Raw genomic sequence first — 72,089 nt, forward strand, 5'->3', positions numbered from 1 at the left:
AAAATCAGAAATGAAAGAGGAGAAATAACAATTGACATCACAGAAATACAAAGTATATGAAAGAATATTATGACAAATTGTATGCCAACAAATTGGACAACCTAGAAGAAATGGAAAAATTCCTAGAAACATGTGACTTCCCAAAACTGATCAGGAAGAAATAGAAAGTTTGAACAGACCAATTACCATCAATGAATTTGAATCAGTAATCAAAAAATTCAGAACAAAAGTCCAGGACCAGACAGCTTCACAGGTGAATTCTATCAAATACTTGGAAAAAAGTTAATGTCTATTTTTCTCAAACTATTCCAGAAACTAGAAGGGGAAGGAAAGCTTCCAAATTCATTCCATGAAGCCAGCATTACCCTGAAACCAAAAGCAGATAAAGACACTACAGAAAAAGGGAAGCACAGGCCAGTATCTCTGAATATAGATGCAAAGATCTTCAACAGAATATTAGCAAACTGAATCCAACGATAGATTAAAAAAATAATTCACTGTGAATAGGTGGGCTTTATTCTGGGGATGCAAGGGTATTCAGTATTCACAAACCAATTAACGTGATCCATCACATCAACAAGAGAAAGGATAAACACCGTATGATCATTTCAATAGATGGAGAAAAAGCATTTGACAAAGTGCAACATCCAATCATGATAAAAACCCTCACCAAAGTAGGTTTAGAGGGAATATACCTCAACATAATAAAGACTAAATATGAAAAACCCATAGCTAACATCATACTCAGTGGTGAAAAACTGAGAGCTTTTCCCCTAAGATAGGAATAAGACAAGGATGTCCACTTTCACCTCTTTTATTCAACATAGTACTGGGAATCAGCAATCAGACAAGAAAAAGAAATAAAATGCAGGGCGCCTGGGTGGCTCAGTTGGTTAAGCATCTGCCTTCAGCTTAGGTCATGATCCCAGGGTCCTGGAATTGAGCCCTGCATTGAGCTCCTTGCTCAGCAGGGAGCCTGCTTCTCCCTCTCTCTCTCTCTCTGCCTGTCATGCCCCCTGCTTGTGCTCTCTCTCTTTCTTAAATAAATATAAATAAATAAATAAATAAATAAATAAATAAATAAATAAATAAAATCTTTAAAAAAATGCATCCAAATTGGTAAGGAAGAAGTGAAATTTTGACTATTTCAGATTACCTGATCTATATATAGAAAACCCTAAGGACTCCAAAAAAATAGTGGAACTGATGAATGAATTCAGTAAGGTCACAGGATTCAAAATCAATGTACAGAAATGTGTTGCATTTCTATACACTAATAATGAAGTAGCAGAAAGAGAAATTAACAGTTCCATTTACAGTTGCACCAAAAATAATAAAATACCTAGGAATAAACTTAATCAAGGAGATGAAGGAACATATGATGTGAAAACTATAAAACAGTGATGAAAGAAATTGAAGATTACATAAGCAAATGGAAAGGTATTCCATGCTTCTTGATTGGGAATACAAATGTTGTTAAAATATCCATACTACCCAAAGCACTCTACAGATTTAATGCAATCTCTATCAAAATACCAACAGCATTTTTCACAGAACTAGAACAAAGTTGCATGGAACCACAAAAGACCCCAAATAGTCAAAGCAATCTTGAAAATGAACAAAACTGGAGGTATCCCAATCTCATATTTCAAATTGGCACAAAAATAGGACAGAATAATGGAACAGAATAGAGAGCCCAGAAATAATGCCATGATTATATGGCCAATTAATCTTTGACAAAGTAAAAATGACTATGCAATGGGAAGAAGACAGTGTCTTCAACAAATGGTTTTGGGAAAACTGGACAGCTATATGCAAAAGAATGAAATTGGACCACTTTTTTACACCATACACAAAAATAAACTGAAAATAATTAAAGACATAAATGGAAGATTTGAATCTATAAAAATCCTAGGAGAGAGCATAGGCAGTATTTTCTCTGACTTTGGCTGTAGCAGTTTTTTTCTAGATAAGTCTCCTGAGGCAAGGGAAACAAAAGCAAAAATAAACTGTGACTACATCAAAATAAAAAGCTTCTGCATAACAAAGGAAATAATCAAAACTAAAAGACAAGCTACTGAATGGGAGAAGGTATTTGCAAATGGCATATCCGATAAAAGGTTAGTATCTGAAATACGTAAGGAACTTATAGAAGTCAACACCCCTAAATCCCAAATAATCCAATTGAAAAATGGGCAGAAGACATGGCTGGGCATTTTTCCAAAGAAGACACAAAAGACCAACAGACACGTGAAAAGATGCTCAGCATCACTCATTGTCAGGGAAATGCAAATCAAAACTACAATGAGATATCACCTTATATCTGTTAGAATGGCTAAAATCAAACACAAGAAACAAGTGTTGGTGAGGATGTGAAGAAAAGGGAACACTCATGCACTGTTGGTGGGAGTGTGAATTGGTGCAGCCACCGTGGAAAACCGTATGGAGGTTTCTCAAAAAATTAGAATTACCATATGATTCAGGTATCCCATTAGTGGGTTTTTACTCAAGGAAAACAAAAACATTAATTTGAAAAGATCTGTGCACCCTGTGTTTACTGCAGCATTATTTATAATAGCCAAATTATGGAAGCAACCCAAGTGTCCATAGATGAATGGATAAAGAAGATGTGGTATATACACAATGGAATATTACTCAGCCATAAAAAGAATGAGATCTTACCGTTTGCAACAACATGATTGGATGTAGAGGGTATAATGCTAAATGAAACAGAGAAAGACAAATACCATATGCTTTCAATCATATGTAGAATTTAAGTAACAAATGAACAAAGAAAAAACCGACAAAATGAAAAACAGACTCTTAAATAGAGAGAACACACTGATGGTTACCAGAGGAGAGGTACATAGGTGGAAGGGTAAATAGGTGAAGGAGATTAAGAGTACATTTACTGTGATGAGTACTGACCAATGTAGAGAATTGTTGAATCACTATATCGTGCACCTGAAAATAATATAACACCATAAGTTAATTATATTGAAATTAAAATTTAAAAAAGATAAAATCACAAAACAAGATGCAAAGTCTGACTCAAAGGGAAAAATTTTTTAAAATGACTCTAGTATATTTATTGAATGCAAGGTTATGTTAAAACCTTCACATACATTATCTGATTTTATTCTTGGTACTAACCTCTAAGATATTATTATCCCTGTTTTGCAGATGAGAAGTAGAATTGCACAGAGGTTAAGGGGGGGGGTCTCAACAGGAAAAAAATGGCACATTCAAAAAGAAATTGAAGAAAGTGTGAGAAAAGGAGTCTTTCCAAAGTTGTGGACAGAATTCAGGGGATCATCAAGGCAGGTGAGTCGCAGCAATGGCAGCAGGGTACATCAATGAATGGAAGCCATGACTACCTGGGAGATGTGAAATTTGCTGTTGAGAGGTGATTCTCCATGTGTTTCTTATTGTTCTGCATGCCTTGAGAGCAAAAGCACCGACAGCTTTTGTTCTAAATTATGATTTTAAGGATGTTGTACAGTGAACAGCCTTGGGGAATAGAAACTTTGTCTTCTAGAGTAAACACCAGGTTTGTTTACTCTCCAGTGTAATAAAGATAATGTCTTCCTCCGGGGCAAAGGGGCAGGTTTTCCTGCAGCCCATTATAAAAGACTTGAGTTTTTTAAGTTTAAGGTTCCTTAGTTGTGACATAAACCCACTCTGTATATAGCTTGTACCTGGATCCTGTATCTCCCTTGTGGAACATGGTCCCAGGGAATTAACACACATGGTGTTTATGCTATTCTAGTTATAGTGTGAATAATAAAAAGTTCTTTGTTTCTCACCTGAGCATCTCATGTTTTTTTCCAGCATCCATGAAGCTAAGTCAGAGTAAATGGTTAGCTTGCAGATAGGATGAGATCTCAGCCCTTTTATGGTTCTTGACAAGAATAAAGAAAGGGAGTGGTTTTCAGAATACTTTGAGAGCTACAGCTGCTGGGCAGTAGATGTCCAATAGCAGCCATTTACAAACTATGGTCTAGCAGAGAAAGAATTGGGTAGAAATGGGTCCTGCCTGCTTAGCCTTCTAAGTGCTCCTTAAAGGTTCTGTGGCTCCCCGTGATTACTTTATCAATGTCTCCAATGGGTAGTAGAGTCATTTTTGTGAAATATATATGAGAAGTGTTATGTGCATACTATTTTCAGGTATTATTTACGCATGTGACTCAGATAGTCTGTGCTTTTATTCTTTATTTTCCTGAAGATTGAACATGAAAGTGACAGCTAAGGGAAAAATTAGAGAAAAGTGGGACTGAATAGAGATGTAATTTTGATACTAGATTAAATTACCACATGTCATTACATTTCCAAACTGACAATTCTTTTTCAAGTAATTCTACTTAATCATCCTGTTTTGAGTAGTTCCTACTCAGATTCCTTTTGCAAGGATGCATGTAGGGCCACATGACTCTTGGTATTCACCCACCTATCATTATTTTGTTACCCAACAAAGCCAGTCCCTCAGCCCATATGTACCATGTTCATTTCCATCTTTAAGCCTTAACTTATGTATTTTTACTTATCCATAAAGTTATATCAGGAATTGCCATTGACTGCTACTAACAAAGAGATGACAATGGCTTTAAAAAGAGAAAATGTTTTTCTCTGTTATGTAAAGGAAGTCCAGAGATAGGGAGTTTATTGCTGCTGTGGCTACTCTTTTGTATCACGAGGGACATAGGTTCCTCTATCATGCTCCACCGTATCTGGTGTGTGACTTATATTTTTAAGGTTATTTCATTAGCTGCTGATGCTCCAGCCATCATGGTCATATTAAGAAGAGGGAAAAAAGGTAAATATATACCATTTCAGTTGTATTTCCTCCATTTAAGGAGGCTTCTTAGAAATTCCACCAACTTCTGCTTATGTCTCAATGGCCAAACTTGTTACAAAGCCATACATACCCACAGCGTTGTTAGTAAATACAGGCTCTTATTTGGGCACATTGCACCGTTCTTTAATACAGGCAGTGATAAGGAAGAATGGGCTAATGGATATGGAGGTGGCAATTATCAATCTCCTCTACATATACCTTCTTCCTTGTCTTTATTTAAATTCTCTTTATCTTCCGAATTCAGTTTATGGTCCATCTTTTCATGAAGGCTTCTCAACTCCAGTTGTGTAACCCTACTGCATCTATCTCCTGTTGAACTCTGAATTATAATTTATTTCGTAATTGTCTAGGTCAAGAGCATCCTTTGTTTCACCCACCAGACTGAAAGTCCCTGGACGTAGGAACTGTTTTAAATGCCTTTGTACCTTCTTAAAGCATACATCTACCTTCTGCATAAGCAGATGTTCAGGAATATTTGTTGAATAAAGAGGGCATTACAACAGCCCTGACCTTACATTAAACGCTTAGTAGTTGAATAGAAATAAAGAGGATGGGAACATGAAAGTTTGTATAGAATGATTGGGATGTGGTGAGTTTCTATCTTAGCCCTCCATGATTCAGAATTTCTGCTGATTGTTTCATAAATGCAAATACCATATATGGCCAAGAGTAGACCTTGGAAAATGTTGCTTCTGTTTTGATCAGATAACTAAAGTCACAGGATTTTTTTCTATGCGTGTAGAAAAGAAGATAGGCATATTATGTTATCTTCCTGTAGAAACTTGTTCAGAGCTGAGTGTAAGTGATTCTTATTTCTGCTATGAGTTACAAAGTTTGTTCCCTTTTTTTTTTTTTTTGCCCACATTTACAAAGCTATTTCAGAGTTATTTAAGATGATGGGGAAGTGTGGATAGATGGAATATTAATTTATTTAATCATTAGCTTTTTTTTTTTTTAAGTAGGCTTCCTGCTAGGCCTGAACTCACCACCCTGAGATCAAGACCTGAGCTGAGATCAAGATTTGGATGCTTAATGGGCTGACCCACCTGCTCCCCAAGTTCGTTTGTTTTTTTAATGCTCTATAACCTCTGATAAAGGCAAGCAAAATTGAATTTAATCAGATTAAGTTAATTGGTTGACTAGATTATTGACGTGTGATAAAGCAATTATTTCTGATGCTCTTTATAACAATTTATTGTTTCTTAAACAAGGCAAAATTTCAAAAGTTTGACTTTAGCTGTTCAAATGGCAAAAAGGATCTATTAGCTCCTGGAGAAATACCCAGAGATTTTAGAAGAGGAAGATAATTAATTTATAGCCAAAGCCTTAAGAATTTAGGTTTTAATGCTTTGGCAGACTCTTTAGATCCAACCCTGAGGGTAAATGTAATGTCTCATTACTTTAAAAAATTTTTTTTAAAGATTTTATTTATTTATTTGACAGAGATAAAGAAAGCCAGCGAGAGAGGGAACATAAGCAGGGGGAGTGGGAGAGGAAGAAGCAGACTCCCAGCAGAGAAGCCTGATGTGGGGCTCGATCCCAGAATGCTGGGATCATGCCCTGAGCTGAAGGCAGACACTTAATGACTGCACCAGCCAGGCGCCCCTCATTACTTTTAATTTTTAATCAATTTTAATGTATTAGAAAAATTAATTTGTGTTAATGAAGTATCTTATGTAGAGTTATCAACTGAACATATTTACTGATTCTAATAATATAACAGATTTGAGACTATTTATTGGTAACCTAGTTACCAAAATTTGAAGTATATTAGAATTAGAAAATTTCTATGGACACTTTCTGGAAGCACAGATTATATATCAAATGATTTCCAGATGACACTTTGAAGCCTCTTAGTAACAATATCTGGCACCATATCTATAAATTGTAGTGAGAGCTAAGAATAGTCTTTAATAGGCTACTAGCCTCCAAGTCCAGGATGTACTTTGTTTTCAACATTAATATCTGCCTTTTTATTTATCCCAAAATGATGTTTTAGGTGATAAAACTCATCTTACTTAAATATTACACTATTTAACAGCATGTCAAATATGCCTTATGCTTGGATGTGCTCAGTAAATATTTATTAAATGTTTTTTCAATTTTATGTTTAAGATTATTTCAGATAAAACTCTGTATTAAAATCATAGCATGTAACAAGAGATGATAAGAAAAAGAATAAATACCGAAGTGAAAATGGACCAGCTTGGTTTCCACTGTAATACATGGGCCATTACTTGATATGAGATGAGAGAAAAGACCCAGATTCTAAGATTAAGGATTTTATTTCTGACATGTGACAAGTAATGGCAGCAATCATTATATTTTTCAAATTAGTTTGGTTTTGCAACTTCTTTTTGCTGAGTCTTTACATGTTGCATTTACATAAAATTTTTAATTTTGTGTAATGTCATTTGAAACTGTTTCATCAAAAAGGTCAACTACAAGCTTGTGGAATGTGAACTTTCTTTTTCTTTTTTCTAAAGATTTTATTTATTTATTTGAGAGAAAGTGAGTGAGAGAGAGCATGAGCTGGGGAGGGATGGGCAGTGGGAAAGGGAGAAACAGACTCCCCACTGAGCAGGGAGTCTGATGTGGGGTTCAATCCCAAGACCCTGGGATCATGACTGAGCCGAAGGCAGACACTTACCTGACTGAGCTACCCAGATGCCTCGTTGACTTTTCATCTAATATATAAATCATCACTGCCTCCCTCAGATTTGATGGAGCCCTGACACAATTCCAGATCAAGCTGGTGTCCTATCCCCACATTCACTTCCCCCTGCTCACATATTCCTGTCATCTCTGCTGAAAAAGCCTACCATGAAAGCTGTTTGTAACCGAGATCACTAATGCATGCTTTGAGCCAGTCAACCAGATGGTGAAATGTGACTCTCGCCATGGTAAATACATGGCTTGCTGCCTGTTGTACTGTCGTGATGTGGTTCCCAAAGATGTCAGTGCTGCCATTGCTACCATCAAAACCAAGTACAGCATTCAGTTTATGGACTGGTACCCCACTAGCTTCAAAGTTGGCATTAATTACCAGCCTCCCACTGTGGTATCTGGTGGAGACCTGGCCAAAGTACAGCAAGCTGAGTGCATGCTGAACACCACCTCAGCCATTGCTGAGGCCTGGGCTCACCTGGACCATAAGTTTGACCTGTATATGCCAGGTGTGCCTTTTTTCACTTGTATGTGGTTAAGGGAATGGAGGAAGAGTTTTCTGAGACCTGGGAGGACATGGCTATCCTTGAGAAGGACCATGAGGAGGTTGGTGTGGATTCTGTTGAAGAGCACGAAGAAGGAGAGGAGTAGTAATTACTATTTCTTTCAGCCTTGCAGCATGTCACAGTTAGAACTTTAGTTTTAACACTAGCTAACAGACATTAAAGCTTTCTGGTTAGATTGTCTTCATCACACATGAGTGGGGGGAGGGGCAAAGGGAGAGTGTTAGAGAATCCTCAAGCACACTCCCAGCTGAGTATGGAGCTTGACGTGGGGCTTGATCCCAGGACCCTGAGATCATGACCGAGGCATGAGCCAAATCAAGAGTTGGCCACTTAACTGACTGAGCCACCCAGGCACCCCTAGATTATCTTCACTTCTAACTGTGATCGTGTCTTACTTTTCCATGTGTACATGTAAGATTTTTCCATAATTTTCTCAAAGTAAAGGCTTTAAGAAAAAAAAAAAAACAACTGTGGGTACTTTGATTGAGTCACATAGACATCTTTGAGTTGCATTAGCCTGGAGGAGCTTCCAGATATTGCCTATGATAACAGAAAAACTTGTATGTCAGTGTATATATGTACAGTGTATATATGTGGTCTAAAATGGGAGTTCATATCTTGGTTCCAAAAACACTGTGTATCACTGGATAAGAAAGATAATTCTGATTGTGCATTCTTTGCTCTTTGATTGCTAGTAATACAAACTATCACCATCCAATTTAGGCATTTTTTTGAAAGTTAACTTTTTCTAAAGTGATCAGTAAATTTTGTCTAGGATTTTCGTAGAAGAGTTGTGGGAAAATGGGCCAAAACATTTAAACTGAAGAGAAAGATATACAGAATCCATAGACAGTTGTATTCTGGACTCCCACTGTCTTAGTTGTTCTTAAACAAATCTATTTAAAATTGAAAAATACTGATTAACAGGTGAGAATAAAATATATCCATGTAGGAAGTCAGAACCTGATTTTCTGTTTTTCCAAAAGCAGGAGAATAATAATATTCTTCATTATTCCTACATAAATTATAATTCTTCTAATCAGTTCACTGTAGCATGTTTCTGGAAGGGGACCTGAGCAAAGAGTGTGAATAGGTAGGTATGTTTTCCCATCTCCTGCCTATCGTACAGCAAGCACATAGTATTAAGATTCTTTGACTAGTCATCATCATTTTGATGTGATACAAGCATGGGGGCTAGTGGTGAATGTCTGTGAGACATTCTTGCATGTCCTGAAAGGTAGTAGATGGTTTTCCCCTGTGTCCAAAGAATGTAACTAGAGAATGATGAATCACTGACTTTTTTCCTTCTTGGCCTTTTTATTTTCATCATCAGGAGAAGATATATTGATATCTAGCTAAATGTGAAGCTAGTCTGACGTGGCATTACTAACTTCTTAGAATTCAATTTTATAAAACTTTTTCTGTACTTATGAAATACCAAATAATTAGAAAACTAAAAAGGATGTTTCACTCAGCCTTACTTTCCATTTTGCAGAAAGAAAATCCTTCCTCCAGGCCAAAATGTAAAACAAAATTTCTTTTCTGAAGTAATGACTTCAGTCAGTAATCAGGCATTCTCGTGAATCACTCCTCTGAATGTTTACCATACCTAATCTTGAGAGATTCAAAGTTCTGGGTGTAGCATAATGCTCTTCACTCTCTTGACAAAAGATGGTGCCCTGAATCCTGCAGTGAGCTCCCTGATGTTGTGGGTAATAATAAGTCAGCAGTGATTGCTGCCCAAGGTCTTTAGGCATAACCTATGCTTCCTACTACTGCATGGAGAAAGTGCTGAAAGAGAGCAATGAAGGGATGGTTGTGTATGTTGCATCAGAAAAGGCAGTGCTCAAATGACTTGAATTTTCTTTCATTCTTGAATCTCTCCTTTAAAAATAATTCACATGGCCATGTGGTAGATTTAATTCACTTTCCTTTTTAAGTTGCATTTTCTCCTTTCAGTTTCAAAGGCTGTAATATCACTTTCCTTAGAGCTAGGAATAAGAAAAAGGCCTTCAGATTTTGATGTCTGCTCTCAGATTAGGCTTTATGCTTAGATTCAGAGAAGCATCTGTCTTTACTGACTCACACCTCTTTATGCTTGATCATGTGGGAAGTTTTTTCTGATGTGTGGGGACCTTTTCCTGGATTTTCCTTTGGATGAAGCTGTGTTTATGTTGGCTATTCACTAAATGTATCACTTAAGCCTGTTTATTTAGTCAAGTAACTCAAATATAGCTATTTAATACTGAGGGATAGGAAAGGGGTTAAACTTTCTAGGCTCATCGAACAGTACACTGGCAGACCAAGTCTATTATCCTTTGAGGTTTTTATGTCTGTTCTCTCTTAAGTGACTAATGGGTCTTTTTTCTTGTCAGTCAGACCCTTGGTCAAGTGGCAGCACTGTTGAGAATCATTTTACCAAAAAGTTAACCATGTGGCAGAGCTCTACGTGGTGTTTTCATAATAGATTACCATTATAACACCCTAAACTGTCAGGTGTGACATATTAATGAATTTATAATTAAATTATACAATAGTACTTAATATCTCTTTTACTGGGAATCTACAGTCACAAATCCTTCTGGAAATAATTTTATTGAATTTATAAGAAATGTAATTGTTAAAGGGAAAAGTTAAGGTTTTTCTACTCTAAAGAGTGAGAACTAGGATCAATATTCCCTAAGGACACTTACATTATGACTTGAAATTTCAAGTGATAGGTTATTATATCGCATCCTAATTTGTAAAGGGATTCAAGTAGATTTAACAAACCCAAAACATTATAAAATAACTACCCAAGTTCTTTTTTCCATTCAAAATTCTTGTTCTTATAAATAATATTTAAGAATATTCATAGTATTGCATGGTGCACTGGGTGTTATATGCAACTGATAAATCATCGAACTTTACATCAAAAACCGGGGATGTACTGTATGGTGACTAACATAATATAATAAAAAATTATTATAAAAAAAGAATATTCATAGTAAACTTGTCTTAAAAATATCTGTGTTTCTGTTGTTAGGTAAATCATAGAGTTTTTTTCCCCTTACTGAACTTACAGGTAAACAATTAAGACTAAGCAAAATGTACCAGAATGAAAAGCAAAGGCCCTTCAGAAGAAAACTGTTTGCCCAAGCCCCCCTGGGATGCTGATATGATGCCTGGAGCTGTAGCAGCCATCCTGCAATCATGCAGTAAACATGACAATGAAAAGCCAGTATGGCGAGGCTGTCAGTGGAAAGATGGAACAAGCCTGGGTCTTTGGAGATGTCGTTGAGCTCTAAGTACATCCGCTCTGGACTGCCTGTGTCAAGACCTCTGGTGGGGGGAGCCTGGGTGGCGCAGTCGTCAAGCGTCTGCCTTCAGCTCAGGGTGTGATCCCAGCGTTCTGGGATCGAGTCCCACGTCAGGCTCCTCTGCTAGGAGACTGCTTCTTCCTCTCCCACTCCCCCTGCTTGTGTTCCCTCTCTCACTGGCTGTGTCTGTCAAATAAATAAATAAAATCTTAAAAAAAAAAAAGACTAAGCAAAATGTAAAGCAACCATTATAGAGCACAAGCTTTTCCAGTTTCATTAATCTAAATGCTCATAAATAGAAGGACTTAAATTACAAATATCGAAGATATACTGTGATCTGAATGAAACTTCCCTCAACAGCAATATTCTATCTTAATTATTAGTAAGTACATATAGTGGGATATAAACTTGTAGTTTTTAGTTTCTTATTACTGTGCCTGACAAAATAAATGCCCAGTAAAGTTAGCTACACTAATTGTTCATATTTTTAGATACTTATTATGATGCCTGCATGCTTTGAAATTCTGCTGCTTACTCTTCATTGCTAAAAATGGGTGAAAACAATTAGATATGATGGGATAGGTTCAGGGTTATGTCTCTGGGTTAATGTCCTAGTGTTCATATGGCCAGTAATTTCTAATTTGAAAAATGTGGGGCTCTATGATTTTGACTACCTAGTAACTATCTGGTAACTATCTGCTAACACTACTATCTTGTGGTGTCAGCCAGTGTACCAACAGAAAACAGATTGCATATTCAAACTGCATACTATTTAGAGAAGTGTTTTTATAGAGGCTGTTGACAAAGGTTTATGTGAGGAAAACCATGGGGGAAATGTGGTAATCTAGAAATAGTACCAGCCCCTCACTGTTACTATCTGTAGGAATAAAGACAGGAGGAAGCAGTATGGAACTCAGAAAGAGAGAGGGTTTGTAAATAAATATGGCCTCTTTGGGAAGAGCAATGACCTTTATGGGGGAACATAACAGCCAAGGTTGACCTCTTAGGGAGGGAGACAATAGAATAAAGACCTTGACCTATTTATGTCCTTCCCATTTCTTGCCTGGGCTTTCCAGTGGCCAAACCCAATAGAAGCCAAAGAGTGAGTGAGGTCAGTTGAGCCAATGCCCAAAATTAGACTCCTTGGTCAGAGAGCAAAATGGAGAGTGGTGTAGATCTGGTGGGACATAGCGATATTATTACAACATGAATTGAAGGAGATGAAATAGAATGCAAGAATTTCTTTGTTCAAACAATTTCAACTTTAAAGAGAACAGATGACGAGCCTATAGTTAGTCTACCTTTTCTTTGTGTGAAATTAGGAGCAGGCTAACATGCTCTTGTTCTGCTTTTTTGACCCCTAAATCCTCTATTTATTTTTTATTCACTGGGCTGTGTTATGTCTTGGTGACCTTGAACATTCCCATTCTAAATGGAAACAAAACAAAACAAAACCCTTGATCTTCACAATCTGGAAGCTTGAATTGTGGTCTCCTTTTAAAATGCATAAGCACAATTATGTTAAAACTTGGGCAACTCTGCAAGTTTCATTTTTTAATTGGATTGTTTTTTCATTTTTAGTATTGAGCTATTTAAATTCTTCATGTATTTTGGGTATTAACCCCTTACTGTATATATCATTTGAAAATATCTTCTTCCATTCAGTAGGTTGCCTTTTTGTTTTGTTGATGATTTCCTTTGCTAAAGCTTTTTATTTTGGTAGAGTCCCAGGAATTTATTTTTGCTTTTGTTTTCCTTGCCTTAGGAGACATATCCAGACAAATGTTGCTATGACTGATGTCCAAGAGGCAATAGCCAAGATATGGAAACAATCTAAATGTCCATCATTAGAGGAATGGATAAAGATTTGATATATATATACTATATATATATATCCAATAAAATGTTACTCAGCCATAAAAAAGAATGAGATCTTGCCATTTGTGACAACATGGATGGACCTAGAGGGTATTATGCTAAGTGAAATAAGTCAGACAGAGAAAGATAAATACCTTATGATTTTACTTATATGTGGAATCTAAAAAACAAGCAAAACAAATAAACAAAACAAAACAGAAACAGACTCATAAATACAGAGAACAAACTGGTGGTTGCCAGAGGGGAGAGGGGGTAGGAAGATGGGTGAAATAATGGAGTGGGATTAAGAAATACAAACTTCCACTTATAAAATTAGGTCATGGGGATGAAAAGTACAGCATAGAGAATATAGTCAGTAATATTTTAATAACGTCATATGGTGACAGATGAAAACTGTACTTATTGTGGTGAACATTGTGTGTACTGTATAGAATTATTAAACCATGTACACAGGAAACTAATATTGTATGTCAACGATACTTCAATAATAAACATTTTTTAAAAAGAAAAAAACTTGGGTAACTCATTTTTTATGATTTATACATGTGTGAAACTTGCCTACAGGAAGGCTTTGCAAATTAATGTCTATTTTAGAAAGTTCAGAGAAATTGCTACCTGATAAAAAAAAATAAAAGGTCAACATTTGGTAAAGTGGTGTGTTACCTAACCAGATCAAAGTCAGAAAGGATAAAAAAATATACTGGCCCATTTATTTATTTATTTATTTATTTATTTATTTATTTATTTGCCTCTGGTAGTAAATACTTCCAATTGAGAGACCCAAGTGTCTTAATTTATTTTGTGTCAAATTTTGAGCCTCCTCTCTAAGTCTTAATTTGTATTATTTGGTGAAAAGTAATTGATCCACTCAACAAATATGGATTGGGTGCCTGCTGTTTGTTAGGCATTCTGCTTTTTCCTTGGTATACCAGTAATGACCTTCTGATTTAGGGAAAGAGTAAACCAGGAAACACACCAATGAAAATGTAAGTAGACATTGTGATGGGAACTATGAAGAGGATTAGTCTGTGTGACCATAATAATGGCAGAATGAGAGGTAAGGACTATGTGGTGTGGGTGCTCAGGAAAGGTGTTTCAGAGGGAATGACCATCATCTGAGCTTTGTAGGATAAGTAGGAATGGTCAGGAAGAGAGATGGGTGAGGATTTAAGTGGAGGGAGAGTAGTATATGGGAAGACCCTGAGGTGGGACAGGTATATTCAAGGAATGGAAACAAGGCCAGTATGTCCAGAGCAGAATGAACAAGAGAACAGAGTAGGCTGAAGTGAACTTGGAGACGTGGGCAGGGGCCAGATCCTGCAGGGTGATACACTTCGAGTTAAGTGGTTTACAGTTTGCTCTAAGTGCTTAAACAGACATTGCAGGACTTTAATTAGTGACATGGCCTGATTTGACTTAAGGTAAAAATCCTCTATGACTACAATATGAAGTGTATAGAGAAAGACTGGAAACAAAAACAATCAGGAGGCTATTGTAGAAATCCAGGTGGTGGTAGATTGCCAATAGGAATGGAGAGGAAGACATGGCTTCAAAATTGGCTTCAGAATTGGAATTTATATGAATTAATGATATATTAGTTGTGGAGATTGAAGAAGAGTAGAACCAGTGGTCTGTATTGCCTGAATCACCATTCACTTTATTTAGGCTTGATCAACTATATGAAACTGCATGACTATTTTATGCTTCTGTGTTTTTTCCATTTACTATTTGCAAATCAGCTTTTCAACTGATAGATTTTTTTTTCTTTACTAGGTTCATAATTCTTGCCAGAGAGATTGGAGGAAAATTTGGGGAGCATTTCTTTATCATGATCCAGTGTTCCTTTGTTTTTTTCAGCTACCATAAGAAACCCTAAGCTTCTCACTAAGTAAGTGTAGGTTTCATTTTGGACAGAATGGTTATTATGTATTGAATGAATTGTATACTACCTATATAGTCTGAAGTGTTTCAGGTTATTTCTATAACATTTATATCCTTCAGATAAATTTATTGCCTTATCTTTGAAACTTCAGAGACTATAACTTCTCTAAATTTTTTTTTGAACATATATTTCTTGGAAGACAGAAGGAAGACCTCTTCCCCAAAGGAAAATCAAGATCTCCCACAGCCAGGTAGGAAACCGTGTAGGAAAATTTCCAAAAATTCTCAAGTGTCATCGGAAGTGATACTGTTTTCATTTTTCTTTGTCCTTATCCAAGAAGTAAAGCCACAGGAAATAACTGGATACAGCCATTGACCTCGAGGTTTCTTAACATTGTTCCACCCCCTAGATGGTGATCATAAGAACAACAAAGCCATATTATTTGGATATTGAGTATTGTTTTGTACCAGACTTGGCTTTTCAACAACCACGATAATAGCAACAATGACAACAATTCCCTTAATTCTTAACAACCTTATGAAGAAGGTACTGTTACTGTCCTCCATTTTAAAATGAAGAAATGAGGCATAGAGAGGTTAAGGGACTTGCCCAGAATCCATGGCTATGAAGTGATGGTGCTAGGATTCAAACTCATATAGTTTAAATCCTAAACCCATGTGCTTAAGGATAAATTTTTAGACCTGAGGAAATATTTTTGCTTAAAATGTCTAAATTATTGGTAACTGGCTCCAATTTTTGCTTAAATAATCTGCATATTTATTATTTAAGGTGGCTATAATCAGTATAACAGTATTGGAAACAGGCAGACAAAATTATGAAAAAAAATTTATTTCTGAAATAAAGTCTGACCTATGTCTCAGATTTCTTAGACTACTTGCACATAAATCAATCATGAAGTTAGACTTGGTAAGCTTAATATAGAAGAAGTATAGAGGTTTTTATATTTTCCTTTAAAGTTATCTATATTCCAATCATTATGTATCCATTAATTTGGATATTCTTTCTCTTCAGTGCTCTATAAAGAGAGAGACAATGAGAAGCACATGTGTTCTGTAAAACATGATGTTTATTTTGATCGTTTTCACTTATGTGCTGCACTAAATATTTTAAGGATAAAGCCATATTTGCCTATTAGAGGAATTTAATTAACGTATATCACAACTGAAAAGTGGTTCAATTAATCTTCATAGAATTCAGCATATTTTTTTTTCTGCAAGTACACAAAATTTCCATTTTATTGTAGTTTTCTAGCACACTAGCCCAAATACATTTCTCTACAACTACTCCAGCATAACTCCTCTGGAATTATTTCAGTCATCCTTAACATGTGACTTTGCCAAATACTTTGAATCTAAAATAAACATATAAAATTTTAATTATTAATTTTTAGATGAATGGGGTAAGAAAGTCATCAGGTGAATGGTTGGGACTGTTAATTTCCAACATGAAACTCTGTTGAAGTGTTTCTTCTTTTTTTAATTAATTTTTTTTTAAGATTTTATTTATTTATGTGAGAGAGATAGAGACAGCCAGCGAGAGAGGGAACACAAGCAGAGGGAGTGGGAGAGGAAGAAGCAGGCTCATAGTGGAGGAGCCTGATGTGGGGCTCGATCCCACAACACCGGGATCACGCCCTGAGCCGAAGGCAGACGCTTAACCGCTGTGCCACCCAGGCGCCCCAGAAGTGTTTCTTCTGATACAGTAGTTATAAATTAGAATTTTCAAAAAACAAGGGCAGAACAAAAAGTACAATAAAAGAAACTTCTGCAGCTTAAGCCTCCCATAGTCCTAAACCTCTGAGAGAAGCAAGGCAAAGCACCTTTCCAGCAATATAAGTGGGTTTCCAGTATTTTCATGTAGTTGAGCTTTCAGAGATAGACACTCACGACATATCATTAAATATCATCTTGGCTCTGGTTGTATTAATTATGCTGGAAGAGTTTGATACCCATCCAAGTCCGAAGGTGGAAGAACACATAAACTGGTATAGTAATGGGCAAGAGCAGGCTGTGAAAGCACAGGCTGGTTGTGCTAGTGCAGCCCTGTGGAAGAAATTTTTCTTCTACACTCCTGCTAGAGAGACCAACGGAATAAGGACAGTCAACGTAGGAAGAGACAGAAACATTGTTCTCCCCCACTTATTACCTGCCACTCTTTTAAAAAGGTAAGTGGTATTAAGAAAATTTAGTTGTGTGTTGCTGTTTTTTTTTTTTTTTTAAATAATTAATTTTATTTTATTATATTATGTTAATCATCATACAGTACATCCCCTGATTCTGATGTAAAGTTTGATGCTTCATTAGTTGCGTATAACNATGCTTCATTAGTTGCTTATAACACCCAGTGCACCATGCAACGTGCCCTCCTTACTACCCACCACCAGTCCATCCCCTTCCCCCACCCCCTCCCCTCTGAAGTCCCCAGTTTGTGTGTTGCTGTTTTTAATTATGATCTAGTGCTGCTCCATTTCTCCTTGCTTCTTATTTTGATGTGTCATCCTAGCTGCCTGCGGTATCATATTAGGAATCCCATCAATAATTGGATAGGCTATTCCCAGCTCTTCATTAATCAACTCATTTGTCGATGCTTCATATCTGAGCGGCTTCTTGGAGAGCAGGCACACCAGGAACTCGAGCAGCGCCAGGTCGAAGGCGCGGGGCGGGTTCTCGTTGCTCTCGCTCTTGGCCGCGGACCGCCGTGACCCTGACGCGTGCAGGCACCTCCGGGCGACCGCGAAAGGCGGTACGCGTGGACCCCGCAGCGCTGAGGCGAGCTAGCCGCACGCTCCGCTCAGGATGGTCCGGCAGGCCGCAACCTCACCGCACAGAGCCCTCGGCCGCCCGAGCCGCTTCAGCCGATCCCCGCGCAGCCAGCGCCACCGCCTGCCAGACCCCGCCCGCGGTGCTGCGGAAAACCCTTTTTTTTTTTTTTTTTTTTTTTTTTTACAATAGTTAATCTTAACCTTGGGTCAATGGACATGAAGATGGCAATCATTCATACTAAGCATGAATGCTAAACATTCATGGGAGATTGTAATTCTCCCTAACAATCTTAAGTGTATACTTTTTTGTAGATTGCATTAGAATCTCAGTGTTATCTGTGACATTCAAAGTTTAGTAACTACCACTAGAGAGAAAGTAATAGAGAATTCTAATTTGGGTTCTTTGGTTAGCTAATTATTATGTTTTTCCTAGACATTTGTCTTTACCTACCTTGCTTGTTCCTTGCACCTATTTCTGTCTTCAGCTTCTCTGTGACTAACAGTGCAGCTACAACTGTATGGGCACCCCTTATTCATGTCAGAAACTGGTCACTATCAAATGGTCTAAATAAGGAAGAGACACCTCTTACTAACATGAAAATCTTGACATAACTTTTTTTCATGCTCGATTGATAAGCTGGAAGCTTTAAGAGATCCTAGTTGGGACACCTCTCAAAGGTACAAAGATGATAGCCAATGGCTGGTCTTTTCATTACGCTGTGTTCAAGGTTCTACTGTTCCATTCATCTTCCTAAAATATAGTTCTCATCCTCTCCCTCTTCTATTCAAAAGCTTTCAATGTGTTTTTATTGGACACAAGTACATTTCATACTTCTTAGCTGGGCATTCAAGGTCTTCTCTAGTCTAGGTTCACTTTCCTCACTTGGAAGACCTCATGATATATATTGTACTTAGAATGCTTCACCCCAGATGCTAAACTATAGATTTACAGATCTTATTCATCTTTCATGTCTCTGCTAATGAGGGAATTTATTCAGAAGTCTTTCTATGATCTCTCTTTCTGGAAGTAATCCTTTCTCTTGATATATAACTTTCTTGTATTTTAAAAAACAACACCAACTATGGTCAGCCTGCTGTTACAATTTTTTGTTTTTTTCCATATCTTTTTTTAAAAAATTAGATTCCAGACTTTCTGATGAAAAATTTTGTGCTTTTTCACCTCTGGATTATCTTATAGCTAGCTCATAGTGCATTAGATCTAGAAACTGCTCAGTATGTATTTGTGGAATAAAAATGACCAATATATGTTGAGCATTTAACTCTGTGGACAGTACTTGCTAAGAATTTATATATCTCTTTTTATTTTCATAACATCTTGGTAATAAGTGTACTATGATTATCCTCAATTTATAGATGAGGAAAGAGAGGGAGAGAGAGGTTACATAGCCTAAGAACTCGTGGTTGGTAATTGTCTGGCTCGGATATAAATTCAATGGTTTGATTTCAAGGCTTAAAGATTTTAGCAGTAGCGTTTCACTGAAGAATTTGTAGATTGAATGCCTGAGTGAGTGGCTGAATGGAAATGATTTCATAGACTCTGAGCTGTGATGATCAAGGGAATGTAAAACCTAGCTGAAGTGATTCTATCTCATGGAAGTTTTCAGGTAGAATTTTATTATGTAACTTTTCACGTGCTTACACTGACTCAAACTAAATGCTATAATACACATTCTTGCCCTTCATGCCTCTCTCCATACCTGACTCCAAACCTAGAGAATAGATACAGGATGAAGAGACATTGTTTTTAAAACTTTCTAATGATTTTCTGACATTTTCAACATAGAATTCCCAGTCACTTTCTAACTGCATAGTATTTTGTAATTTTTTTTTTTTATGGTTTACTATGCTTAGGGAGGTTCCAGACAGGTTATCTTTTTGTTGTTGTTGCTGTTGTTGTAAACCAGGATTCTTGTCCAACATGGGGCTTGAACTCACAACTTTGAGATCAAGAGTCATAAGCTCTACTAATCGAGCCAGCCAGCTGCCCCCCTAGAGAGGTTATCTTTAACCAGCTGTGAGTACAGTGGCTAGGAGTACTTGGCAAGAATATCATTTTGGGTTACATGCCTTCCTGTATTCTCAGTAGCTATTAATGGAGTAACTGGAAAGCAACATAACCACTACAGTGTCCTCTGACCTTGTATGATTTCTGCAAGGCTGTACTTCTTTTTTTTTTTATAATAATTTTTTATTACGTTATGTTAGTCACCATACAGTATATCCCTAGTTTTTGATTTAAAGTTCCTTGATTCATTACTTGCATATAACACCCAGTGCACCATGCAATACGTGCCCTCCTTAATACCCATCACCGGCCTATCCCATTCCCCCACCCCCCTCCCCTCTGAAGGCCTCAGTTTGTTTCCCAGAGTCCATAGTCTCCGATGGTTCATTCCCCCTTCTGTTTACCCCCCCACCCTTTCTTCTTCCCTTTCTTCTCCTACCGATCTTCCTACTTTTTATGTTCCATAAATGAGTGGAACCATATGATAATTGTCTTTCTCTGCTTGACTTATTTCGCTTAGCATTATCTCCTCCAGTCCCGTGCAAGGCTGTACTTCTTAAATCTTGATGCATATCTGGGGATAGATATAAAGACTTAGGCCTTTTAAAGTTTTTATACAACTATGGTTAAGTTTCTGAGCTGTGCATTTACATTAGACTTTTTTTGTGCTCCAAGGGTAGCAATAATAACAGCAAGCTGATCTCTCCAATTGAGCAATTTCTTTCTGTTCTAGTATAGCATACATCAGATGAAATTGAAATTGCTCAATCATGACAGGAAGTAGATTAGGTTGAGGCAACAAGAGAAGAATGAAAGGGAGCTATCTAACTTTGGTCCTCTGTTACTCTTCAGTGGAGATGATTTCTCATGGAGATGATTCGAATAGGATCAGTGAGCTATCTTCATCTGGCTGCGGTGAGGGATGGCATTAAGTGCATACATTCCTTGTTTCTGGGCAAAAAGAAGAGCTGAATGGTCTTCACTGTGATGCTTCTTGGCTCCCTAAAAGTTTGTTAGCACCAGGTGGTCCTAGAAAGAACTGCTGTCAGTCTCTTTCCACTGAGTTCAGGTAATTGTTTACCAGCGCCTATAGCTTTTGACTCATTATCTTATTTTTGGAAAGTAAAATGAGAGCACTGTTTATAAAGCAATTGTGTTTATGAAGGAAGATGTAGTAGAAATTAGTGATCTTTTATATATCATTGTTCTGTATCACCTTAAATATCATCTAGTTTGGTTTAAAGTATAACAGCTAATATACAGAGAACAACTGTGTTGGAAAGTGATAGTGTTGATAAACTGAAAAAGAGGATCTATAAGTTGATAACCAATCACCTTTACAAATGGGATACCAAAAGCATTAAAGAGATTTGGGAAGGGGGGAGTTTATATTTTTAAAACTGACTTAATGTTATTTAATGCTCTATCTATGTGTCATGTTAAATCCTCTCATGTACTTCTATGTTACATGTGCCACAGTTTGGGAATAACTTTTATATCTGTCAGTTAGCAAAGATTTATTGAGTAATAACTATGTGAAAACTGTGTGGGAAAATCAGAGTTAGAAGACATGATTGCTGCCTTCAAAGAGCTTACCCTCTAGCTCGGAATATGTGGCACGCACATGGGAGAAGATGTCTCACAGCCTAAGGTTGTCCGTGATAAGCAGCACACGCACCCCTAGCACAGTGCTCAACCCTGGCATGGAAACAGGAAATGGAAGGCATAATAACAGTAATATTTGTGCAATACTGAGTGAGGACACATCAAGACATTACTTTGGCCCTACTGCAGAATTGAATTTAGTGCTCTTTTCTTTGGCTTTTGTTCATGCATGGAGAGAGAGAAACAGATGAAAAAGAGCCCTAGGAAAATAATCACACTATCCATGTAAGGATTTGGCCAGAGGCTTTATCTGTCATATTCACATAGTGCTTTTTTGAGTCCACCAAGAGGTTCTTATGTGGTTTTAGTACTGAAATAACTGTTTATCTCATAGACATTGTGAAATGCGTGTGTGAACTGATGAGGTTTTCTTTCCGCATGTGGCTGCTAGGAATCTTTGAGTACAATTTGTGGCCTGGTTTATGTTCTTTTTCTTGTTTTTTATTTTCCTTTCACCATATTTTGATTTATTTTATCTTGTGTTATCTTCACCCATATAAAGTACCTTAATTCTTGGAGTAGTGCAGAGTGTGAATAAATTAAAGAAAATACCAAGTGAAAAAACCAGAAGTTGTAGCAGAAGAAAACAATATTTCTAATGTCATAGTTTTCCGTTTATGCTATTTCAATTAAATAAAGAAACTTCTAGTTTTGATTCTGAAAAAATTTGTGCTGCTTAGGTATGAAATTTGGAAGCTAATCTAGATTACAGTACAAGCTACAGCTATTTCTTTACCTACTCCCTGCGTAACTTAAAGCAAGTTTACCTCTGAGGTTTAGTTCTCTCATCTATAAAATGTAGATGAAAATGCCAACTTCACAGGTTGTTCTAAATATTAACTGCGGTAAAATACAAGTGCTTAACAAAGTGCAGCACAGCATTGGCACATAATCAGAGCTAAATAATGAGTTGGTACTCTTATTGCTATAATAAATTGTTACTTGCTCTCCAAATATACCCCTCAAGTTTTTACAATAGATATAAGTTAAAAATGAATTTAGGGCATGCATCTAGTTAAATGGTGATTTTGATTGGATAGGGTCAAGGTAGATTTTTAAGAGGAAAGATATTTGCATTTATAGATGTTGGTTGAAACCAAATGGAATTTTACCTTAATTTCTCAAATGAATAAAGTAAATGCGGATTTCTGTGAATGAATATTAACCTACAAAACTACGATGCAGTCATTTTACCAAGCAGTTTAATTGTTTAAATAAAAAAAGATGTTTCTGGGGTGGCTGGGTGCCTCAGTGGGTTGAGCGTCTGCCTTTGGCTCAGGTCATGATCCTGAGGTCCTGGGATTGAGCCCACATCGGGCTCCCTGCTCAACGGGGAATCTGTTTCTCCCTCTCCTGACTCTTTCCCCTGCTTGTGCTCTCTCTCTGTCTCTCTCCCTCAAATGAATTTAAAAAAAGAGAGAGATCTTTCTGACAAATATTTTGCCTGTAGGTGACCCCTGATGAGCTCCTGAAGGATTTTAAGGCAGCTTTACATGTGTATAACTGAAAAGTGTTAGAGGACTTTCCTTCCTTCCTACTAATTGCTTCCAAGTTGGCAAACATGAGAAATGAATATTGACTTCCTTTGTCAAGAATCAGTAAGCAAAATTTAGTTCCAATTTGGAATAATTTAAAAAACAAATAACCTTGCTTTAGAGAGTCTCTGAATTTTTGATGCTTCAAAACTGGTAGAAGGAGGTCATTACAGAATAGTTCTATTATCTTGACCTATTCCTCAGACCCATTGCAGAGTGTGACAATGCCTTCTGTTTTCCAAAGAAAGGAACTTTATGATTACCTAACATGAACTCTGCAGTGGAAGAGGAAAATAAGTCATTCATGAACCATTTTGATTGAAGTTTGCTTATACATTAAGCCTTGAAAATTAGATCAGAAAATGTGGCAGATGAAGGAGAAAATGGACACTATTAAAATAGATATTATTTCTGTCACTTTTTAAATTTTTTCCTGATAAGGTAGCTTATGGATACAAATATAGACTCTGGAAGCAGTGTACAAGGTCCAAATCCTATCTCTGCTACTTGTTGGCTATGGTATCTTCTGCTAGTTACTGAACCTTTCGTGTTTCAATTTCGTTTTCAGTGAGATGAAAGGGAATAATATTACTTACCTTACAGGGTCATTGGAAGATTGAGTGTATTAGTGTTTGTAAAGTTCTTAAAACAGTGCATGGCGCATGGCAAGCACTATATAAGTCTAAGGTGTAACGCTGTAGAACACTATAAGTCTGTTTTATCCAGTTGAGTAGCCTCTCTTATAGTAGTCAGTATTTAAATTTCATTACAAGTAAAAAAAAGAAATTCTTCAGTGACACTGGCCACACTTTAAGTGCTCAAAAGCTGTATTTTGTTAGTGATTTCTACTTTGGACTTAGCAGAGTAGAACATTTTTGCAGGAAGTTCTATTAGTGTAGATATCACTGTCTGCTTCTATTATTATTTTTCTTTTCTAGAAATTTTAGATCAGGAACTTTCTAGGGGAAAATAAATGTAGAGAGGAAGCTAGAATAGTGTAAATAGTTGAGTCATGGAAATGATTCATGGATTCCCCTATGTCTGACTACATTCTTAATTGGAGTAAAGGACAAAGGTGAACCTTGTACCTCCCTAAGAGTTATGGTATAAGAAACAGCATAACAAAAGCAGGCAATAATGTGGAGCAAAGAGAACATGACAGAGAAAACATGTTGAATGTCATCCACTGTGGCATGACCTAGATTAAATTTAACAGGGTTAACATTTTGATTTTAAGATCAAGTGTGACTCAACCCAATATGGAGAGACTTAATAGGTTAAAGATGTGAAGACTCCCAACTGTGCCTCATTTAATGAACTGCAAAGAGGGAAGACTGGTCATTTCACTGTTCATCTCTCAGTGATTTGCTTCAGCCTGACGTTGTCAACCATGTAAGTAGAGAATGCATCTTATGGATAAAACATGTTTATGAGAGAATGGAGTTCCTCTGCTGTTTAGCCTCCATAAGACCTCAACCCCCAAACATGGCACATGTCCAGGCATATCAGTAGCAGTGTCCATGAGAATGATGCCCTGGAAGCCAGTATGATTTCATTTTCTTTTCATTAATGTCGGCTTGAGGGGCCCTGCTCCTTTGTAGAAAATTTCCAGACACCTCCTTTTCTCTCATTTTTGAACATTCCACGTTTGCTGTGGGAAGAGCAAAAGGAATTAGTTCACATTTCTTGTATATTGATTATAGACCTCATAGTGCTACCACCACTCAAGTCCCCATGAGTCCTCTGAACAGTAGTCTGTCTGTAAGGCAGAGTACAAATCATTAGAACCTCTGAGAGGTTCTGGATAAAATGTTAGGGTGTCAGAAGGGTTTAGGGTTAGTTTGACCTGTGAGCAATAAATTCCATTTTGATAATATCTAATAATATAGATTGACACTAGTGCTCTCATTTTATTCCTAGGGCACGTATCTCATACGTGAAGTAGTGCCACTCAAGTGTTTTTGCTTATGTAACATCTAAAACAATATTTGTTTTTGAAGTGGCTTAAAACAACAAATTTATTGTCTGACAGTTCTGGAAGCTAGAAGTCCAAAATCAAGATGTGAGTATGGCAATACTCTCTCTGACAGCTTCCTCTTCTAGCGTCTAGTGTTTTCTGGCGATCCTTGGTATTCCTTGGCTTGTAGAAACGTCACTCCAGGTGCATGGTTCTCTGTTACTCTGTGTTTTCACATTGTTTTTTCTCTGTGCATGTCTGTGTTTGCAAGATGTTCTCTTCTCTTACAAATGTGCCAGTCATAGTGGATTAAGGGCTCACCCTTCTAGAGCATGACATCATTTTAACTAATCTTCAATGAACCTATTTCCAGATAGGGTCACTTTCTGACATACTGGGGATTAGGACTTCAATATATTTTGGAGAGGGGGGAACACAACCCGTAACAACAATAAGCGTCTTCTTAAAACTATTCTTACAGCTTTTGCACACAGTTGTTTAATTTGATAATATAACTTATTCATCACACTTGAATCCAAAATTAAATTTGTCTATTTCTTTTTTTTAATTGAAGTATAGTTGACACACAATGTTACATTAGTTTCAGGAGTATAATATAGTGATTTGACAAGTCTATATGTTATGCTATGCTGACCCCAAGTATAGCTATCATGTGTCACCATATGCTATTATACCATTGACTGTATTCCCTATGCTGTACCTTTTATCCCTGTTACTTATTCATTACATAATTGTAAGCCTGTATCTCCCCCTCCCCTCCACCAATTTTGCCCATCTGTACAACTTTCCTCCCTCAGGCAACCATTAGTTTATTCCCTGTATTTATGGGTCTATTTCTGCTTTTTGTTTGTTTGTTGTTTTGTTTTTTAGATTTCACATATAATTGAAATCATATGGTATTTGTCTTTCTCTGTCTGACTTATTTCTTTTTTTATTAATAATTTTTATTTTGTTATATTAGTCACCATACAGTGCATCCCCAGTTTTTGATGCAATGTTCCATGATTCATTATTTGCATATAACACCCAGTGCACCATGCAATATGTGCCCTCCTTAATACCCATCACCGGCCTATCCCAATCCTCCACCCCCCTCCCCTCTGAAACCCTCAGTTTTTTTCCCAGAGTCCACAGTCTCTCATGGTTCATTCCCCCTTCTGTTTACCCCCCCCTTCATTGTTCCCTTCCTTCTCCTACTGATCTTCCTATTATTTCACTTAGCATAATACTCTCTAGGTTTATCCATCTTGCACAAAGAGCAAGATCTCAACCTCTTTTATGGCTGACTAATATTCTTATATGTATATAGATATATACCACATCTTTATTCTTATGGACACTTGTATTGCTTCCATATTTTGGCAATTTTAAATAATGCTACAATAAATATAGGGTTACATATATCTTTTCAAAGTAGTGTTTCTGTTTTCTTTGGGCAGATATGCAGTAACAGAATTACTAGATCTTATGGTATTTCTGTTTTTAATTCTTTGAGGAACCTCCATAGTATTTTCCACAGTGGCTGCAACAGTTTGCATTCTTATCAACAATGCATGAGGATACCTTTTTCTCTGCATCATTGCCAACACTTATTATTTCTTGTCTGTTTTATTCTAGCCATTTTGACAGGTGTAAGGTGATAGCACGTTGTTATTTCAATTTACGTTTTCTTGATCTTTAGTGATGTTGAACATCTTTTCATGTAGTTTTTTGGCCATTTGTATGTCTTCTTTGGAAAAATGTTTATTCAGTTTCTTTGCCCATTTTTCAATCAGCTGGCTTCTTTGGTGTTGAGTTGTATGAGTTCTTTATACATTTTGGATATTAACACCTTATCAGATAATGTCATTTGTAAATATATTCTAATCAGTATGTTACCTTATTGTTTTGTTGATGATTTCCTTCACTGTGTAAAAGTTTTTATTTTGGTGTATTTTTGCTTTTGTTTCCCTTGCTTGAGGAGATATATTTAGAAAAAATATTGCTAAGGCTAATGTCAAATAAACTACTACCTATGTTTTCTTCTAGGAATTTCATGGTTTCAGGTCTTACATTTAGATATTTATTCTGGTTTTAGTTCATTTTTATGTATGGTGTTAAAAGGTGGTCCAGTTTCATTCTTCTGTATAGCTTTCCACTTTTCCCAGCACCATTTATTGAAGAGACTATCTTTTCCCCATCCTGTATTTTTGCCTCCTTTACTGTCATAGATTAATTGACTGTATAAATGTGGGTTTGTTTCTGGGCCATTTTGTTCCATTGATCTGTGTGTCTGTTTTTGTGCCAGTATCCATACTCTTTTGATTATAACAGCTTTGTAGTATAGCTTGAAATCTGAGATTGTTATAACTCCAACTGTGTTCTTTCTCAAGACTGCTGTTGCTATTTGGGGTCTTTTGTGGTTCCATAGAAATTTTTGTATTATTTATTTCATCGCTGTGAAAAATGTTGTTGGTATTTTGATAGGGATTGCATTGAATCCATAGATTGCTTTGTGTAGTAGGGCTATTTTAATAATACCAATTCTTCCAATCCATGAGCTTGGAGTATTTTTCCATTTGTTTGTGTCATCTTCAATCTCTTTCATCGGTGCTTTAGTTTTCAGAATATGAGTCTTCGACTTCCTTGGTTAAGTTTATTCCTAGGTATTTCATTCTTTTTGGTGTAATTATAGATGGAATTGTTTTCTTAATTTCTCTTTCTGCTACTTAGTGATTAGGGCATAGAAACAAAACCAATTTCTCTATATTAATTTTGTATCCTGCAACTGCAACTTCAGTAGAATTCATTTATTACATCTAATAGAGTTTTTAAAAAGATTTTACTTATTTATTTGAGAAAGAGAGAAAGAGAGAGAGAATGAGCACAAGCAGGGGAGAGGAAGAGGGAGAAGCAGACTCCCCACTAAGCAGGGAGCCTGATGCAGGGCCCAATCCCAGGACCTTGGGGTCATGACCTGAGCCAAAGGCAGACACTTAACTGACTGAGCCACCCAGGCACCAAGAGTGATGGTTTTAACTTTTCCTTTCCAATTTGGATGTCTTTTATCTCATTTTCTTGTTTGATTGCTGTGGCTAGGACTTCAGTACTCTGTTGACTAAAATGGTGAGAGTGGACATTCTTATCTTGTTCCTGATCTTAGAGAAAGATCAGGAACAGTTTTTCACCATTGGGTATGATATTACCTGTGAGTTTTCCATAGATGGCCTTTATTATATTGAGGTATGTTCCTTCTAAACCCACTTTTTTTTTTTTTATCATGGATTGATATTGAATTTTGTCAAATGCTTTTTCTGTATCTATTGAGATGACCATATGATTTTTACCCTTCATTTTATTAATATGGTTTATCATGTTGATTGATTTGTGAGTAATGAACAGTCCTTGTATCCCTGGAATAAGTTCCATCTGACTGGTGAATGATCCTTTTAATGTATTGTTGAACGCAGTTTGGTGATATTTTGTTGAGGAATTTGCATCTATGTTCAACAGGGATATTAGTCTGTAGTTTTCTTTTTTAGTAGTGTCTTTGGTTTTGATATCAGGGTAAAGCTGGCCTCATGGACTATGTTTGGAAGCTTTCCTTTCTCTTCTAGTTTTTGAAATACTTTGAGGAGAATAGGTCTTAACTTTTCTTTAAGTGTTTAATAGAATTCACTGTGAATCTATCTAGTTTTGGATTTTCATTTGTTGGGATTTTTTGATTACTGATTCAGTTTCATTACTAGTAATTTGTTCAGATTTTCTGTTCAGTTTTGGAAGATTGTATCTTCCTAGGAATTTATGCATTTCTTATAGGTTGTCCAATTTCTTGGCATATACCTTTTCATAGTATTCTCTTATAATTCTTTATATTTCTGTGATTAGTTGTTGCTTTTCCTCTTTCATTTCAGATTTGATTTATTTATTTAAGAGTCTGACTAAAGGTTTATCAATTTTATTTATCTTTTCAAAGAAACATTTCTTGGTTTCATTGATCTTTTCTATTTTGTTTTAGACTCTATTTCATTTACTTCTACTCTGATCCTTATTATTTCCTTTCTTCTAGTAACCTTGGGTTTTGTTCTTCTTTTTCTAGTTCATTTAGGTGTAAGGTTAGATTGTTTATTTGAGATTTTTGTTTCTTGAGGTAGACCTGTATTGCTACACATTTCCCTCTTAGAACTGCATTCATTGTGTCCCAAAGATTTTGGACTGTTGTGTTTTCATTTGTGTTTGTCTCTATGAATTTTTTGATTTACTCTTTGATTTCTTCATTGACCCATTGGATGTTTAGTAGTATGTTGTTTAGCCTCCATGTGTTTGTGACTTATCCAGCTTTTTTCTTGTGATTCATTTCTAATTTCAAACTATTGTGGTCAGAAAGATGTGTGATATGATTTCAATAATCTTAACTATTGAGACTTGTTTTGTGGACCGACATGTGATCTATCCAAGAGAATATACCAGGTACGCCTGAAGAGAATGTGTATCTGTTTTTTTTTTTAAATAAAATGTTCTGTATATATCTATTATGTCCATGTATTCTAATATTTCATTCAAAGACACTGTTATTTTTTTTAAAGATTTTATTTATTTATTTGACAGAGATAGAGACAGCCGGCGAGAGAGGGAACACAAGCAGGGGGAGTGGCAGAGGAAGAAGCAGGCTCATAGCAGAGGAGCCTGATGTGGGACTCGATCCCATAACGCTGGGATCACGCTCTGAGCCGAAGGCAGACGCTTAACTGCTGTGCCACCCAGGCGCCCCGAAAGACACTGTTTTTTTTAATTGATTTTATGCCTGGATGATCTATGCATTGAAGTAAGTTGGGTGTTAAAGTACCCTACTACTGTTGTATTACCATCAATTTCTCTCTTTATGTCTGTTAATATTTGCTTTATGTAATTAGGTGTGTAATATTTATAATTGGTTTATCCTTTCATTGGGTTATTATTGCATAATGCCCTTCTTTGTTTCTTATTAGCTTTTGTTTTGGTCGATTTTTGTCTGATACAGGTATTGCTATCCTAGTGTTTTTTTATTTCTTCCCTTTCCATGGAATATCTTTCCATTTTTTAACTTTTAGTCTGTATGTGTCTTTAGGTCTGGAGTGAGTTTCTTGTAGGCAACATACAGATGGTCTTGCTTTTTATCCATTTGTCCATCCTATATCTTTTGATTAGAGATTTGGACTACTTACATTTAAAATAATTATGGATAGGTATGTACTTACTGCCATTTTGTTCTTGTTTTTTGGCTGCTTTGGTAATTCTCTATTCCTTTCTTCTTCCCTTTCTCTCTTTCCTTGTGATTGAAGATTTTCTGTAGTGTTATGTTTGTTTTCTATTTTTTGTGTATCTATATAGGTTTTGGTTTTGTGATTACTATGAGGTTCATCCTGAATATATATCAGTCTGTATTGAGTTGATGGTGACTTAAGTCTGAACACATTCTAAAAGAACTTCCTTTTACTCCTCTCTGTTTTTTTATGTATATGTTGTTATTTTTTACATCTTTTGTTTATAATTTTCTTACATCTAATTATGGTCTTTTCTACTTAAAGGCCATGTAAAATTTCTTGTGAGTCTGGTTTAGTGGTGATGAACTTTTTTTTTCTGGGAAACTCTTTTTCTCTTCTTCAATTCTAAATGATAACCTTGCTGTGTAGAATCCATTTGTGGTTTTAGAATTTTTTCTTTTCAGCTCTTTAGCTATATCATGCTACTTGCTTCTGTCCTATAGGTTCTGCTGACAAATCAGCTGATAGCCTTATGGGGTTTCTCCTAAACTTAACTTTTAGCTTCTCTGTTGCTGCTTTAAAAATTTGTCTCTTTATCTTTAACCTTTGACATTTTAATTATTGTGTGTCCTGACGTGGACCTCTTTGGGTTTATCTTGGTTGGAACTCTTTGTACGTCCTGAACCTGGATATCTGTTTCCTTCCCCAGGTTAGGGAAGTTTTCAGCTATTATTTCTTCAAATAAGTTTTCTGCTCCTTTCTCTCTTTTCTTTCTGGGATCCCTATAATGTGAATGTTTGCTTGATGTTGTCCGAGACATCTCTTTTTTTTTTTTTAAATATTTTATTTATTTATTCGACAGAGATAGAGACAGCCAGCGAGAGAGGGAACACAAGCAGGGGGAGTGGGAGAGGAAGAAGCAGGCTCATAGAGGAAGAGCCTGATGTGGGGCTCGATCCCATAACGCCGGGATCACGCCCTGAGCCAAAGGCAGACGCTTAACCGCTGTGCCACCCAGGAGCCCCTGTCCGAGACATCTCTTAACTTATCCTCAATTCTTAAAATTCCTTTTTTTTTCCCTGTTCAGCTTGGGTGCTTTCCATTTCCCCGTCTTCCGGATCACTGATTTGTTCTGCATCAACTGGTGTTTAGTCCCTCTAGTGTATTTTTCATTGCAATTGTATTCTTCTACTCCGAATGGTTTGTTTTTATTTTTTTTTTTATATTTCTGTTGAAGTTCTCATTTAACTTTTCCACTCTTCTCTCCTTTCCAGTGAGTATCTTTATGATCATTACTTTAAACTCTTTATTAGGCATATTGCTTATCTCTGTTTTGTTTTGTTCTTTTTCTGAGGTTTTGTCTTGTTCTTTCATTCGTAGCATATTCCTCTGTCTTTGCAGTTTGCTTGACTTTTTGTGTTGTTTGTATGAATTACGTGGAAGAGCTACTTTTTCTAAACTTAAAGGAATGGTCTGTGTATGGTTGTTCCCTGTGTAGACTGTGTGTGCCTGGTGACTTAGGCTGGCCGGCTAGAGCTGTGGCTGGCATGTGTTGGGTGTTCCAGGACACTTCCTGCTGGGGTTGCCCTTGTAGGATGGCTATAGCTGAAGTTGTCTTGGGCTGGTGTGGTCCCAGGGCTCTCTGTGCAGAAAGCACCCTAGCAGGACCTGTGAAGCCAAAATGGGTGTGGAATGGGACATTCTTGGTTGCTTACACAGGGTGCCTTGGTGGAGCAGCCAAAACTGAGGTGGCCATGGGTCAGGGGTTCCCAGGGTGCTCCGTGCAGGGAGCATCCTTGTGGGTTGGCTGTAGCTGAATCAGGCATGAGCCAGGAGGTCCCAGAGCTCTGTGTGCTAGGGGTATCCTAGCAAGTTATCTGGTGCTGATGTGGTTTGGGCCTGGAATATTCCAAGGTACTTTGTGCCTATGTCACCTTGGTATGACAGCTGGAGCTATAATGAATGCTAACCAAGGATGTCCTGGTATGTGCTGTGCTGGAGCTGTCTTGATGTGACAGCTGGGGTTAATTTGGGACATGGGACTTGCTGAGGTGCTAGGCTGGCTGCAGTACCCAGATAATTCTCTTGTTCATGCTATCAAGGTGGAGGGGAAATGAACTGTGGTGTTCGCCAGCCCCTCTGACCTAGAGAGAGTTCCAACAGCTCTACTGCTGTTGGGTGGAGTTCTAGGGTTGGCTCTCTTATATGCTCATTGCTTTTTTTAACTTCAGCTTTTTTTTCCCCTGTGTCCCAGAGCAGACAGATCTGCTCATTAATCCTCCCACTGAAGTTCACAACAATAGGAGTGGGGGTTCCCTTCATTATCATGTCTTCATCTCTCTTGCCATACTCCATATGGTCACTCTATCTTTTGTTGATCAGTCCTCAGTTCTTTAGGAGAACTTCCTTTATAAGTAGATGTAGATTTGGTATGTTCATGGAGGACATGAGTTCAGGATCTTCCTTTATCACCATCTTAGACTAGAACTCTAAGTAAATTCAACTTTTTTGAGAACCTTTATTTTGAGGTCCTTGCTTGTGAAAATATGTTTGTGGCTTTCTTTGGCCTGAGTTGAGTCAGAGCCTTTGGAAAACTCTCTACAGAGAGTGAGAGTCTTAGGATGGCCCTGTTTTGCCCATCAGGGGTATTTCTCCTTAGTAGATTCCTGAGTGGCTCATAGTTTACAAAGCTACCACCTCTGTGAGCAGCCTGAGAAGCTCACAGACTTTAAACATATTTCAGGAGTTGGAATAGGGAGAATAACTTGTTTAGTCAGTCTTCTTTTTATCAGCCATTAAATTATTAAGGTATGTCTATGTCTGTGTAAGGCACTCTTCCAAACACTTCAGTATCATGGGAGAAACAATCTTATACGCAATCATGTGGTAAGTGCTATAATTGAGTACCACACAAAGTACTATGTTAACACAAATAACTTTATGGCTACTACTTAGAATCAGAGAAAGTATTATAGAAGAAGTAATTTTCTGACCAGGTCTTAAAGAATAAGTAAGAATGTATTAAATAGGTTAAAAATGGGGTGGTAGGAGAGCATTTCAAGCAGAATATGATAACAAAAAGGATAACAAAACCAAATCACAATTGCTTTCGATGCTTGAATAACGTCAGGTGGCCAAGAGAGCCATTTTTCTCTGTCTCCATTCTTGTTCACTTCAGCTTCCTAGTCCTAAGATATACGGATACGGGCACAAATTTCTTGCATTTAATTGGTGACTGTGAGTTTCAAAAATAATGGACACAGTGATAGGAAATCCAAAAGATGACTCCAGGGATATGTATGCAGAGAAAAAAAAGGAGTTGAATAATTTCTGCTACAGCCTAGAATTCTGTGGTGCTCCAAATGTATAGTACAAATTTAGTGGAAGTATACTTGGGAACTGCATGAAGGGGAATCTCTATATTTTCTTAACATATATGGTGTATTCTGTAAGGATTTTACATGGTAAATGTACATCTTATTATCATTTCATGTATTTTCTCTACATATTTACATTGGATGGCTTTCTGGGTAAACGATTCTGCTGATCTCCTTATAATGAATGTCAATCAAAATGCAGGGTTTTTATTATTATTTTTTATTGTATAGTGATTACTTGAGTGAACTATGTGAAGATTAACACGACACTGTGCTCTTAACATTTAAACAGTCAAAATCTTCTGTGAAAAACTTCAACATACCTAAACTGAAATGTGTCAAATCACTTGGAATAACATTGTGGGTATTTTCAAGTCCAATTATGTGGTTTTCATCCCTTTGCTATAAAGATATATTTGAATGTATGCAATGAAATGGAAAAATGTTTCATTTTGGAGTTGAACAGAATTGAATTCAAATATTATCTTGGCCATCTAGCTGAAAGATGTTGGCTAAATTATGTAATATAACTTAGTTTCCTTTTTGGCAAAATAGGAGTAAAAATGCAAACCTCTAGTTGTTTTGAGGATTAAATGACATAACGTATGAAAAATGATTGGAATAGAGTAGTGACTCAGTAAATGGTAATGTTACATTTAGCAGAGTTTTATGTTTAATGTCCAGAAGAATTTGGTTTCACAATGTCAAGTTTTGAGTATGTTTCTAACCTATTAAATTTTTTCATTAATGATCCATAAATCACAAAAGACCCATGTCAATTCTGAATAATAATTTAGTTATGTAAGAGGACTTCTGAGATTATAAGAAAGCCACTGCTATGGACAAAGTGTGTTCACTTAAATTTTATATGTTTAAATCTTAACTTGCAGTATGAGGTTATTAGGAGGTAGGGTCTTGGGAAGCAATTAGATAATGAGAGTGGTGTCCTCAGAATGGGACTAGTACCCTTAGAATAAGAGACACAGAAGCTCACTCTCCTCTCTCTGTTCTCTATCATGTGATATTACAATAAGAAGAGAGACGCCTGTAAATCAGGAAGCAGGCCTTCACCAGAACCTAACCAGCTAATCTTGGACTTCACCAGAACCTAATAACCCTGATCTTAGACTTCCTAGCCTTCCAAATCATGAGAAATAAGTATTTGTTGTTTAAGTCACCCAGTCTGTGGTATTCAGTTATAGTAGCCTGAACTGAACAGCTGCTTAGCGTGGTTATAAACTCCTTTCCTACTGAAAGCAGAACATGTGAATTCAACTGTTTCTCTAATAGCTATGACAGATTTTTTTTTTGGGTCTCTACATTTATTTGTTCTGATAATAAACAAAAGTGTACTTCTCTACATCCTGGCAGTGAAAAATTTGTATGTGACTGAGAAAAGATTTTCACCCTGTGAGGCAGTGTCATAATTAAAAAATAAACCAAAAGAAGAAGAAGGAGGAGGAGGAGGAGGAAGAGGAGGAGAAATAGGGGAAGGCGGAGGAGAAGGAGGAGGAGCAAGAGGAAGAAATCATAAACATAGCAAAAACAGATGAACATTTAAATACTACTAAGGCTGTGACAAGTGAATACAGGACCCCAAAGGAGAAGAAATCTCTCCAATGAGCCTAATAAGAAGTTGATTTATAAATTAGGAAATATGATTCTTAAAGCTATAAAAAACAGTTTTAAGATACTTTTTTTTAAAAGATTTTATTAATTTATTTGACAGAGGGAGACAGCCAGCGAGGGAGGGAACACAAGCAGGGGGAGCGGGAGAGGAAGAAGCCGGCTCCCAGCAGAGGAGCCAGATGCGGGGCTCGATCCCAGGATGCCGGGATCACGCCCTGAGCTGAAGGCAGACGCTTAATGACTGAGCCACCCAGGCGCCCCAGTTTTAAGATACTTTTAACTAGCAAACCTCAAATGAATTTTTTATGTAAATGAGGCTATTGGTATAAGTTCTGTGATGCTTTAAGAAAATAATTAACTTATAAATGATATTGTACATTGTGTAATAAGTGTCTGGATACTCATAAATAGATAAAGAATGCTTAATTTATTTACTTTTGGGCTCTTTGTGTTAAATTTGTCAGCTAATTTGTACACATCTAGGTATTTGGCTTTCATTATGATCTGTCTGTACCTTAGCCTTAAGCCACAGACTACAAAATATGTTTTAGACAGACTTTCAACACAGAACATTTCTTTCTCTGGGAGAAAGACATAACCTCTCTTATGATCCAGTATGTCTTACCAAGAAAACACCTATAGTATGAGATTACTTACCAGATATATTACATAGGCTTAGAGAAACACCAATTTTCTCTCTGTTTAGAGATAGAAAAACTGATATTTCTAAACCTTACCTGTAATTGGTTTATATTAGGCATGTGCCAAAATTTGGTGTGATTATTCTTTGGGCTAATCTTATTTCCTTCTGAGATTTGATTTCACTAAAAAGTTAGAGCCCAAAGATGTGTTAAAATGAATGACATGGTATATTCAGTAAAGTTCTAAAATATCTATAAATTGTTTTTCTGCAAAGATGCTACATAAATTTTAAAAAGAAATAAGTAGAATGAAGTAATGGGAGCCTTGCTAAAGCTAATGATCAGATAAATAATTCCACCAACTTAAGTCTGACCTAATATATTGCCTAAAATATTTTTGACAGTTACAAATTCTGAAATTAAAAATTTAAATGACGATAATCCATATTGTTTTTTTCTTCTGTTGCTTATAGTATTATAATCAGTATTTATAGACAGCCTTTAAATGAAACATCCAGTGCAATTTTAATGATGATTTGTTTTGTTAAAATAAAAATCTTTAAATAAAGAAAAGGGTGCCTGGATGGCTCCATCAGTTGAGCGCCCAACTCTAGGTTTTGGCTCAGGTCATGATCAGGCTCATGGGCTGGAGCCCCACTTTGGGCTCTGCACTCAGCTTGGAGTCTACTTGAGGATACTCTGCCTCTCCATCCCCCTCCACCTCTCCCCCATGCATGCTCTCTCGCTGTCTCTCAGAATAATAAGTCTTTAAAAAATAAATTAAGAGGAGACCTGAACAGACAACACACAAAAGAAAAGATATCCAAATGGCAAGAAAGCATATGAAAAGATGCTCAGCATCATAGGACATGAAAAAATTTCAAATTAAAACAATAATGAGATACGACTAAACACATTGGAATGGCTCAAATCCTGAGCACTAAGAATGTCAAATGCTGGCAGATATGTGGAGCAAAAAGAACTCTCATTCTTTTCTAGTGGAAATGCAAAATGGTATATCCACTTTGGAAGACAGTCTGCAATTTCCTTTTTTTCCCCCTAGATTTTATTTATATTTATTTATTATTTATTTTTGGAGATTGAACATGAGTGGGGGGAGGTTAAGGGAGAGGGAGAGAGAGAATCTCAAGCAGACTCCATGTTGAGTGTGGAGCTCAGCCTGAGGCTCAGTCTCATGACCCCGATATCATGACCTGAGCCAAAATCAAGAGTCTGATGCTTAGCCAACTGAGCCACCCAGTTTGGCAGTTTCTTATAAAACTAAAAATACTCTTAGCAAAAGATTCCACCATCACACTCCTTGGTATTTGCCCAAAGGATTTGAAAACTTATATACACATAAAAACCTGCACATGGATATTTATAGCAGCTTGTTCATTGTTGTCAAAACTTGGAAATAACCAAAATGTCCTTCCTTCAGTAGATGAATGGATAAATAAACTGTGGTATATCTAGACAATTGAATATTCTTAGCACTAAAATGAAATGAGCTATATAGCCATGACAAGACAAGGAGGTAACTTAAATGCATATTACTGAGTGAAAGAAGATAATCAGAGTAGGAGCAAACTGTATGATCCCAACTACATGACATTCTGGAAAAAGGCAAAACTGTGGAGACAATAGAAGAATCATTGATTGCCAGAGGTTAGAGGGGAGGAAAGGATGAATGAGCAGAGCACAGGGGATTTTTAGTGCAATGAAATACTCTATGATACTATAGGGGTAGGTAAGTATCATTATACATTTGTTTAAATTAATAAAACATGTTAACACTAAGAGTGAACCGTAATGTAAATTATGGACTTTGGGTGATAATGATGTGTCAGTGTAAGCTCATTGATTGTAACAAATTGAAATTTTGAAAGTAGGAGAGGGTGTGTGTATATGGTGACCAGACTATATGTGAAATCTCTGTCCCTTCTGTTCAATTTTTCTGTGAATCTAAAACTGCTCTAAAAATTAAAGCAAAAAAAAAAATCACAGGGACAGTAGTTTTAGAAAAACAGACACGTGGAAACTATAGGGATTTCTGTTTTTGTTTTTGTTTTAATCCTGTACCCAAAAGGGACTTAATATTTTATCATGTTAGTTTTTAACTTCTTAGTTCTGGCCTTTGGTTGAGAGACAAAGACTTTTTTTCAGAAGCCTGAGCCAATGTTGACTTTTTTTGGAAGAATAATAGAGGGTACAGGATCTGTTTCAAAGAGGGGGACTCTTCCTAACCTTTTTCCAGGCCTCTCTTTGGGAGGCTATAATTGGCAGCAGTTGTGTCCAATCATAATTACATTTCTTCATTTGAGGTAAGTTCAATGGCAGGCCCCTTTCTGTTTTGTTTCGTTTTGTTTTGCTTTCAGTTTTTAAGTAGGAACCTTAAAGAGCAATCTAACACAGAAATTTCACAGGGAATTCACAGCATTGTATACTCCATTTATTTTAATAATGTAAAAGTTCTCTCTTAAGTTCCTTCTCTGGGATTTTTTGGACATAGAAATACCCAACTGGATAATATTTCTTTGATGGAAGAAGCTGTGAAATGAAAGGCTCTCAGCTCTGGATCAGAAAAGTAGAGTTGGTTGGTTGGCACAAAGAAGAAAAATAGTAAAACAAATCCTTCATAGAGAGAGTATTGACAGCATTTGAGTCTAGTTCTTTCCTTAATTCATGAGTATATATATTGAGCACCTCCTATGCAACAGACGTTGATCTAGAATCTGGGCATAAATAAGTAACTTATATAGGAAAAAACTCCTTACTTTTAAGGAGTTTGTATTCTAATGGGGTAGGCAGATCATAAGCAAACACATGGGAGAAGAGAAAAGTCATGCAACCATTTGGGGAAAAAAAATTCCAGGCGTAAGTAGCAGGAGTTCAGTAGCCCTGAGGAAAATATGAACTTGCATTAAAGATACAGAAAGAAGGCCAGCATAGCTGCAGCATAGCAAACAAAGAATATCATAAGAAATGAATGTGGAGGGGTAGGAAGACCATAGAATGTAGGACTTGTAAGTTGTAGAATCTAAATATTAAAGAAAACCATTGAAATATTTTGGCCAGTATATAGAAATAATCTGATTTGCATTTATAAAAGATGGTTCTGGTGACTATGGAAATAGGCAAAAAGTGGGGATAAGAAGAAAGGCATACTCCTGCGATAATCATGGGGCTTAGATTAGGTTGGATGCAATTGGAAGGGTTCAGTATTTAGTCATCAGTATTTAGCTTAAGTGTGGATGCCTTTTCAGATAATTGGCCAAATTTAAGTAAAACTGAAAGAATTTGCTGATAGGTCATACAAGGGGTATGAGTTTAAGAGGGGAAACAAAGGTGACCTGTAGGATTTTGCCTTGTGATGAGGTAGGTACTATTTAGTAAAATAGAGAGGAGCAGATATGGGGATATGGAAGAATGAAGAGTTCTGTTTTGGAACTATTTAGTTTGAGAAGTCTGTTAAGTGTTCAGATGAACATATCTTGAACCCAGAGATCAGAGCTTGAGGTAAAAATATGGGAGTAATTAAATAATATGTAAAGCCACAGGAATGGGTTAGACCACCATGAGTGAGTATAAATAGAAGAGAGATGAGACTTGGTTCGGTCCAACACTGTAAAGTCAGAAATCAGTGGAGGAGCTGGAAATAGTGGCTAAGGAATGGCCAGTGAGGTAGGAGAAAAATGAGGAGAGGGTGATGTCTAAGTCAAGTGAAGAAAGTGTTTCAAAAGGAGGGAATAATCAACCATGTAGACCTTCGAGTAGGATGAGGATGGATTTAACAAGTGGAGGTTTTTTCCCTTGATAAGCAGTTTAATAAGAGAATGATCAAGTGTGATGAAGTTAAGGAGAGACTGGAAGCAAGGGAGTAGAGAAGGCAAATAAAGACAACTTTCAGCTTCTACATAAAAGGAAACAGAGAACTAACATAACATAATAAAAAAATTTTTTTAAAAAGAATTTAAAAAAAGGAGTTAGAGGGGCGCCTGGGTGGCACAGCGGTTGAGCGTCTGCCTTCGGCTCAGGGCGTGATCCCGGCGTTATGGGATCGAGCCCCACATCAGGCTCTTCCTCTATGAGCCTGCTTCTTCCTCACCCACTCCCCCTGCTTGTGTTCCCTCTCTCGCTGGCTGTCTCTATCTCTGTCGAATAAATAAATTAAAAAATCTTAAAAAAAAAAAAAGGAGTTAGAGATATGGAGTGATAGAGTCTGTCTTAGTTGTTTGGACTACTGTAACAAAGTACCATAGATTGGGTGGCTTATAAACAACAGAAATTTATTTCTCACAGTCCTGGAGGCTTGAAATCCTAGATCTGGTTGTAAGCATGCTTGGGTTCTGGTGAGAGCTCTCTTCTGGGTTACAGACTGACGACATCTTACATCCTCAAATAGCGGAGAGCAGAGTGGAGAAGCAAGCTCTCTCTTTACTCTTATAAGGACACTAATCCTATTCATGAGGGCTCCCCCTTCATAACCTCATTTGATTCTAATTAGTTCCCAAGGGCCCTACCTCCTAATACCAGTCACATTGAGGGGGGTAAGATTTCAACATATGAATTTTGGGGGGACACATTTGATCCATAACAGGGTCATTTATGAGATTAAGTGAATATTTTTTTAATGGCATAAATAACAGCATGCTTGAACGCTTAATTTATTAGTTACCTATTAGATTAGAGGGAGAAATCAATGAAGCACAGGGTGTTAATTTGCTATGACTGCTATAACAACTCACCCCAAGTTTGGTGGCTTAAAACAGCAGAATGTGTTTTATAGTTCTGGAGGCAGTTGTCTGAAATGAGTAACACTGAGCCCAAATCAAAGTGCTAGCAAGCTCTGCTGTCTCTGAACTCTAGGGGCAAGTGTTTCCTTGCATTTTCCAGCTTTTTAGTTGCTTTCCTTGCATTCCTTGGCTCATAGCCCCAGTTTCCATCTTCAAAGCCAGCAGTGTAATATCTTCAAATCTTTCTCTGTTTCCGTGGTCACATCACCTTCTTCTGACGTCAAATCTTTCTCTCCTTCCCTCTTACAAGGATACTCTGATTGTATTTAGGGTTCATCTAGATAATCCAGGATAATTTCTTTGTATCAAGAGTTTAATGCAATTACATCTGTGAGGTCACTTTTGCATATAAGACAGCATCACTGGGGTGCCTGGGTGGCTCAGCTGTTAAGCGTCTACCTTCGGCTCTGGTTGTGATCCCAGGGTTCTGGGATCGAGCCCCACATCAGGCTCCCTGCTTGGTGGGAAGCCTGCTTCTCCCTCTCACACCCCCTTGGTTGTGTTCCCTTTCTTGCTGGCTCTCTCTGTCAAATAAATAAATAAATAAATAAAATCTTAAAAAAAAAAAGACAGCATCACAGTTTCTAGGGATTAAGACATGGACACATTTAGGGCTCATTATTCAATCTGTCACAACAGGAGACAGGGGATGATTCCAGGAACAGTGTCCCTGGCCACTGAGAGAGTTTATGTATGGATAGGAATGAGAGTATTTTACTCTTTTAACAGTGGCTTAGGTACTGGGGCTGAGAGTCCGATATATTTGCTAGTGGGAAGGTGGTACTGTTTGCTCTTGAACCCCAGATAAATTCCAGACCCTGGATTCTGTGAGACACTGCAGAATCTTAATAACAGATTTTCCTTTTATGTCTAACTTACTTTGAGCAGGGCTTCTGTCATTTACAATCAAGGGATCCCTGTTTAATTTATAAGGTAGTTATTTAAGTTTGTATTTGATATCAATATTTTTAAGTAAAATTTTCTACAGAGAAAATTTCTTCTTTTTCAAATTTTCCAAAAAACAATTGATTGTTTTGATTTCCTAGGAAATGTGGATAATATATTAGCTGGTTGGCCAAATAACTCCCTTAGTTCTTGTCTATAATTGCCAATAATTTGATGAGTGGTCCTTAATTTTATCATTCTGGATAAGTCAGCTGAACAGTAGAACTCTTCCTTTAATTTCTTGGGCTATTTTCTCAAACTCTTGGTCATAGCCACAAAGATAAAATTATGGGAAAGGATATTATCATATAATTGGTTTTGATTTCTTTGCAAAAATGATTGAATGGATTTTTAATGGTTTTATGTTGGTGGAAATTTGTCTTTTATAAGTAATTTGTAAAATTATACTAGTAGGCAATTAGCCAATTTTAGCAAATGTCAAAAAATAATATGAGCCTGGAATCATTCCTGTTGGCCTCATATACCTCATAACCTCATAGCTATAAGTCACCAGCTTCTAAACTTCTAAACTGTTCTTAAACAATTAAAAGTACAATGGATAATTTCAAGTAGAAAAAGTGACACAAGGAATGCTCTTATAATTTACTGCTGTATGCATATAAATTTTACTCAAGTGGCAGATTATCTTAAAATGGTAATTCAGTAGCTACTTAAAAATAGCTACACATTTTACCCACATCTACATAAAAATGATCATACAGTGATGATGAATATTATGGACATAGTCTATAAGAAGAAGATGAAATAGGAATCCTAGAGGCATGGGGCTTAAACCAATTTGCTACATTGAGTTCAGTGCCTGCACATCAAGAGCATTCAAATAATGTTTGTTGAAAGAAACAATGATTGAATGAGTAGGTAAACCCAACTTGCATATTTTTTACAGGAAACTATTTACTCTTTAATATTTATTTCCATTTTTTTAAAGATTTTATTTATTTATTTGACAGAGACAATGAGAGAGGGAATACAAGTAAGGGGAGTGTGAGAGGGAGAAGCAGGCCCCCCGCCAAGCAGGGAGCTGTATGCCGGGCTTGATCCCAGGACCCTGGGATCATGACCTGACCTGAAGGCAGATGCCTAATGGCTGAGCCACCCAGGCACCCCACTATTTACTCTTTAAATTTGGGCTTTCTAAGATTCTATCTTGAATAAAAAGGGTCAAGATAAAAAAGCTGAAAGAATTCTCTGTCTAATTGAGGTAGTTCAGTTTATAAAAACTCACCTTTCCATTTTATTTCATCTATTAACAATATCTTGAATGGGATTATAAATACTTATAAATAACATAAATTTAAGATTACTGTGGTCAAAGATTTCTTTATATTGCTAATAAATCTGAGGCCATAAGCCAGCGGAGGGTGTCAGAATAAAATATATTCTGTCAGGTAAGACCTGTTCATGATAATGACAGGCCTTCCTGTACTTGTAAAAATGTTCCACAACCAATATATCATCCATTCTGTAGCATCTCCTTGTAATGTAGTCTAATATTTTAATCTCTCAAGTAGCAAATATAGGCAATAAAAACAAAAAGCACTTCTGTCCTGACATCTCGTAGCAGAAGCATATCTAAGAGGCAGAAATATACAGGCATACCTCATTTTATTGCATTTCACTTTATTGTACTTCCAAGACACTGCATCTTTTACAAGTTGAAGGGTTATGACAACCTTGGATTGTGCCAGTCTATTGGTGCCAGTTTTCCAATAGCACCCTGTGTCACATTTTGGTAATTCTTTGCAATATTTCAAGCTTTTTCATTATTATTATTATATTTGTCATGGTGATCTGTGACCAGTTATCTTTGGTGTTACTATTATAATTGTTTTGGGGCACAATATGAGTTTGCCTATATGAGATGGCAAACTTAGTAAGTGTGCGTTCTGTCCCACTGATCAGCCATTCCCCTGTCTCTCTCTTTCTCTCTCTCTCTGGTTTTCCCTTTCTCTGTGACACAACAATATCAAAATTAGGCCAATTAATAACCTTACAATGGTCCTTAGGTGTTTAAATGAAAGGAAAAGTCATGTGTCTCACATTAAAACAAAAGCTAGAAACAATTAAGCTTAGTGAGAAAGGCACGTTCAAAGCCAAGATAGGCTCAAAGCTAGGTCTCTTCAACAATCCAAATTGTGAATGCAAAGAAAAAATTCTTGAAGGAAATTAAAAGTGCTACTTCAGTGAACACACAAATGATAAAGTGAAACAGCTTTATTGTTGACATGGAGGAAGTTTTAGTGGTCTGGATAGAAGATCAAATCAGCCACTTTATTTATTTATATTATTTTTTAAAAAAAAGATTTATTTATTTATTTGTCAGAGGGAGAGAGAGTGAGAGCGAGCAAACACAGGCAGGGAGAGCAGCAGGCAGAGGGAGAAGCAGGCTCCAGGCTGAGCAAGGAGCCCGATGCAGGACTTGATCATAGGACCCTAGGATCATGACCTGAGCCAAAGGCAGACGCTTAACCAACTGAGCCACCCAGGAGTCCTACAATATTTATTTACTAAAGCCAAAGCCTAATCCTGAACAAGATCCTGACTCTCTTCAACTCCATGAAGGCTGGGAGAGGTGAGGAGGCTGCAGAAGAAAAGCTGGAAGCTAGCAGAGGTTGGTTCATGAGGTTTAAAGAAAGAAGCCATCTCCATAACATAAAAGCACCTTATGCTCTATAAATGGAATAACTACGACTGGATGATAGCACATCTGTTGCCAGCATGGTTCACTGAATATTTTAATCCCACTGTTGAGACCTAATATTCAGAAAAAAGATTGCTTTCAAAATATGACTTCTCATTGATAATGCACCTGGTCACCCAAGAGCTCTGATGGAGATGGACAGTGAGATTAATGTTGTTTTAATGCCTGCTCACACAACATTCATTCTACAGTTATGGATCAATGAGTCCTTTCGACTTTCGAGTCTTATTACTTAAGAATTACATTTGGTAAGGTGATAGCTGCCATAGACAGTGATTCCTCTGATGGATCTGAGCAAAATAAATTGAAAACCTTCTGAAAAGGATTCACCATTTTAGATGCCATTAAGAATATTTATGATTAATGGAAAAGAGGTCAAAATGTCAACATTCACAGGAATTTGTAAGAAGTTGATTCCAACTCGTATGGATGATTTTGAGGGTTTAAAGACTTCAATGGAGGAAGTAACTGCAGATGTGATGGAAAAAGCAAGAGAACTAGAATTAGAAGTGGAGCCTGAAGATGTGGCTAAATTGCAGGAGTCTCATGATAAAACTTGAACGGATGAGGAGTTGCTTATTATGGATGAACAGAGAAAGTAGTTTCGTGAGAAGGAATCTACTCCTGGTGCAGATGCTGTGAAGATTGTTGAAATGACAACAAAGAATTTAGAATATTTCATAAACTTAGTTCATAAAGCAGCAGCAAGATTTGAGAGGGCTGACCCCAATTTTGGAAGAAATCTTTTGTGAAAGGAAGAATCAATTGTTGCAGGAAACTTCATTGTTGTTGTTTTTTAAAGAAATTGCCATAGCTACCTCAGCCTTCAATAGCCACCACTCTGATTAGTCAGCAGCCATCAGCACTAGGCAAGACCCTCCACCGGCAAAAATATTACAACTCACTGAAAGCTGACGTTTGCGTTTTTTTTTTTTAACAATAAGTTATTTTAAAAATGAAGCATATACTTTTTTTTAGACATTATGCTCTTGCACACTTAATAGACTACAGCATAGTGTAAATATAACTTTTTTATGTACTAGGAAAACAAAAAAATTATTTGACTCACTTTATTGCAATATTCACTTTATTATAGTGGTCTGGAACTGAACCTGCAGTGGCTCCAAGGTATTCGTGTGTTAAAAAACTCTGTGTTATGTTAACTTAGAATTGAATTACAGAGGCTTTCTTTATTTAAATGATACTTCATACTCGTATTTGATTAAATTTCTTATGTAAAGGAGTTTCTTTGTGAGCTCGGCTGGTTGAACACATGATTCTCCCTCCTAAACCCCCCACATATAGTAATACAAGCCTATAAGGATAAAGTTGGGAGTAGAAGATGGTAGAAGATTCCAGAAACCATCAAAATTGTTGGAAATGATAAACAGGTGAAGCAATGGTCTAATTAAATTAGCAGAAAATCAATCAACTGATCAGTGAATCAATCAGAGAGAAGGGAAGGAAAAAACTTAAAGCGCTGTGGAAAGAGATGCTGATGAGAAGCAAATGAATTGTCTACAGAGCACCAGAGAAATCCAGAAATTGAAGGCACCAGGCACTTTGTAAGTACTTTTAATTGGCAAACTATGGATATATGTGGGAATGAGATAGGAACTGAAAACAGGATTGAAAGAATGCCTAGGGACAGATAGAGTGTACCTTCCCATCCCCACTTTTGTCCAGAAAAACTAAACCAGAAAGGCTTCCACCTAACAATACAAACCCAGAAGACAGCAGATGAATCACTAGAATATGTCTGGGGGAATTGGATTGTAGAGGGGGAAATAAGAGCTTCAACTGTACCTGTAGTTTTATTTCTTCAAACAAGATATGATGTATATATATAAAAATGTTAACATTTGAAAAATCATGGTGATGTTGTGTTGGGGAATGGACCATCAGGGTTAACTAGGTAAATGGTGAATAATACCATGTGTACAATATATTATTTTCAAATAAAATTAATTGCTAATTTTTTCTTAGCAGAACTATAACAAAATAAATCCATATCATGTCATAATAAATCACATCAATGTTTTTAAATGTTTTATTGTTGAATTAATAGTACTTGTTCAGTGTCCCACCACTTCCCCCTGCCCCCAGACTAAACTGCATCAGGAAATAACTTTTGGAAATCCCATGTAAACTTTACAATCCCATCTCAGTGTGTGCTGAGGAAATGTGTGCCCATTTTAATATTTTCTTCAATAAAATATTACTCTTTTCTTTTTGTTGCTGTGGACTATTTGCAAATGAATGTAAAAGTTCCCCATCCTCCAAAATGTATAAAAAAGTATAAGTTCCCCCTTCTGTCTCCCAGGAAGTCTAGTCTAGTCTTTTAAGTTTATCCCAGAGAGATATTCACATCTTTTTGTACTTCTGAATCATAAGAATAAAAAAGTTGCAAATGCAGGTATAACCCTTACCTCCCAAAAAGTGACATTGATTTGAAACAAACATGTTGGATTGTAGGGAGATGGGGGGCGGGGGCTCGTGTTTCTAGGGTAAGATGCTGGTTCCAGCCTGGGAGAGAGTTGGGTTCTCAGAACCTAGAAGGACAGAGTGATGGTAGGCTCTGTGATTGGCCGTGATACTCATCTCATGCAGGGTAGGAAAAGCACCCATTCATAGCAGGGTCTGAGTGAAGACACTTGGGCACTGAGCATTAAGCATCATGGCCTCAGGGGCTGCAGTGACAGGTTGGATGCCTTTACTTTTTAACAGCCATGGGGGCTGGAGCAATAAATCTCACAATGAGTCTCAGTGGTGAGGACGCTGGACTAACCAGAGGGAGGCCTATCCCACATTTCCTCGGAATACCAAATTCCTAAATCCTGGTGTAATGCCATGGAAGGGAGAAATCCAGAAGAAGGAGGAGAAGGGGAGGAAGGAAGAGGAGAAGGAAGAGAGAAGGAGAAAAGGAAGAAAAAGCTTATGCTTCTGAGAGAGGTCTTAGAGCTGGACATTCTTTCATTCAAAAAGATAAGGAAAATGTGACATTTCTTTTGTCTATCCGTAATGGAGAAAAACATACTTGTTATAAAAATATTAGAAGAATATGAAATGCAAAAGTTCTAATTGGAAAATTTACAAAGAGTAGTTCGGCTAAAACTCTTAAGGTGAAATAGTGCATGGAAAGTAATAAGGTTTTGTAATAGAATGTTTTTAGAATGTTTTCTTGACCCAGTTTTGAGGTCCTGTCTAGAGAATGGTTTGTTCCTCATCTTAGCAGTCCTTTAAGTCTACATCCCCAACCGCCTCTATTATAGGGCTCCCACACTGTAGGCTCCTATATACCCACCCTAATCACCCTAGAACCAGTTACCAGACAACCAGGAACTGTCTTTGTGCCTCAGAGCCCACTAATTTGAAATTATTCAAATCAGCCAATCCTAAGGTTGCTTACCCTGCCTCACCAATTCCTTCCCATGGAAAGCACAGTAAAGATGTCACATCTTTTTTATGCATTCATCTATTTATGGACACTTGGGTTGCTTCCATATCTTCTATACCTTGGCTATTGTAAAAAATGCTTCAGTCAATATACGAATGCATATATCTCTCTGAATTGGCGTTTTGTCTCCTTTGGATAAATACGCAGAAGTGGAATTGCTGGATTGTATGGTATTTCTATTTTTTATTTTTTGAGGAACCTCCATAGTGTTTTCCATAGTACATTCTGTACCATAGTACATTCTGTGCCAATGTACATTCCCACGATAATGTATGGGGGTTCCCTTTTCTCCACATCCTTTCCAACACTTGTTATTTTTTGTCTTTTTGATAATAGCTAATCTGACAGGTGTGAAATGATATCTCATGGTGGTTTTGGTTTACATTTCCCTGATTAGTAATGTTGAGCATCTTTTAATCTGTCTGTTGGCTGCCTCTGTATCTTCTTCGGAAAAATGTCTATTCAAGTCCTTCGCTCATTTTTAAATCAGATTTTTAAAAAAGATTTTATTTATTTATTTGACAGGGAGAGAGAGTCAGCCAGCGAGAGAGGGAACACAGGCAGGGGGAGTGGGAGAGGAAGAAGCAGGCTCCCAGCGGAGAAGCCTGATGTGGGCCTCGATCCCAGAATTCCGGGATCACGCCCTGAGCCGAAGGCAGACGCCTAATGACTGCGCCATCCAGGCGCCCCTAAATCAGATTTTTTTTTTTTTTTGGTATTAAGTTGTGTAAGTCAGTTATACCTCAGTAAAAAATAAATCAAAAAAATTCTTGTCCACAGTTCTCCCTCCTCTTCTACCTCTTAACTGGTGCTTCCTTTGAGTGGCCCTGCACAGTGTGCTTTACCCAGGGATGTGTGAATAGCAAAACTGTCAAGCTCTTTCTGGTCTCTCTTTCTTTCTTTCTTTTTTTTTAAAGATTTTTATTTATTTATTTGACAGAGATAGAGACAGCCAGCGAGAGAGGGAACACAGGCAGGGGGAGTGGGAGAGGAAGAAGCAGGCTCATAGTGGAGGAGCCTGATGTGGGGCTCGATCCCATAACGCCGGGATCACGCCCTGAGCCGAAGGCAGACGCTTAACCGCTATGCCACCCAGGCGCCCCTGGTCTCTCTTTCTTGATCTGAATTTGGTCTCACCACATCTCACTGAAGGTGGTATGGTTGAAGCAAGTTTCCCATGCACTTTCACATTACCACCAGAACCCACTTCATGTGCATCGGAGGTTGGGAAACAGGATCAGTGGCCTTTTTGGTGGGCCCCAGTACAGTTTCCAAATGATTACTTATTATAAAAAGGCCTGCTTTGGGGTGCCTGGGTGGCTCAGCTGGTTAAGCGGCTGCCTTTGGCTTAGGTCATTATCTTGGGGTCCTGGAACAAGCCCCTTATTGGGCTCCCTGCCCAGTGCGGTGTTGCTTCTCCCTCTCCCCACCCCCCCAACCCTATGCTCTCTCTCTCGAATAAAAAATAAAATCTTAAAAAAAAAAAAAAACCCTGCTCTTTTGAAGCTCTTGTCTTTTGAGTTGATCATCATCCAACTCTATCTTACTTAATTAAGGTTTTGGATTCAGTTGGGCTCTTGATTCTTTTCCTCACACTAAGACCAACATTATCTTGGGTGATATCAGTACCCATTTGTCTGTTTATTCCACACCCTTGGCATATTGCCTCATATTTATTGTTTGGCCTGCTTATATCTGCTGATGTTTACCTCTATTCATCTTCAGCCCCTTGGTTCTGTAGCCACACTTGGTTGTGCTTCATGTCTAAAATCCTAAATCAAAATGTGTATTTGTGTCTTGCTGGATAACAAATTACTCTAAAACTTAGAAGCTTAAAGCAATTTACATGAACTTAGTATGTTTTTCTAGAGCATTAAAAATGACCTTCATTGATTTTAAACCCCTGAAAGAAAGTGTTCTCTACTCTGTGCCAGTTTTTTTCTGTAGAATTGCAAATCTTTAGATCCTTTTATGAATAGATTAGCTTCTGCACACTTCAAGCGTGCCCACTTTAAAAAGTTCATATCCTTTGATTCATCCCATCCTACTCTATTTTGAGGAACTATATGATATCATGTTTATCCCAACATTATTTATAATAGCAAAAGTGGGTAACAACCTAAATCTCTAATTTAATGGAATAGTTAAATAAACTCATGGAATTTTAGTCATAGAAAGTGGTATTTATGAAATGTTTACAATAGCATAGAAAAAACTCATAGAATATTAATGGAAAGAAGAAGAAAATCACTTGTACTTACAATATGAACACATTATTTAAAAATTGAGACTTTTTATGGCTGGAGATTTTAATGTTTTAAATGAGTTTAATGTTTTAAATGAGTTTAAATGATACAAAGAGAAACAAAGGCTTGACTGGATGAGGCATTTTGATTTTTTTTCTTCACTAGAGGAGAAAGGCAAATCTACCAAAGTAATTGGCTATTTAAAAATGGCTTTCAAACTTATTTGATCTAAATAAAAACTAATTTTTCTCTTAAAATTTGCATTGTACATACCTCATGTAGATACTTAGAAAGGAAATAGCAAACTTGCAAGTGGAATCGTCACTGACAGACAACTAGGGGCAGCTGTATAAAAATTTCTGGAGCTGTTTACCAAAGAAAGTCTAATGAGGAAGGGTGTGGCTGTCAATCCTTGGGAAAACGGAAAGGAAGGAAAAATATGGTAAAGGAGGAAATCAGCTGTTGGACCAAAGATGGAATTAAATATTTAAAAAATTACAATCATTGAAGACAGTTGCTCTGCCACCCAAAATCCTCAGGTCTGCTCATTGTCTACTTCTGTTGAACTAACAATTTGCTCAGCACTATTTTGGGAAAGAATTTCTACAGAGCTGGCATATCTTTAGCCGCCAATGTTTCCTCTCATCGACTTATCAACAGGTGTTGAAAAAGCCTATGGCAGAAATATCACAGACCCAGTAAGCTCATTTTAATTTCATACCTGCATCTCTGATTTTGTTGGAATGTTTTGTTTCTGCAGGATAAAGAGGCAAATAAATTATTGTTGACATGGTTACATTCCATAGGTATACATATGAATTTATTAATACCATATGTTTATTTATGATTTTTAAATTTAATATTGACAGTATGATCACACAATTCAAACCTAAACAAATTTAGTAGAGCATGAATTCTCTTTGTAATGAAAGATGCTGGCATTATGATTCTAAGAAAGCATGCAAAAATCTTGACTTAAAAAAATCTATTATATCTGGAAAAATAATATTGTAATTCCTTACAAAGCCACATGTCAGGTAAGCTTCAGAAAGAACAATAACATCATTATCAGAGAAAAAATTAAAAGCAAAACAATATAGTATTGAACTGCTATACCCTTGACAAATAATTTTCAGGAATTTAAGCATAAGACATAATTATATGTGACATAATGAATGAAGGAATGATCGTCCTCACTGCTTCTCCATTTAACAGCCTAGTTTGTCATATTCCTAAACTTGAAAAGAAGGAATGGCTCCTAACAATGGATTACCACAGCGTTAGTGAGGTCCACAGCATTAAAGTCCACCTCATTAAGGCCCTCATACCCAATACTTAGTATTGTTAAAATTACTGCCTCCATCCAATCAGCAGCCACTAAATAATTTGGCATTATAGAAATAGTTAATTATGGTCTGTTCAGTGCCTATTTCAAAAGCATCTCAGTCACAATACACCCCTACCAGGCTACCCATGGGGTATTTCAGCAGCCTTGCTGTTGCACACAGTCTTTGAAGGCAAAATCTTAACTATGTCCAGCTATGAGGAGATTAATTTATTCATCTGAAATACTTATTCAAGACATACAAATACTAACAATGTGGCTTACAAAAAAGGGGATGAGCCATTGCTCCACACATAGTGCAAGGTCCTGCCTCCCAGATGAAATTCTTGAAAATTATTTTGTGAATTTTGAGGGCTGCTCTCAGGCAATGTCATGACCCAGCTATTGTCCCATGTAGCACCCACAATATCAATACAAGTCTAAAAACTTTTAGTTTTTTGGGGGGTCTGGAGGCAGCATATTCTGCATTTATTTATTTTTTAAATCTCACCAATAGCTTAACTTGCAAGTCAGTCAACCTTAAATGGGGTCCCCTCCAACAAAATGTTATGAAATCTGTCTAAATTGAAATCAAGAGGCACCCTCATAAGTGACAGAGACACCCTACTGTAGATGCTTTAATAACCTCCTCTCATGACTCCCAGAGTCTTTGGACCACCTATGATATACATAAGTTGCCCATGGACTTCTGATACAAAATACTGTCCCTCCTCAGCTCTGTACTATGCACTATTAGAGTGATATTTACTGAGCACACACCGGGATCTCCTGGAAGTAGAGAATTTTATAGACCCTGAGCATATGATCTTATGTACTCAATTGCCCATTGTGCTTTGGGTCATGGAAGCAATCCCTCACAAACTTGGAATTGCAACCAAGGCTTCCTTGCAATAGGATGGAGCCAAACATGGGCTCTCTGGCACATTTCACTTGTACAAGTCCTCCTTATCTCTTTTCCTTAGTCTCTTCCCAGATGCCATTGTGTTGGAGGAGGTCACCCCTCTCCCAGACACTCTGGCTACCTGGAGAACAAAATTGAGTGAACAGAATTGGGAATTTGAAGGTCTTATAGATGGACTCCACTACTGTATGTGATGGAGCTCAGTGGAATGCTGTCGCTTTGCCATCTTTTAACCAAGTTGTCCCTGCTGAAGGAGAAGACCCAAGAGTCAACATAATTGGCCAAACTTTAGATAGCTATCTCATCATGGATGCCCAGAGCAATAATTGGCCCCATCTATATATTTTTGCATACTCTCAGGTGGCCTTAGAGTTTCTCCCTTTGATAGACAACTCTGGAAATCTCTTGCTTCACAGATACACAAAATATAAATTAATGTAACAGGTATCTCTGAATATACTAAAACCACAATACAACACCTCAATAGAACATTCATTATACATTTGGAGTTCCAGACATTACTGACAGTGACTGAAGACTCATTTCACTTCTTAGAAAGCACAGTGCTGGGCTCTTTAAAAAAAACATTCAGTGGAACTTCTACCTTCCTTTTATGCCCTTTCCAGTCAATTTAATTCATTTAATTCAGAAGTCCAATGAACTCTTCAAAGAGCTCTTATTTAATTACACAGTAGCAAATAGATTTCCCAGTGGGGTCCATTGCCACAGGCATTTATTAAACTAAATTCTTACCTCCTGGGGGCATGCATTCCCTCCATTAGTGCCACACAGATTCCTCAGCTGCGTTTGCTGGCCATAAAGAGGGGCACCTCTAAAATTTATGTTTTCAATGATCACCTCTCCATTTGGTTTTCTCCCTCATGGTCAGGTACCTACTTTGCTTCCTATGGAGGCATTTCTCCTCTCCCTTAAAGTCTCAGTCATCGACCACAGCATAAATTGATGTCAAGGCATTTTATTGTAAGACCTAAATTTTCATGTGCTGTTGTAAGGAAGTAAAAATTCTCCTCTACCCTCTTTGGGTCTCTGGCTGGGCCTAAGAATTAAACTGACATAAGACAGATTAACAGGAGAAAGGCATACAAATCTCACTGAATTTTTACATGTACATGGAAACCTTCACAAGAAAGTAGAGACCCAAAGAAGTGACTAGAGCAGGAAGCTTTTATACCCTTTAGACAAACAAACAATAAATATGTCAAGAACTGACAAGTCAAGGTGTTTGGGCTATGGGTAATAAATGGTGAAAAAGTAACAAGGTTAATTTATACAGCCTTCTGGCCCTAAATTTCTTTTGTCTGGTGATAAGGATATCTTCTTTCTTCCTGGTACTAGGAGATGGGGCAAGTACCTTTCACAGGGGATTTCTCTCCTGCTTTCAGGGAAGAAGGATGTGGGGGGAGGTCAGAGTGATCTTGCTTCTACTGTGCTCTCAACTCATTCAGCTAACATATTCAATATGCCAAAGTGCGGTATCTTTGGTTATAATGTCCTGAACCTCATCACTATATTGACTTCTTTGTACCTCCAAGGGCTCCATGAGTTCCTCTACCGGGGCATATCTCCTCTCTCGTGGCCATATCTGGTGAGAAGGGCTCCCTACTTGGCTAGTTCCTCTATCAGCCAGAATAGCTGCATTTACCTAACAGTTTCACTTCCTTGTCAGCCAGCAAAATTATTTTATTTTATTTATTTGTTCTTTTTTTAAGATTTATTTATTTGAGAGAGAGAGTGAACATGGAGGGGCAGAGGGAGAGGAAGAGAGAGAGTCTCAAGCAGACTCTACACGCAGCACAGAACCTGATGCAGGGCTTGATTTCAAGACCCTGAGATCATGACCTGAGCCAAAATCAAGAGTCAGATGCTTAACCGACCGAGCCACTCAGGGGCCCCAGCCACCAAATTATTTAACAGAGGGACAGACTAGGGTCAGGAAGGAAATAGGCTGTTATAGTTACCCAGATGAGAAATGGTGTTGCTTACTCTAGCCGATGGAAAATGAGAGAAAGAAGGGCTCTCAGATTCTTTAAGTGTTAGCAGAGTTCCAGTTCACTAAGACTTGAGGAAGGTAAAGATGCGGCAATGATGCCCAGGCTTCTCACTTGAACAGTTGTTGGGTGATAATTTCACCAATTCTGATAGAGAAGGTAGGAAGAGAAATAGATTTGAAGAAGAATGCTGTAAACTAAAAGAAAACAGCCTCTTTGGAAACGAGAGATTGGTTAAAAATCTTTCAAGTATTTCAGAGAGAGAGAGAGAAGTAAATGGATCATGGACTAAACAAGCATTGTTTAGGTTTAGATTGTCAATGACTGGATCATCATTGGTGATCTTTGACAGAGCAATTTCAGGGCACATCTGGACTAAAATGGCCTGAGGATTTGGAAGAGGGTGAAGAAGTATAGACCACTAAAGTGTAGATCACTACAGGGTACTGTGCCAAAAAGAGAAGGCATGAAATACAGCAGGAGATGATTTTTGTTAGTATTTTCAATAGACCTGAGTCTATTAGTGGAATGAACAGTACATTTTAGTTGACTGGGTGAAGTTGTGGGTACATCGGTCTGAAGAAAAATGGACTGAGATGCTTAAGGAGGGAACTGAATCCAGATTGTATAGGGTTAGTTACATTGGGTATGGGTGGTGCCTGGTGTGTTGGTCCCAGACTCCAAGCTGGGATGGTATATGGAGTTATCCTAAGGTTGAGAGAGATTGAAAAAAGAGATATGTCATCAGAAAGAACTTGAGAATATAAAGTGCTGTAGGATTGTAACCATCATTATAAAATATGCACAAGGCTTGGGGGTAAAAGTAAAATGCATCAGCTGTGTTTGTGAACAGTTTGATGGGGTACAAACTTGGTCATTTTCCTCAGTATCCAGTAACAAACAAACAAATATTTAAATTGTCCCAGATTATTCAATTGCAGGCACAATTGTAGAGGAAAATCAATAAGCTCAAGCGGTTGTACACTTAATTAGGGGAAGGTTGAAGTGTTTATGTACAGGGTCATCCCGATAAGACAAAAATTCAGAAGTCCCAAGAAGCTTAAATGCAGGAAGTAAAAGGGAGGGGGTCTGAAAAGTAGAAATGTAGTTTGTGATTCTGTTTGTGATGATTAAGATTCTGGACAAAGTCCAGGGTGTGCCTGGGAGTAGATGGCAGTAGGTTGATGACGTGGAAAAGAAAAACTGAAGTTTTTGTATGTTGCTTAAAAACACAGGGGTGGAAAATTGCAAATGATTGGGTCATGATTTATTGAGTTCTCACTTGATAAATTTAAAGACAATAAAAATCAAAGCAATGATAAAATATGTACGCTAAAAAACTTATCTCAATAATTTAACCAAAACAGAAAGCAAAATGAAATCATTTGTCTATTAGTGAACGGCTTTCAGCTGTAGAATATGAAGAATTTGTCTGAGATCAATAGAGAAGACTGTAGGTAGACCTTTGGGTTAGACTAGATTTTGAATCTTGGCACCACTTATTAGCTGTGTTATCCCTCTAAGTCTTATTTATTTCATCTATAAAATGACAAAAATAATAGTGCACAGCTCATGAAATTGTTGTGAGAATTAATGTAAGAATAAATATAAAGATATTAGCATATTGCTTAGCACACAGTACCCTCCTCAGTTAATGTTGCCTCTTAAAACAAAATCCATTATTTCTGCTCCTAGCAAATATGTTATTGCTTGCTTGCTTGCTTGCTTCCTTCCTTCCTTTCTTTCTTTTGCTATTAGTTTCTTATTATATGAGTTTACAGTAGTGGATCAGTTTTCTATTGGTGCTGTAACAAATTACAACAAACTCAGCGTCTTGACACAACACAGTTCTTACTGTTCTGGAGGTCAGAAGTCCAAAATCAGTCTCAGGAGGTTAAAGTCAAGGTGTCAACAGGACTGTTTCCTTCTGGAGGCTCAATAAGAGAATCTATTCCTTGCCTTTACCCAGCTTCTAGAGATCTCCTGACTTCTTAAACTGTGGGCCCTTCCTCCATCTTCAAAGCCAGCCGTATAGAGCTATCAGTTTGCCTTCTCTGACACTTTGCTCCTGCCTCCTCTTTTAAGGACATTTGAGCCCACCAGGGTTATTCTGCGTAATTCCTCAACTCACAATCCTTCATTTAGTTCATTCTGTAAAGTATCTTTTGCTAGAGAATTTAACATGTTCATAGGTTGCAGGAATTAGAACACTGACTTCTTGGCAGGAGGAAGGAGGGGTATTACTATTATTAGAGATGTTAGTGAAGGACAGATATGAATATAGTATAATTTTAGACCAGTCATGTGTCAAGTTCCAAGCTTTTCAATTTTCTTTCTCCATTTCATCATCAACAAACACATCACAAATTTGCAAATAAGTGAACGAATGAATGGACACCTGATGGATGTGAGAAATGTTCACCCTCTCCATCCCTACCTTTTTCTTTAACAACTCGACACTCCAATTTATGACCAGAAAATGTCATTCACTGCTCTGTCTGTTCTCTGTTTTCTTTGTGGAACACTGCCTGCACATCTGTTCTTTATTTTCTTTGCGGACAAAGCAGCCGTGGCTTCCTATTGTTGCTAAGAGTACCCCAATCTACTGCCACTTACGCTTGCCTCCTCCTAGAATTCCAATATATTTGCACGTGAAATTAAGCACACTAAGAGACTAAAAAAAAAGAGAGGCTAGTGTCAAAATCCAAACTGCAGATATCAACAGGCAGAAATTTAGTGAAAATCACATTAAGGCAGAATTAAAAGTGAGCATGTTGCATTTTCAATTTGATTTTTGATGGTGCTCTTTGGCCCAGGAAAGCTCCACATATAGTTCACAAAGAACAGTAATCTTTAGCTTCTCCTAATGGAAACTCCGAGTTCGTGTATTCTTCCATACTGTTTCTGTTTTTGTTTTCGCATAAAGATGGAACTGCAAGACTCCACCTCTCAGGGTAGAACTTCAGATTCCACACTGATACATTGCATCTGTTTCTAAACAGCTGCTTCTTGATTTTATGTTTGGAAGTCCCAGGTTTCTCTGCCTCACTTTTGTCTACCTTTTGTCCAAATTCAATTTAAAAAAAATTTTTTTTATTATGTTATGTTAGTCACCATCCAGCCATCCTTAGTTTTTGACGTAGTGTTCCATGATTCATTATTTGCATATAACACCCAGTGCTCCATGCAATATGTGCCCTCCTTACTACCCATCACCTGCCCATCCCATTCCCCCAGCCCCCCTCCCCTCTGAAACCCTCAGTTTGTTTCCCAGAGACCATAGTCTCCCCTGGTTCATTCCCCCCTCTGTTTACCCCCCCCCTCATTCTTCCCTTCCTTCTACCAAATTCTAAAGCTTATGTGCTTGTTTTTGCTATCTCTTAAGGCTCGGATTGAAGAGAAAGGTGCTAAAACTTGCTTTTCTGAAAACTGTTTTACCTATTTCCTGGAGGAAAATGAAACTTAGACGCCCTGAGAGGAGAAATGAAACCGAAACTCCCTTCCCGGGTATAAAAGGATGGCTGAGGCGGCTCCGCTAGTCAGAAGCCCAGGTTCATCACCTCTGGGTCACTTCTTCCTGGCGGGCGGCAGGTGCCTGTCAGCGGCTCCGCAGACGCAGCAGGTGGGGGCGGGACTTCGGGGTCTCAGGTGGGGAGTGCTCCGACGCAGGACGGGAGCTGGGGGAAGGAGGGAGGGGTCGGGGGTGGGGCCTGCGGACTGGGCTCCGAGATGACAGGTATAACTAAGGGGGAGACTCGGAGTGGAGATGTCCCGCGCGGGTTCAAGCTCTCTGGTTGCAGCGGGAGGCGGCCCGGGAGCCGCTCTGGGCGCGCGGGGCTCGTGGTGCGGGCGCCACTACGCCTCCCCTTAAACGGTGGTGAACGGGTCTCTTTGTTGGCCCCAGAAGGCAAGGCTTGGGGAGAGGCAGAGGAAAGGGACGCTGGTGAGAAGCGCCTGGGTCTGAAGTCTGAAGCAGAGGGTCCAGTGTTCAGGCAATTAAGGGGTCCTCTTGAAAGAAGGAGTGCTGGGGATCTGGGGCCTTGAGGAGAAACTAAGGAAGGTCGGATCTGAGCACAAACAATAAAATCTAGAAGTTGATAGCAGCAAGCAGCTTCCAATTCCACGCAGAATCCTATGTCTAACTACAAACTTGCAGAATCAGAACCTGCATTTTAATATCTCACGGGTGCTTCCTACGTACCCTTACATTTCAGTGGCTTCATACAATAACTGTTTCTTAAAAACAGTTAAAAGAATGTATTCATGGTCAAGGGGCACGCATTAGTTTTCTACTGCTGCTTAACCAATTATCATAAATTTAGTGGCATAAGTCAATAAAAATTTATTATAAGTTTCCATGCCTCGGAAGTCCAGGCACCGATTAACTGAATCCTTTTACTCAGCATCTCACCAGACTGAAATGAAGGTTGTTGCTGAGGCTGCCATCTTGTCCAGACTCTGGATGCTCATTCAGGCTGTGGGAAGAATTCAATTCCTTGCAGCTATGGTATTGAGGTTCCTTGTTTTCTTGTTGGCTGTTGGCTGTGGGTTATGCTCAACCTTTAGATTCCACCCTCAGGTCCTAGCGGGGTGGCTCTTCCAAAACATGGTGGCTTTATGTCTCCAACACTAGCAGGAGAATCTGTCTCTTGTTATGTTAGAGTCTTACATAATGTGACCTAATCATGGGAGAGACTATCGCATTCAATTCACCAATCCTGCCCACACTCAAGGGGAGGATATTATACAGGGCAATGCACCAGGGTGGCTGGAGTCTTGGAGGCCATCTAGAATTCTGTCCAATGCTGGTCAGCTCTTCTCCAGACAGTGTTTCAGGAACTTGAGTTTTTCCACCAAGTGGTTCCATCATTCCCTGGGCCCTGTTCTCTGTACTGGGCTGTCTCTGCTCCAATAATCTATGATTCCTCTTTTTTACCCTTCTCTTCTTCCTTTTAAAGATTAAGTCAGAATTCAAATAGGGTTCTGGCACTACTATGATTGGATGATATGTCTTTAAGGTTTGTTATAATCTCTTTCATCCTCTTGTAATTTATTTATTAATAAATTGGGGTTTCCTCCTTTCCCTTTTCCATTTTTTGGTCTTGTAGAGATTCTCCTATTCTTCCTGGTATCATTTAACAGTTTCCTCTAGCTTATAAATGTCTTGTCAATGAATTGTTCCTGCTAGAGTTCTGACCAAATTCAGGTTAAAAATTTTTTTTTTGGAATGAAGTATTTCAACAATGGTGTAGTTCTACATGGAAGTAGGTATTTGCCTGTATTTTTGTTGTGCTATCACCTAAAAATAGCAAGATCTATTAATTCATTAGAATTTGTAATATAAATATAAATGAAATTTCCCCATTTATATTATTTGGTATCCCATTTGTTCAGTACCTATATAAGAAAGGCAGTTTAACTTCTTGATTCCAGAAACCCTTAATTTTTTATATATCATCTTTAGATGCTGTCTCTGGACTTTCTGCTATGAAAAACAAGGAACTTAATATACACTCTTCTTTTTCTACTATTCATCCCTTTCTGAACCTCCCAATTTGGTTATTATATTATTTTTATATTGTCAGGGTTTATCATAGTTTACAGTATTTTAAAACTTTAATTCTTGTGATTTGTTTCTAGCTGAATCAAAAATGGAAAGCCAAGTAAACAAGCTACAAAATTATTTATTATGTTATTCATTGTAGATGCAATCTATATGTTTGTCTTGGAAACGTAGTTATCATTAAGACTGCTGTTTGAAGTTGATATTTTTCTAAATTCAAAGTATCATGGATCCTCCTATTTTTCTTTATAGCTTCCTTTAATTTTTCTGGATCATATGTAGTTTCACTGTTTCTTGATTCCCCCCATCCCCCTAATTTTCTATACTATCTCTTTAAATAAAATTATCATTTAAGATAGGTGGTTGGTGAAATTTCTGACTTCTTGAATGTCTGGTGATATTGTCTTTCTGCTCTCTTAATGGATTGAATGACTAGATATGGAATTCTAAGTTCAAAATATTTTCCCCTGGGAACTTTGCAAATATCATTTTTTTAAAAAATCAAAACATCCAAAGATGCTCCTCTTTTTTTTTTTTTTCAGTTCTATGTCCCAGGTACTATTTTCATCAATTTGTATACGTCAGCTCATACATTTAAATAGCTAGAAAAGACAGCAGGAGGAAAGTAACATTATGGTCTGTCCCAATTTTATAGATGAATAGACTGAGAGACAGAGAAAGTAATAACTTGCGTAAGGTTATAAAACTATAGTGTGTTTCAGAACTAGGATTAAAACCTAGGCATTCTGCCAATAGCACCCATGCCTTTAACCACTATATATATGGCCTCTCTGACTTACATTTCTTTGTAGTGTATCTCCATATTTCTCTTTGCTCTTGGAGCTCTGCAATTTGAAGGTGCTATTTCCAAGTGTGTGTTGCTTTTTTGTCATTATTTCTTCTTAGTACTTGGAAAAACTTCAGTCTAAAAATGTGTACTTTTCTTTAACTGTGGTCTAATATTATTGTATGACTTTAAATATTATATCTTTGGTTATTTTTATCTCCACTTATTTTGAAATCTTAGTTTTCTCCTTCTAGAATTACTGTGGGATGAATGTAAAACTTTTAAATCCATCCTCTGTATTTCTTAGTATTTTTTTTCTATTTTCTATCTCTTTGTTTTTTTCTTCTGTCTTCTAAATTTCCTGGAGGTGCCTAGGTGACTTCAGCTTAGGTCATGATCTCAGGGTCCTGGGGGAGTCTGCTTGTCCCTCTCCCTCTGCTCCTCCCCCCACTCATGCTCTGTCTGTCTCTCAAATAATAACTAACTAACTAACTAAATCTTTTTTTTTTAAAAGAACTTTCCTGGGTTTTAGCTCTCCAACTTAAGATTTCAGCATGTCCATTTTATTTTTCTGCACATGATTTTTTTCTGAAATTATGCTTTAAATTTTTATGAGCATTTACATTTTTTCCTGTAGCAGTCTGTTATTGTTGTATTAGATAATATTGTAATTATTGGAATGCAAATTTGAACTTTCTAAAGGACTATTCTGTCTTTGAATCTTGTTTATTCATCTGGCTTCTTCTTAATACCCCCAAATGTCTATGGATTCTAATTTTTTAATTTATATTTATTCAGTGGGTATTATGATGGGTAGTTGGTTTTATTTTCCCTTGTGTGCCTCTCTCCTTTAAATGAGAAAGAACTGGGAGTAGTGATGTAAATTCTGTGTAAATGTTAAGTGGGGCTTGAATTCAGGGTGAAGTTTTATAGGGAGTTTCCTACAGGATATGTGAGAGGAGAGTACGCATACAGGCTGTGGAACCCCTTAATTGTCAAATTGAGAAGGGTTTTATTCTGCCACCATGGCTCTTGTTAAAAAGTTGTAGTGTCCAATAATAGGCACACATGTCTCATTGGTAATTGTTATTTAATTTAAAAATGATGTTATTTTTTTCAATGTATGTGTATTCTATTTTCAAATGATTTTGTTAGGACTTATTAATTTTTTTTAAAGACTTTATTCATTTATTTGACAGAGAGACAGCCAGCGAGAGAGGGAACACAAGCAGGGGGAGTGGGAGAGGACGAAGCAGGCTCCCAGTGGAGGAGCCTGATGCAAGGCTAGATCCCAGAACACTGGGATCACTCCCTGAGCCCAAGGCAGACGCTTAACGACTGCACTACCCAGGCGCCCCAAGGACTTATTAATTTGTTGGCACTAACTACTTAATAAATAAACTATTAGGTATTTATTTTGTCCTAGGAGTACCATAAAAACATTCCTGAGACATTCAGGACACTGTGAACATCTGGGAATCTATGAATTACCTTGTTTCTTCCTATTTCATTAAGTCTGACCCTACCTTTTTTGGAGCTCTCCCTTCTGTAAGATACTCGGGGTTAATTTTCTCCTTTTACTCAGTTCTCACTGACTCATCTTTTCTGTTTGAGCTTGGTACAGTTTGGGGAATTGAAAGAAGAAAATATGGCTAATGTGCAATTACTGAGGTTGAGGATTGCATGAATTGGATGGCAGAGGGTTTTCAGGAAATTCTCTAAACTTCTTCCTTGGGCAAAAGCCCCTTATAATCTGGGCTACACCTACTTTTCCTGTCTCATTTCCAATCAAGTCATTCTGTTTTATGCCATGTGAAACAGTCTGGAATCAAACTTGTCATGTGGTTTCATATCTCTGTGCATTAAACCAGTGCTATGTTGCTGTCTGAAATGTGATCTTCTATGTCCCTTATCTTCTCCAAAATGTTTCCATAATTCTTCCACATCTTTTCAATGTGTCCTTTAAACCTCAGAACACAGGACAGTCCAGTTGATTGAAGAACTCTTTCAATTCTCCAATAGCTTCCTGTACCATTTCTGCTGGATCCCCAGCACATTATACTTTTTGATGTAATTTTCTTAACCATCATATTGTAAGGGCCATGTTTTATGCATATTTGCATATGTTGCAGCAAGTTACAATGCTTGGTGAGGAGTAGATGCTCCATATGTCTGAAAGAAAGGTAGAATAGCTAGGTAAGTTAGGCTTTTGCCCATCTTCATTAAGTATTTCCTAAACATTCCATTCTAGCCCACAGTAATTTCTTCTTTCTTCAAGCTTACTCATTTTTATAGTCATAAACTTCCTTGCATTGTTATTTTACTTTTTTTTTTTTTTTTAAGATTTTATTTATTTATTCCACAGAGATAGAGACAACCAGTGAGAGAGGGAACACAAGGCAGGGGGAGTGAGAGAGGAAGAAGCAGGCTCATAGCAGAAGAGCCTGACGTGGGGCTCGATCCCACAACGCCGGGATCACGCCCTGAGCCGAAGGCAGACGCTTAACCGCTGTGCCACCCAGGCGCCCCATGTTATTTTAATATTTAGTATCAAAATGTTCCTCACTGTTATATGTTTCTTAATGTCATATAATATGGATATCTATCAATCAATCTATCTCCCCATCCATCCATCCATCCATCCATCCATCCATCCATCCATCCATCAAGTTGTACTCCCCTAACACACTGTATGGCATATTTGAGGAATGTCTCAATATTTGTTTTTTCTGACAGAATGCTCAAGTGCATATTCTTCTGCCTCTTTGACAGTTCTTTCTCAGTTACCTTTGCAGATGCTTCCTCTTCTGTGTTGGCATTTATTATATATTAGTGATGTGCAAAACTGGATTTTCAGTCCTTTTTTCTCCTTCCATGATATTGTGTCTCTCTGTCCAAACAAGCTCATCTATATCAATGGCCTTGTTTGCAATAATATTAAAATTATCCACATTTTCAAGTCTAGCCCAGACCTTGCGTTTGACCTCTAGACCTGTACATATTTTTTAAAAGATTTTATTTATTATGTCAGAGAGAGGGAGGGAATGCACAAGTAGGGGGAACAGCAGGCAGAGGGAGAAGCAGGTTCCCCACTGAGCAAGGAGCCCGATATGTGACTTGATCCCAGGACCCTGGGATCATGACCTGAGCCAAAGGCAGGCGCTTAACCGACTGAGACATCCAGGTGTCCCATAGACCTGTATATTTAGTTACTCAGGTGACATATCCTATAATAGGTCTTGAAATCAAGTCAAACTCAGACTGACCACAAATTTGAATTCATGATCTTTCCCTGAAATGTGGTCTTGTTCCAAGGTTTCCTGCCCAGGGAATGTCCTAGTCCTCCATCCTGTTGCATCAGGTAGAATCCTAAGAATCATCCTTGACAACCCTTAGTCTCCCCTCTTCTCCATCCATATCAGATCCATTACCAAATTATGTCAAACTTACCTTCTAAATATTTAATTTCCGTAAGTGCCCCAAACTACCAACAAACTATATTATATCACACTATGATCTTTACCCTTATGAACAATGGTTTTTCTCTCTGCTCCAGTAACAGGAACTTTGCTCCCATCCGATCCCTTCTCTCTCCTATAGCCAGAGTAATCTTTCAAAATGTAATGCCACTCATGACACTACCTGCTTAAAATCCATCAATGGATTTTAGGATGAAAACATGCCCTCAAAGGCTCTGCATGCTCTGATATTTCTGGAACCCTCTAGCACAGCTAGCTCATCCCTCACTCTCTCCACTCTAGCCTTGCTGGCTTCTATTTTGATTTTAGTACCACCCACAGTCCTTCGCGCCACAAGACTTTTGTACATGGTATTTTGATATTCCCTCTGCCTGGAATGCTACTGTCCCCTACTCCTTTGTTTAGTTAATTCTTGTTTCATTCTTCAGAAATCAGCTCAAGCATTACTTTGCTAGGGAAGCTTCCTCTATTCTCTTTGACTTAGTCACATTTGTAATTTTTCATTATTTATATAATTATCTGATTAATATTTATCTCTCCTGATGGAGTTTAAGCTCTGTGAGAACTGACAGCATGTTGCCTTTTGTTCATTCTTGCATTCTCACTGCCTGATGTTTTGCTTAATATACAATAATTATTCAATACTATTTGTTGATGGAATAAATGAATTTCTAATTTTTCTTCTTTCTTTGTAGGTCTGTCATTTTCATTAATAACTGCTGCTTTGAGGTACCAAAGTAAAGGATATTTGCTATATTTGATATTTTCCAGTTCAGGTTTGAGGCCCAGGTAGCAGCAAGAATGGGTAATTTTCAATTTAAAATTTTTAAAAATTATAAGATAATGAATCTTTAGGCTATGCAGATTTAATAGAATTAAAATAACTATTGTTATTTCTTTTTAAATAATAAATAAACAATCTTTTTCTTCATGTTTAGAAGAACACATGATGATTTTAGAGAGAATGTCACAGCTAATTTTGAGTGCAGTGCCAAAAGCTGAGTGAGTATTGTCGTAAGAAATAAAGAGATGTATAATTCAATATCATATTTCCTGTATATCTATTTGACATTAAAGTAATGACTGTCTAAAAAAAGTAATGTCTATCTCAGTATATATTATAGTATATTATATATATAATTATATATATACACATATATATGATTGTTTAACACAACTTTTAGATCTGTTTGATGGTGAATGGACCCAGTTTTCTCTTGCTTTATTCGTACACAGCTGTCAATGAACCTATTGTTTTTTTTAATAATAATTTTTTATTATGTTATATTAGTCACCATACAGTACATCCTTAGTTTTTGATGTAGTGTTCCATGATTCATTATTTGCATGTAACACCCAGTGCTCCATGCAATATGTGCCCTCGTTAATACCCATCACCGGCCTATCCCAATTGAACCTATTGTTTTATAAAGAAATAAGATTGATTAAGTGGGAAGCATTTAATACAGGTCTGTATCCAGAATATAGGTGCTAAATTCCTGATTCCAATCCAGATCCTGACATGTGGTTTTACGTAATTTGCTCTATCTCTTTGAGCCTCAGTTTCTGTATCTATAGAATGGGAATGATCCTGCCTTCTTCCTATGAAGGACAGTCATGCATATGGATATCTTGAAAAGTCTTAGCATAGAGCCTGACATAAAATAATTACTCAGCAAATCGCTTGCTGGTGATAGTGATAATGGATGATAATAACAATGCTACTGCCTTTTTATGGAACTTATTTAGTCAATATGTAATTTTTGTTTTAACTTTTCATTTTAGATATTCCAGTTTATTCAATGATTTTATTGAATCTGAATTTTTTCTGATTGATGGAGATTCATTACTTGCTACATGTATATGTGAGAAATCATTAAAATCGGGGCAGGAGCTCCACTTCTTTTATCTGGTTGAATGCTATCTTATGGATCTTATCAGTAAAGGAGGACAATTTGCCATAGTTTTCTTCCAGGTAACATGAGACAGTAGAGTTCTTTACTATGATTTAAGAACTAAAACCAAAATTCCTTACTATTTTATAATTTTTTTCCTTATTACAAAGTTAAGTACATCTATAAGAATTCAGAAAATTTTAAGGGAAGAACAGAAAAAAATACTCATAATCCCAGTAGTCAGAAATTACCATATTTAAGATTATATTTTAGGGATGCCTGGGTGGCTCAGTCAGAAGCATCTGCCTTTGGCTCTGATCATGATCCCAGGACCTTGAGTCCCACGTTGGGCTCCTTGCTCGTTGGGGAGCCTTCTTCTCCCTCTCCCTCTGCTCCCCCTGCTTGTGCTCTCTCTCTCTCTCTCTCTCTCTGTCAAATAAATAAATAAAATCTTTAAAAAAAGTATATTTTATTTTCAATAATTAAACTTCATTTAAGGACATACAGGATCATGAAGGAGGATGAAAATCCTCTCAATGGAAGCTCAGTTGATCTCTGGATTCTACTTCTCCAACTCTGAGAACTGCTTCTGTCTTCAGAACTCAGCAATTTATTTGACCCCAGAAAAATATCAAACTCATTAATACTGCTTTGTTTATTATTTGCTCTATAGTAAATACTTCCGAGGAAATATGTTTTGTCTTCCTTTTCCAATTATGAGTATAATTAGTAAAATATGAACAGTTTCAAATACAGATAGGTATAACCACTACCACCCCCTTCCTTATCCTGTCCCTAAAGGTAACCAGTGTGTTACTCTCAAGGATCTTGGCGTGTATTCGTTTAGTCACTTTGCAGTCTACATTATTGCTAGATTTTTAAATATTGCTGACTTCTTGCAAGCCATGTTTTGAATAAAGAGCCAGGATTCTAGTCTAATGTTTACAGTCTAGTTGACTGCACTAATTCTGATCTGTTGAGAAAGACCTCTGCTGCTTCAGGAGGATTGTACTAAATTGGGACAGTCCCCTCAAAGTGATTCACCTTGGCTTCCTGTTGTGGATTATTTATATCCAGCATTTGCTTTTGCATATTTTCCTGTCCTTTTTCTTTTTGAAGCGATATTGGAGAGGAAAAGAATTAGAATAAGAAGGGAAAGTATAATAAACCACTATTATGCCTGCTTAAATTGGATGCATGTATTTAAATCCAAATTATGATTTATGGTTTGTATTTGTTAAATGACAGGCAAGGTTTAAGGGTCTATTCCCTGATTATAAAGCAGAACAAAACTGTGTTGGAATATATTTCTTTAATGATTTTAATGATCTATGTAAACCAATTAAATGATAATTTCAAAAGAATATACTTTATCTCATCCCCACAGGATGCTGAGTATGCATATTTCGGCCTCCCTGAACTTCTTCCTTTGAGAACTGCTTTAATTCTTCATCTTCAGCATAATACCACCATTGATGTTCGAACAAAATTTTCTGGATGCCTGTCACAGGAGTGGGAAATTTTCTTGGAAGACAGTTACCCATATTACCTGATAGTTGCAGATGAAGGACTGACCCATCTACAAACATACCTTTTCAACTTTTTAATTACTCAGTCTTGGGCAATGAAAGTCAACATCGTGCTTTCCTCAGGGCAAACATCTGACATTCTTCGACTTTATGCGTACCTTATGCCAAGCATGTATAAAAACCAAAAATTTTTCAAAGAGGTAATTGATATCTAAAGACAAATTTCTTCTAGAATTTTACAAAATTTTCCATGTTACTTGACTTAATTTCCGCCACTTCTATGGAAATTATCGTAGGTTTAACACAGAAGTCTAGAAAATTAATAATAAGGATAATACAAATGCAGTCATAGGTTCAGAACTTGTAATAACAACAGTGATTGGTACTTCTTATGAGTCATTTTTTAAAACCTTTACAACAGCCCTTTAAGTTAGATGTTAATATCATCTGTGTTTTGCAGATGAGGAAATAGATACTTGAATAAGTAATCTGCTCATCATCAACACTAAATGAATAATAGAGCATGAATTTGAAAAGAAGCAGTCTGACTCCAGCCCTTATGTGCCTAAGTACTATGTGGTAAACTGCCTCCAAGTTAATGAAGGCCAGAAATGCATTAAATTGGAGGGAAAAACTTAGGCCTCTTTTGCTGAGACATACTAGTGAAATGATTGTTAATATAGTAGTTTTAATAAGAAAACAATGGAGAAGGGTGATGAGGAAGGAAAGTAAGTGAAATGTTTATTTCCTAATATTAAATCACTAATACAACTTTCAAAGTATTTAGGACTTATCCTTGATTGATCTTATTCTTTTACTGTATTGGTATATTTGACAATTACTGTATTGAATATTTCAGAATTAAAAATGGATACTGATATTATAAATAAATCTAGTTTCTATTCAATTTTCACTACTTATAGTGAATTACAAATATGAAGATAATGCTGTATTTCATCAAAATCATTTTGAGTCAGTTAACATTCTTTACTCTGAGAATAGTGTCATACCCCTCGTGGTATATGGAGACATCCAGATGGTTGTCATGAAATCTGATAGGATAATTTATTTTGTTTTAGTTAGAACTTCAGTCACTAAACTCTTTCCAACTCTAGTTGCCTGCTGTGAGTAGGAACTGCCCTGGGATTTTTATATTGGGAAGAGACTATAATCACTTGATCTCATTTTATTCTGTTAGAGCAATTTCTGAACTGAGTTTGAAGGATACCTTACAAGCATCCTTCCCAATCTCTCCTTAAGGTTTTTTTTTCAGTGTTAGATTTTATTTCTAGTATAATAATACATTTCCTACTTTATTGAACACTCATTTTAAAGAGGTTATTTCATTTATCTCTTTGAGGAATATGTGAGATGAAAATAAAAACGCAGTGTATGTTGATAATCATTGTTGCCGGATGATAGGTACCTGGGGGGAGATTATGCTATTGCTTATTTACGTGTGTGTTTGAAATTTTTCACGATAAAATATAATGTATTAAATGGGCACACTCTTCTTTTTGAGATATTGGAAATATCCTAAAATTAAATTATAGTAGTGGCTGCACAACTCTGTAACTTTACCAAAAGCCATTGAATTGTCCCCTTAAAAAGTGAGTGAATTTTGTTATGTTAATTATACTTTTCATGAAGTTGTTAAAAAAATGCACTAAATTCCCAGACAAAAATTAATTCAGCAAAAACAAGATAATGCTGCTTGGCAGGGTTTAAAAGCATTGTTGATGACCTGTAATTATATTAGTATATTTTTTTAACTAGGAAATATATTTTAACAATTATATCTTCAATATATGATTTGCTGTAGTTGGAAAGTGATTAGATATTTAACTATGACAATTTATGTGATTTGCCTTCCTTTTACAGAATAAAGAGAAGATTGAGAGTGCTTATAAAACCCTGATTAAACAATTGGAAGAATGTAGAATTTCGGCACTAGAATTTCTTTTTGGAAATTTAAATTGGAAAAATATGATGGAAGAGGTACTGAAACTTTAAAACACCTTTTTATTTGAACTGATTTTTTGATTATAAAAAAGTTGCAAAAATAATACTGACTTCCTATAGACTTCTCATCCACATTCCCCTAATATTAGCATCTGATGTAACCATGGTACATTTTTCAAAACCAGGAAATGAACCTCAGTATAATACTATTAACCAAGCTTTGGACATTATTTGAGTTTCACTTACTTTTCCACAAATGTCCTTTTTCTGTTCCAGGATTCTGTCCAGGGTCCCACATCCATTAGTTATTTCTCTCCAGTCTCCTCCAATCTGTAGTAGTTTCTCAGTATTTCTTTGTCTTTTGTGAACTTGACGTTTTGGAAAGGTATTGATTATTTATTTATTTTTAATATCCCTCAAATTGAGCTTATCTCATGTTTTCTCATGATTGGAATGAGGTTATGTATTTTTGGCAAGAATGCCAATGAGTTGGTGTTGTGTACAGTATATCAAAGGGTTCATGATGTTAATATGTCTTAACACTGGTGAAGCTGGTGCCTTCCAGCCTTCTCCACCGTAAAGTTACTATCTTTCCTGACTATGCAAATCCTCTTTTTTCTCAGACTTTTGCCAATTAATTTTAGAAGCCATCAATGAATCTTGTCTGCAACAGTTATTGCTAGATCTGTTTGCCTAATGGTTATTTTCTATTTCACTTTTTCCTCTGCTTTTCTTAACTTGGAGTTCTGCTGTAAGGGAGAGCTCCTGTATCTCTGACCTTTACTTGTTTATTTATTTATATCAGCATGGATTAGTGGATATTTTATATTATAGATTAAAGTCCAGTATTACAATTGTTTTGGTACTCAGATTGTTCTCGTTTGAACATTAGAGACTCCTTCAGGTTCGCACCTGTGTTCTTTTGCAAGCCCCACCCCTCTGCCCATCTTTTTTCTCTTCTAAAACCAGTTTTTTGAGATTTGATGACATACCTTGTGGTGATGGTTACACGGATGTATATTTATCTTCAAATTCATCAGGCTCTTTCTTTTTGAGCACTGTTTTACTTTTTGAAACCACAAGGTGTTCCATACTCGTATTTTCTCTACCTCAATCTTGAAATCTACCGCTTCTCCAAGGAGTTGTGGTTGCTTTTTTTTGGAAAACAGCATTTATTTATTTATTTATCTATTTATTTTTTTACTTAATATAAGTCAATCAATAAGTCAATGATTTTAATTTTTTTTTGTCTTTTCAAATGTTTCACATAAACTGTAGAACAACTAAAATTATTTATATACAACTATGACACAGAAGTAATGAGATGATTAAAATATTCTTAATGAGTTTGCATTTTCCAGTTGTTTGACTTGATGTAGCAATACATATTTATGATTTTAATTATTGTTTAGGCCTCAGAAAATGTCTGTTTTAAAGATCAGCAGGGTTCATGAGAGAGTTGATAATGTTGACTTGTTGACTTCTTGATTCTTTTTTTTATTATAATTTTTTTTATTATATGATGCTAGTCACCATACAGTACATCCCTGGTTTTTGATGTAAAGTTCCAAAACAGCATTTAAAGCCAAGATCTGGGAACTAAGTTTGTTCATTTCTACTGGGGCGTCATTGCTATGAGGACTTCTCGGCAGACACAGCTAGGAAATATGTGTATGTATGCTAAGCCATGCATATACATCTGTCTGTTTTTTGATCTATCATCTATCTTAAATATCATACATTCATACTGATAACTTACACTCGAATCCAATTTCATATCCTTCATTTTACCTCTCCCCTTTCCTTATTTGTAATTTCTTTCTCCAATTATGAGAAATTCAGCTCTCATTACGTACAGTATATTCACTATTTTTTCATTTCTAGCATATACACAAAGTAGTTTTAGAATTGCTAACGATATCTTGTGAGAAACACATTTACTAAATGGATTACAGGATTTATGTGCAGTTCTTTTTATCTTTAGTCATAGAATATGTAAAATACTGCTTTCCAAACTTATTCAGGTTAGTTCTTTTCTTGCACACCCCCTTCAGTTTGGTTGCTATTCATTACTAATACAGTTAGGTTCATTGGTTAGTGTTTGTTTTTCACTTTGGGTCCCTGCCACCCATTTCCAGATTGTTTTTAATTATCTGTTTATTTTGAAGGGTATACGAAAGGTATAGGAAGCGTACTTATGATTCTAAGAATCAGAGATATACAATAAGATGCTTAAGGAAGTGACACTTTGTTCTTACCCTGCTACTCTGATGCCATTTTCCGCTATGGTTACCCCTTTCCCAAATACTTTCTGTAGGTAATTTGTCTCTTTAGTTTCAGTTTTATCCTTCTTGCATTATTATTGTTATTTTTTTTTTTGCACAAAAAGGCAGGCATGTGTATTTTCTTATCATCTTCTTTCTTAAATAAAGGAACACATATTGTAGATAT

At 37.0% G+C, this 72,089-nt stretch overlaps 1 protein-coding gene and 3 pseudogenes across 8 annotated transcripts in view; 2 read left to right on the forward strand and 2 right to left on the reverse strand.

Annotated features, from left to right (window-relative positions):
- The first annotated feature begins 7,553 nt into the window (after positions 1-7,553).
- Positions 7,554-8,173, forward strand: LOC105237152 (annotated as a pseudogene).
- Positions 8,174-17,006: 8,833 nt separating this feature from the next.
- Positions 17,007-17,317, reverse strand: LOC117802227 (annotated as a pseudogene).
- A 276-nt stretch (positions 17,318-17,593) lies between these two features.
- Positions 17,594-40,390, reverse strand: LOC100480918 (annotated as a pseudogene).
- A 17,523-nt stretch (positions 40,391-57,913) lies between these two features.
- Positions 57,914-72,089, forward strand: part of DDX60 (DExD/H-box helicase 60) — a 104,625-nt gene continuing 90,449 nt past the window's right edge. For 2 of the 8 annotated variants that reach the window (XM_011223595.3, XM_034661404.1), the window contains exons 1-6: positions 57,914-58,045; positions 64,948-65,057; positions 65,191-65,254; positions 66,038-66,227; positions 67,535-67,876; positions 69,558-69,674. In XM_011223595.3, coding sequence (XP_011221897.1) covers positions 65,054-65,057; positions 65,191-65,254; positions 66,038-66,227; positions 67,535-67,876; positions 69,558-69,674 — 717 coding nt within the window. In that variant the 5' untranslated portion in view covers positions 57,914-58,045; positions 64,948-65,053. Of the gene's footprint in view, positions 58,072-58,826; positions 58,931-64,947; positions 65,058-65,190; positions 65,255-66,037; positions 66,228-67,534; positions 67,877-69,557; positions 69,675-72,089 lie in introns of all 8 variants that reach the window. The other 6 variants (XM_034661399.1, XM_034661400.1, XM_034661405.1 and 3 more) reach the window with 6 other exon arrangements.

This window comes from Ailuropoda melanoleuca, chromosome 5 (assembly GCF_002007445.2).
Source record: "Ailuropoda melanoleuca isolate Jingjing chromosome 5, ASM200744v2, whole genome shotgun sequence".
NCBI classification, from domain to species: Eukaryota; Metazoa; Chordata; class Mammalia; order Carnivora; family Ursidae; genus Ailuropoda; species Ailuropoda melanoleuca.